Source organism: Anas acuta, chromosome 2 (genome assembly GCF_963932015.1).
Source record: "Anas acuta chromosome 2, bAnaAcu1.1, whole genome shotgun sequence".
In the NCBI taxonomy this organism is placed as follows: Eukaryota; Metazoa; Chordata; class Aves; order Anseriformes; family Anatidae; genus Anas; species Anas acuta.
In genome coordinates this window covers 74,729,663-74,801,751 of record NC_088980.1, presented here as the reverse complement: position 1 = coordinate 74,801,751, position 72,089 = coordinate 74,729,663, and the positions used below count along the sequence as shown (strand labels likewise).

The 72,089-nt window shown below is 39.0% G+C and overlaps 1 long non-coding RNA gene across 1 annotated transcript; it reads right to left on the bottom strand.

Annotated features, from left to right (window-relative positions):
* Nucleotides 1–18,179: 18,179 nt before the first annotated feature.
* LOC137851744 (uncharacterized) lies at nt 18,180–51,222 on the bottom strand. Its single transcript, XR_011093420.1, has 3 exons — nt 50,915–51,222; nt 20,490–20,603; nt 18,180–20,337 (listed from the first exon to the last, which is right to left on the bottom strand). It is a non-coding gene; the product is annotated as an uncharacterized lncRNA (long non-coding RNA).
* Between the last annotated feature and the right edge of the window lie 20,867 nt (nt 51,223–72,089).

Genomic DNA, 72,089 nt, shown 5'->3' with positions numbered 1-72,089 from the left:
CTTTTCTCTTCACTAACAAGAGGCTATTTTTTCATCTGATATCCCAGAAAGCCCTTGGCTCTTGTAATATCTCCATACAAACCCATATTGCCTTTGAATAATGGCATCATTACGTAAGATTATTTATTCAGCAATGAATTTGGAGATCAAGAATACAGTCTTATGATCATGATGATTAATAAAATTGTAAAGGTGTAAATGTAATTTGTACTTGAACAAATATTACCTTGCCTGCACTATTTGATGAGCCCTGTTAATAAGATATAAAGCAGCCAATTTTCCCAGACTGGCTTTAAGTGAAAGGTACCCTTTCATCCACTTTTGTAAATTTGTGTCTATAATCTTTCCCTCTACTTTTCTACATTTCATGAAATAAATGTATGGCTAGAAGGGGGGGGGGGGGGAGGGGGGGGGCAGTGCCTATCCTCAAAGGCATTTCTACCATAAGACCACACTAATCAGTGGGATGAATTAACATGGATTCTTAAAATAGGCAATAGCTCAGGAAAAGAATTACAAATGTTTGATCAAATCACATTGCTCATAGCACTTCATAAAGGCATATTCATATGCGTAACCATGAAAAGTTTATACTTTTACATTATAATCTAGGAAAGAAACGACACAGTTTTTCATTATTATTTTGTAGATTTATTCTGTTGGCAATGCATTTCGAAAGAGTTAACTAGCTGACAGCTATTACATCAAAATTTGCATTTGGCCTATAAAAAATGAAAAATATCCCTTACCTCTTTGCATGCATAGCTTTTGTGAATGCACTGAATTCTATTGCATAAGGACTGATGGTTTTCAGGATTCCATTTGTGTCCTAAATTGCTAAAAATCAGTCTTAATTTCAAAAATGCTACTTCATACCATTTAAATCCTTTTGTATATCCACAAACTGGAAACCTTTATAGATTTTTTTGTTGTTCTAGGTTATGCACACACTTTTCTGAAATGCAATTTGTCCTCCACCCAAAACAGATGAGTACAGACCAACATGTGAGACCTCCTTAAACTACAAGAGATTTCATTCATGTTATTTCAACTGTCCCAGTATAGATTGAAACTAAACCTCAAATTCAGTATCATTTACTGAGAAGAAAACTTTTATCTGAACCAAAATTCCAGATTTACAAAGCAAAAGATGCCTGCTTTAACTTTTAGTTCCTGCAAATATGTCTGCAATTTGCAGTTCAGGTTTAATGTCAGATTATAATTACAGTTCAACTTCAAATCATTTGTTCACAAGCCATACAAAGAACAATTCTGAAGGTTTTATTTATGACATAGCTCTTCTTTTTGAGCTACTCTCAGGACTTCAGGAAATAAATTTAATTTATGACTCCAAAATCCCTCCAAATCACAGTATCACAGAATGGTTTAGGTTGGAAGGGACCTCTGGACATCATCTGGTCCAATCCCCCTGCGCAAGCAGGAACTCCTAGAGCAGGCTGCCAAGGACCATGTCCAGACGGCTTTTGAACGTCTCCAAAGAGGGAGGCTCCACAGCCTCTCTGGGCAACCTGTGCCAGGGCTCTGTCACTTGCACAGTAGAGAAGTGCTTCCTGATGTTTAGATGGAACCTCCTGTGTTCCAGTTTGTGCTCATTGCCTCTTTTCCTGGCACCATGGAAAAGAGTCTGGCTCCATCTTCTTTGCACCCTTCCTTCAGGTATTTATAGACATTGATAAAATCCCCCTGAGCCTCCTCCTCTCCAGGTTGAAAAATGAAGGAAATCAAAGTCAGAATTGTAATTGCAACTCTTCATTAAGTTGTCAGACAGCATTATTTGTATTGTTGAACTTAGTAGTGTTTTTGTTGTTGTTGTTGTTTGTTTGTTTGCTTTTTAGGAAAGATGTCTTCCTTTTTTCCTTCCATCCACAAGTTCCTCCATTCCCAACTCCATTCCCAGTACCTTCTATGCAATTCTCTTAGTCTGCACTTATACTGCAGCCTTGCTATTTACTGTGTCACTAACCTTCTCTGTGCCTGGAGCATCAACAGTTCATCAATCCCCACCTCCCTCTCCTCTTGAGAGAAGGCTCCAGGCTGACTCAGAAGAAAGCAGTCAGGACAAGTCAAACAGGCAGCCTGCCTCCTACCTATGGCCACCGGTGCCCCTTTCAGTGTAATATACCATACAACACCTTGGCAGAATTAAATAAACAAAACATAATCCCAACCACACTCACCAGCCTTTCATGCAGGTTTGTGTCAGGCCTTCCCAGCATTCATCAGCCAGAAAAATTAGTGTTATTTCAGAATTCTATTTTACAAGTCGGAAAGAGTATGCTGAGTAACAATCCAACAGAAAGACCCAGACTTCCCTGTTCTTCACTGCTAACTACAAGCAGGAATCTGAATTATCTCGTTGGGTTGGGCATCTCTATTAAACATCTTGCAGGGCGCATCCAAAAGTTCTTTTCAAATGACTATGAAGTTAATCACTATAGTCTGCATTTCACTGCAATCTGTTGCCTTAATCAGTTTCTTCTCCTAAAAATGCTTAAATATTATTTTAAGCACCTGGGTCTCAGTTATTCCATCTGGTTCAACACATTCATTTGTGTGTGAAAACAAAGTTACATCTAAATCACCTAAAAGATTGTATGATGCTATATTCTAGGTGAAGAACCAAAGCTTACATAAAGTGCCTGGCTTCTGCAAGAAACGTCATTCAAAGCCAAAGAATTTACTTTAAAAGCATCATGGTAGATGGAATGAACAGCTCAACATTGGTAAAAAAACATGTCCCTTCTTCTTTCAGCACGTGAGACTAATATAGATTTTGCATAAGATGTTTTTAGAGCTTTTAAATAGGATAGTTTGTACTGGAAGATGTCATATTTGAGCTTGTTTGTCATCATGGCAACAAAACCCAGAAGAAAAAAAGAAAAGAAAAAAAAAAAAAAGAAGATATACAATAAAACTTCCTATTGTAGGGGAGGAATAAGGAGAAGATTGTTGCTGTTATTCTTGGGTGTGCTTACATTCAGTGGTGTTAAGCCGTCATGTAAAGAAGCCAGTCTGCAGTCTTCATGTTTTTAGCTATTTATCTACAAATCATGAAAAAGCTTTGTTATCAGAAAAGCTGAAAAGAGAACAAATCTCCCTCAAATATGTTCCTAAATACTCCATGAGTTGTAAACCCAAGGCAGGTGGTCCTATATATAAATGGATAGAGATCAAGTAGCTCTGAAGCACAGCTGGATCAAAGCTCCCTCTTCACATCTTTCCTTCCAGGTAACATCCCAAAGGCAAAACCGTTCATGGACTTCAGCACGATGAACACCACAGAAAAGTGTTCGAACCAGCCCTTTTTCCATCAAATAAAATCTTATATAATTTCTTATATAATAAAATAAAATCTTATGTAATTTCTGAGAATTGTTAAATTATTTCAGTTTAATAATAGGGGTGCTACAGCATATATCACTGATATGCCTTTGGCTTAGACTTAACACAACTTCAGACCAGAGGACATATAGTAAAAGCAATAATTCCAGAAAATACAAGGCCCTACAGGAAAGACAACCCAGGCCATTCACAAAACCTGATACTGTGTCCATACAATACTAGCCATACAGTTTGCAGTGCTAAGTTTCCACATTACATCGGAAGTATTCTATCATTTAGTCATTATGTGTATTTTTTCTTCTGTTCCAAGGGATCCATGAGATCTTCTCATCAATTTATTCTATCTGATTATTTAGGAATGGAACCTTTACCATATATCCTGCATGTAATTACAACCCTTAGGAATGTGCTCATTTTAATTGGTATAGTTATATACCAATATATGTTTAACACTAAAAATAAAACTAGAGTAAATTTCATATATTTTTTTTATTATTTTATTTAAATTACTCTTCCAGGACTGGCATTTTATACTTCTAGATATGCATGGATTTATCTTTATGTAGGCTAGAAATATTATTTTCTGTATTTAAGTATCATAGTTCTACTTGCATGTCAAGTATCTTATGCTTAAATATTGAACCCCATTCTTGTATGGTTTTCCTTAGTTCCATGATAGATTTTGAAAACTTTGACATGCACAATAAAAAAAAATAAATCCACATATAGCAAATTTATGTTTGACTACAGTTGTATAATGATGCCACTATAGGCAACTTTACAGGTTACGTATCTGCAATAGATTTGGGTAAGTAATGAAACCTGAGAACTGACTGGTAATACTTTTGTAGGGGAACTTCTACGCCACATGGACCAGTTGACAGAGCATTTTTTCACAGATATTTAACCTCTGAGCAAGCCAAATATTCACTATAAAAACAATCACCATGTCTGACTAACAGAAAAATTCCCTCATTCTTTCCATGCAAGGCAGCTGTTGTCTTTCATAAGAGAGGCAGCAGCTGCAGCTGGAAAGATTCTTCATAGCCTGAAGAACTGAAGATGATAGCCTGATATTGTTTCTCTACTTCATTTGCACCTCTCCCAGCAGGTGTTAGCTCCTTTTCATTTCTAACTTCAGAGATTCCGTACAATTCCTGTCAGTCAGACCCAAGCATGCTCACAAACAAGTTCTTCTCTTTACTGACCTTCAGAAATTCATTTTTTTTTTCCCCAACTGTCCTTTCTGCCAATCCCCAGTCCCAAAACTTACAAAATCTGTAACTTTGCATTATGAAAAACAAAAAATAACGTGCATGTAAAAAGAACAGAAAAGCTCTATAATTCTTCTCCCTGTTTTCATAAAAAATGCAATACTGCAAACACATAATACAAAGGAATGAGCTCTGTGTTGCCAAGTCATTATATATTTTCTTGTTAAATCTACTCACAATGGCAGTCTGATGTGAAAGAAGTGAGATAAGAATAAGTTTGGTTTGTATTTTTTTTTAAATGTTATATATAATATTGAAGCTTGCTATAAATGGCAAAACAAACTATATTATTCACAGTATAATTACTATACTTTTCTGTGTACATACAAATATGACTGGAACAAACCTAAATCAATAAGCCTGTGCTGAACTTCCTGATATCCTTTCGAGCAAATAAACCATAGCTGTGTATTTTTTTGATCCCAAAATACTCTTCACAAAAGATACTAGAACATAGTGTATCACCTCAGCTTGGCCACTGCTTGTCCACAAAGAACATCTTCAATTCCCGTGTTACTTATTTAGAAAAGGTTGGGTTTGTTGCATTTTTGGAAGACTTATTCCAGAGTCATTGAAGCAACTAAAATTCCCAACCACTTGACAATTCTGTCAATAGAAAGAAGATATTTTATATTTTTCTGTACATATATTTATTGCCATATACTGGATAAACTACATTTCTGAGATTAACCTTGGGTACAAATGCTAACATCTGTATCATACAATGACAAATAACACTGCAAAATACCTTGGAGTTTATTTAGATATTCTACTCTACAATTTAGATATTCTACTATTCTACAATTTCCTCATATAATTTCTTCTCATTTATCATTTAAGATTCCTGGTTAACACACAAAATACAACTGAGCTTTGTGGGTAGCATGGTTTTTAGACTGACCGATTTTAAGTACTCATTCCTCTGCTAAGTCACTTCAGTTACAGAGCAAATTTATCTCTTTTCAAAGCAACCCACTATTAAAATAAACAACAACAACAACAAACAGATGTAGCTATTTGGTCTGCTTTGCAAAGATTTTCCTTACTTAAGGTGACTGCATTTCACAAGAAAAACTTACTATGTAAAAAGTAAAAATGGCTGTCTTACTATGTAAAAGTAAAAATGGCTGTCAAACAACCAGCATCTTGAGTGCCGCACTAATATTCTTACAGGTTATAGAGATAATCAAAAGATTGTAGCAATTTGTAAAATGCATAACAAGTGACTTTCTCAATCAGTCCATTTTTCAGCTGCTATTGCTTCTTCTCTAGACATACTATTACATTTATACATTGGGACATAATGCCTGAGGATTTTTTACAGTTGGAAGTTCATTTACCCCTGAACTAATTACATAACTGGATGCAAAAGTGAATTGTAAACCTGAAATATATTGACATGTTTTTCGGAGAATAGAGCTATCTTCAGTTCCTTTCGTTCAATACAAGTCATAAAGAAAAATCTTAATTCTCTTAGGATATGGTAAAGCTAACTGAAGAGCTAGTCTTTTCTGAACACTGTTTTGTGGCTTCCCTCTCACCTCCCCCTCAAAAAGTAAGCTTTATCCCAGAGCAGTAATCTGGGATCCTTCAACCTTTTTTTAATCACAGTTCTTACTCTGTTCTTTGTGACAGTCATACCATGACTCACACAAGGTCAGCAGTATTATGTTTTTTTTACCTAAACTGTGTGTACCTTCATTTACAAGGCTTCACAGTGCTTAAACCACTCTATTATGAAACTGCAGCTTTGGTGAAAAATTATGAATATGATAAAGCTCATCACAGTGCCAGTTCTGCAATAAATTATGTTTCTTTTCTTTGGGGACTTCCTTGTAAAAACAATAGCTCTGGGTATTGCTCCTACTGAAGAGTTCATCATATGCTTGTCTTTGATTTCTTGTTTTCCATCTTTTGTTATCTACAAAAGACAAAGCAAATTTTTATTCTAACAGATTTATCTGTTTTGTCAGAAAGGTTGATTCACTTGAGGCAAAAACAGGCAAAGTTTGTCTTTTTCCACTGTAGAAGCCTGCTGAAGTCAAGGTCTGAAGCAGATTTATTTATCTATTTTGTAGAGCTTCTACAAGTCCTGTTTTCTGAGTGCATAAATTCAGGTTTCAAACTGTACTGTTGCATTTATTTGGAAAATAAATAAATAAATAAATAAATAAATAAATAAATAAATAAATAAATCCCTTCAAAAAATTCTAAGTGACTCAACAATTAAATTTCACATATGGTCTAAAGAGCAAAGTGCGGGCATATTTAATTAACAAGATGTTTAGTAAATTTTCTGAATTAAATTTTAAAAGAACTTTACTGCCCCAGTCTAGGCCAAAGCAATCAAAAGGAGTCTGATACTGAAGACATTACTGTTTCCTCTTCCCAACGAAACAGCTTCACTAAGTAGCACTGTGCTCATTTATATAGGCTTAACACTCAGTGAAACAGATTTCAAACTTTAGACTCAGAACCAGACCATTACTGGCAGGCTAAATCATTTAAAGACAGATCATAAACCCTTTACATATATTGATGAGAAGCAGTCCTAGCTTGTTAAATATTTAATATCTTAAAGAATTAAATGAATGGGAGAAAAAACGGGAAAAAAATAGGAAAGGTAAGGGGAAGGATGAGGTTAGAAGAAAAAGATTAGGTTGATAAATAGAAAATCATGAAGAAAAGACTGACAATGAGGTGATGAACACTGACACAGAAAGAATGGCCAGAACACTGAAGAACAGAGATGATGTCATTTATTCAAAGCAAGAATGTAAGTGAGACAAAAGTAATGATATTAAAATATTGTATTTCACCAGAATTCAGAATAGTATCATAAATCAAAGAATGAAGCAGAATTGTAAATTAAGCATATTGAAAAGATTCATGCAGAATGCAAAGTTTTCTCATACTCTTAAACAAATAAAATTTTCATACATTCATATGAAGCACAAATAAAAATAAAGGGATATAAGAGCTCAAAACCCAATTATTACGTCTTTACATCAGAATTGCTATTTCATCAGTTTCATAAAGGCAAATGGTATCCAAATGCAGACAGCACTTTGATTTAACTGAGTATGACATGAAGAGATTTGTCATTCTAGGCGATCTCAAGTGTCTTTTGAGTATCAGACTTTGCTTTTAATTAATCTTGGAAAATTAAAATATATAATGTCAGAACTATACATGACTATACAGTGTTTAAAACATTTATTAATTTATTGATCCACACTATACATACACCTCTGTTTTCAAACTAAAGAATCCTTAAACTTTTATGTGAAAACCAGTTCATTTCTCTGACAATGTCTATTGCCTAATCTTTCCCTTACTAATTGCACTTTTTTCCCATAATGCTGAAGAGTGAGTAGAGCTCAGCCTCTTCCCTATGTCAGATCAGAGCCAGCTCCAGATGGCTCCAAAAGGGACCCACTGCTAGCCAGAGCCGAATCAGGGAGCGAGGCTGGTTGGGCCTCTGGGAGAGCAGATTTAAAGAAAACCTGCTGGGATTTAAAGAAAAGAGCAGCTGAGAGAGCAAGGAGTGAGAACCTTCCCTGCAGACCCCAAGACCAGTGCAGGAGGTGCGCTCCAGGCAGGCAGCAGCAGTTCCCCTGCGGGCTGTGCAGGGAGAGGCCCCCGGTGGAGCAGGCTGTCCCCCTGCAGCCCATGGAGCAGATCTCCACGCTGCAGCCCCCCCGTGGGTGGAGGAGCCCCCGGTGGAGCAGGTGGATGTGGCCTGGAGGAGGCTGCGGCCCATGGAGAGCCCCCGCAGGGCAGGAGCAGGCCCCGGGCCGCAGCTGCAGCCCCCCCGTGGAGAGGAGCCCCCGCAGGAGCAGGGGGTCTGGGGGGAGCTGCCGCCCAGCCGGGGGGGACCCAGGTTGGAGCAGTTTGCTCCTGGGGGATGGATGGATGGAGCCCGTGGGACGGAGCCGTGTGGGAGCAGTGCTTGAGGAGCTGCTGCCTGTGGGCAGCCCGTGTGGGATCAGCTGGGGAAGGACGGCATCCCGTGGGAGGGACCCCACGGGGAGCAGGGGCAGGGAGGGACCCTGAGGGTCACTCTGCTGAGTCTGCTTTGCCCGTCACGATACTTGTTGAGCGATCTCCCCGTCCTTATCTCAGCCCTTGAGCCCTTTGCATCGTATTTTCTCCCCCTTTCCCTTTGAGGAGGGGGAGGGAGAGAGCGGCCGTGCTGGAACTCGGCTGCCCAGCCGATTCAGACCACCGCAGTTGCAAAGGACTGGAAAAGTTTTCCCAAGAAACAAGATGTTTAACAAGGAAGTGCATAGTTTCCTTATTAAGGCTTCCTGGATGATTGGGGTTATTTCCTATTCCCAGCTCGGAGGAAGAGAATTGTTGATTTCACCTTCTTTTTTCTGACATGGAAATAAAAGGTGAACGGCTCTACAAGGACGGGCAACGTCTCAGAATCAAGCTCTTTTGGTCTGTAATCCCTTCTCAAGGAAAAGATTGATCACACACCTTCCACAGATGTAGGGGAGCAGGGAATAATGTTTGAACTACTCTAATTCAAGTCAGTTTGGGCACAGTGGTACTTCTCTAGCTGTTTCTGAGACATACGCGTTAGCAACAGAGAGTGTTGTGCCGTCACTGGGAGGCGCCTGTGGTGATGACTTCAGAAACAGAAGGGAATTGTGTCACCACAGCACTTTGGCAACAGCTGCCTCTGCGCACGTTTAGCTGGGAGGGACAGAGAAGGGTGCTGGATGTGATGAAACCACGTGAGGATTTGTGGATCTCCCCTTGAGGTGCACAGAGAGGGACCATGCCCTGCTGTAAGTGTTTTGATGCTTGGCTGGGGAAAACAATGCGGTTTTCTTGTGAATGCTTCATTTTAGTATTCTGTAGTTTGTGTCAAGTCCTGACAGAAGCACCAAGGTTGGTACTTTGCTCAATGATGGAGCTGCACAGAGTGAGAACAGACCCAATGTACGGCTGAGGGCCTCTGCACGTTCTCTTCTTCCTACAGACGATCAACAAATAAGGGTAGACAGAGAAGAGTGTGCTGTGGTCCTCCCAGAGACCGCAAGTACTAAAGCATAAACAAGAGGCTTAAGAGTCCCCCTGTCACGTTAAAATTCAGGACAGCAATGGACTTCATCACATGGGCTGGCCTGTCGACTAGTGTCTCAGGCTGTGGGGTATGAAGATGCACTCCATCTGCTTTCAGGGTAGCAACTGCAGTGGGCAAGCTGCCTGACCTTAACATTTTTCATTTCATTTTTCACCAGAGTTTTGCTGGTTTCCCACGATTCAGTCTTGGTCTAGGAAAAAAAAAAAAAAAAAAAAAGTGAATTCGGAGCAAAATAAAAGGATTTCCTCTCCATCAGTTACGTGTTCTTAACTTGACAGGTTTGATTATCGACTTAGAAGGCAAATATCTGGCCAGACTGCAAGACTTGTGCTCGCAGCGTGGGACAGCTCTCGTAAAGGTGATTCAGGGTAGCTTCTGGAAAACAAGACATCAGATCTCCCAGACAGCTTTCTTTGTGCTAATGTAGGAAGGGCGAGTAAGAGTAAAGGTCCAGATACCGTAAGAAGCGGAAGGTGTGAAGGAAACTTCCTTCTGGCTGATACAGCTCCATATCTAGTTGCCAAGTATGAAGAGAGCAGCTCTAAGTTTCTTGGGGAGAGGAAAACAAAGAGGCTGGGAGATTGTACAAAGAAAAAAATGGGATGAGCTATTTCAGGAAAACATAGTAACTGGAAATAGAGATTGGAAGAGTGCTTTAAGCCAAGACAGAAACTTTTTAAAACTAAAACCTAGGAGTTGGATGAACCAAGAAATGAATCCATTTTGATTATGCAGTTGTGTCCAGCGTTATCTTGGGAAATATGGTTTCCACATAAATGTGTCTGGGGCTTGAAGTTTTCCTAACGCCCTTCTCTGTGTATTCCCTACTGTTTGGTAAGCGCTGAGGTCACACTGCAGACAGCAGCACGTCCTCTCCCCACTCCTTAGCTGTCTGTTTTCACAACATGTCTAGCAACAGAATGGCTTGGACACAACTGCGCCTATGACCGAGTTCATTCAAGCTGGTGGACAAGGTAAAAGCTCTGGACAAGCGAAGGGGAGGGAGGGAGGGATGGACATACAATATGATCACTTTAATCTCATTTCTCTAAGAATCCTTGCTGAGGAAACAAAACAAAACAGAATCAAAAAGAACAGAACAGAACAGAACAAATGAAGCAAGCAGCTAGCTTGCTGGAGACATTGTCTGGGAAACAGTGAAAACACTTGCAGACAAAAAACATACCAAAGGACTAACTCTTTGAGCTTAATTCTACTCAAACAGCATAACCTCAAACTCCTGTTCCTGTTCGTAACAGGCTGGTACAGTAACATGTCCCATTGGATGACTTTGCAGCATAGATGTCAGGAATGCAGCTTGGGATCACCTCCTTCTACTGAGAGTTCAGTTTGAAGGGATGAGCAAGTAATTTTTCCTGGGTTGACGGAAATCTAAAGCCTGTTTTCTAACACTCTTACAGGCACTTCTCTGTCCATCGGCCTGTCCTGCCAACTCTGGTGTGAGTGTGAAGTTGTGGCAAGAGGGATTTCCCATTCCTATTTGACCTGGTGGACACCAGCTTTCCTAGGAAATTGCTGATGGTGCTGAGGAGGCAGCAGTATCAAAGCCCTTGTCGATGAAGGTACAACAAGCTGGGGAGGCTTTGGCATTTCTGCACAATGCTGCTCCCTGATTGTCACTCAAGACTCAGATTCGGAAAGAAGCAAAGCAAGCTAGAGGAAAACTGGATGTCCTGGTAATTTTCTTTCTTTTTATTTTTTCATTCTTCACTTGTAAGAAAATCTAAGTCTTTAAACCATTTGTTTGCAAGCACAGCTTAATGGAAATGCTTTATGGGTGTGCTCCTTCACCTTGTTTGGAACCTGCTTAACCTGGCTTCAGCTCTAGGACACCTATGCTCAAATGTATGCTTCCCATGCTAAAGCGGTGTTCTTTCGGTCTTCTTTTCTGTGATGGTTGCAGGTGAGGTTGAAAAGAGTTGTCAGTACGATTCTTCGTTTCCTTTGCAGGATCCAAAACTCCGTATTACAGCGGATCTTCTCCTCTGCTCTGAAAAGCTTCCCAGGCCAAAAGAGAATTGAGATGACGAAGGAAATAGAGAATGCTGACCAGTATTTCCAAGTACCACCCGTAAGTCTTGTGAAAGAATCCGGTGCATTTCTGTAGTGGTAGAAAGTTAATAAAATCATGATCGTGCACTTGAAGGCAAGCAATGCTATAAAAATGAAGAATGCAAGGCCCTGCTTAAGGACAGTCCTCAGGCTGCTTCTAGATCAACAGCTCATTTGGTTGTTCCACAACCTCATCCCCGCTTGCTTAGAAGTTGTGAAGGTCGGAAGCACACTCCGTGTTTTTCATCCATCCCCTCTGTGTATCTTTTCCCTGACAGCAACTTCTGTCTTGGCCCTTCGCATCCTGCCAGAGCAGTTTCTTTGCCTCCGCAACCTGCAGGCTGTCCTCTCGTGTGTACCTGTGCTGGACTGAGGGTAATGCTTGTAACGCACGCAGATGCTGTATTCACTAGGACTTTTAGAAAAGAGAGCAAGAAGCTAAGCTGCACAGCAGTTTCTTAGGTTTCTGTATCTCTCTCTCTCTCTCTGCGTATATATTTCATTACTTATTTACTTGTTTAAAGATCCTTTAAGTACAGTAGATACTTTAAGAAAGCTTACTTGTTCTTCTCCTTTACTTGTTTTTAACGTTTACTTTTCTAACCAATCCTTAATGTTACAATATTGGATTTATTTAGTTCTCAGTCCTTAGAAGTTCTCAAAGCACATCAGTGATTTCTCTATTTCTCAAGCTGTCCATCTGCATTGAGACCTCTTATCTTAATTTAGGTATGAGGTGCAGAAGAACACTGAAACCAGCTGAAGCCGTATCGGACACATGCTTCTGCTAGGAAGTAATTCCGAGTGATTCCACGGTGTACTTTAGACAGGTTTGCTCTGGTCCTCTGGACGCAGCATCCCCAAGGGATATTTCAAAGCTCTCGGAAGGACCTGTCGTTATCTCTGACACTGCAGCCTCCATTAGGAACGGGTAAATATTCCTTGCCCTTGTGGAAAGGAACTACTCAGTTAGCTGTTTCTAACCCAAATCTCTTTGTTGTCTTCTCTTGACAGACACCACCCGGCTAGCCAAGCTAAACCACTGAAAATGGAAGGAGTGGGACATCTTCCAAAGCCTGCTGCTGCTTCTAAGCAGAACTGCGATGTAGGTGGGGACACAGCAAGAGGACACGTCCAGGCCAGGGTGCAACTGAAAGGCACCTGTCTGAGCCACAGAACAAAGTCAGCGATTCCCAGTTGCAGACTGTTGCTCAACTAGTGACACAGCAGCTGGAGCGCTTCTGGTTGCTGCTGATGGGTTCCCGTGAATCAGCCAGGGATATGAGCTACGAGAACGACTGAAGCGATCTGAACTTACCTGAAAGAAAGAAGACAAGAGGGGAGGGAAGGGGAGGGAATAAAAGGAAGGGAGGGGAGGGGAGGGGAAGGGAAAGAAAAGAGAAAGGGAAGGGAGGGCAGGGGAGGGCAGGGGAGGACAGGGAAGGGGAGGGGAGGGAGGGGAAGGAGGGGAGGGGAAGATAGTTTGGAGGAGGTTAGGGGAGGGTAGGATAGGGTAGTGTAGCATAGCGTAGTGTAGCATAGTAGAGGGGAGGGGAGCGTAGGAGAGTATAGGGTAGTGTAGGGGAGCGGAGTTTAGGGGAGTGTAGGGTAGGATAGGGGAGGGGAGCGTAGGGGAGCATAGGGGAGGGGAGCATAGGGTAATGTAGGGTAGTGTAGCGAAGGGGAGTGTAGGGAAGTATAGGGGAGGGGATTATAGGGGAGTGTAGGGGTGTGTGGGGGTGTGTAGGGGAGGGGAGTGTAGGGGTGTGTAGGGTAGTATAGGGGAGGGGAGTGTAGGGGAGTGTAGGGGTGTGTAGGGTAGTATAGGGGAGGGGAGGGGAGTGTAGGGTAGTATAGGGGAGGGGAGTGTAGGGGTGTGTAGGGTAGTATAGGGGAGGGGAGTGTAGGGGTGTGTAGGGTAGTATAGGGGAGGGGAGTGTAGGGGAGTGTAGGGGTGTGTAGGGTAGGATAGGGGAGGGGAGTGTAGGGTAGTATAGGGGAGGGGAGTGTAGGGGTGTGTAGGGTAGTATAGGGGAGGGGAGTGTAGGGGTGTGTAGGGTAGTATAGGGGAGGGGAGTGTAGGGGTGTGTAGGGTAGTATAGGGGAGGGGAGTGTAGGGGAGTGTAGGGGTGTGTAGGGTAGTATAGGGGAGGGGAGTGTAGGGGTGTGTAGGGGAGTGTAGGGTAGTATAGGGGAGGGGAGTGTAGGGTAGTATAGGGGAGGGGATTATAGGGGAGTGTAGGGGTGTGTAGGGTAGTATAGGGGAGGGGAGAGTAGGGGTGTGTAGGGTAGTATAGGGGAGGGGAGTGTAGGGGTGTGTAGGGTAGTATAGGGGAGGGGAGTGTAGGGGAGTGTAGGGGTGTGTAGGGTAGGATAGGGGAGGGGAGTGTAGGGGTTTGTAGTGTAGTATAGGGGAGGGGAGTGTAGGGGTGTGTAGGGACAGGGAGCATAGGGGAGGGGAGTGGAGGGAAGGGAAAAGAGGGGATGGGAGGGGTGGGGAGTGCTGCTGTAAATAAAATTGCCAAATACATGACATTTTGGATCTGGAGCCAAATCTTTGTGTTGCTGAAGGGAAAGAAGACACAGACTCCTGATGTCTGTTGAACAGGAGGCGTTTATTGCCCTTTTTCACTCCTACATGTCCTCTCCCCGTAGCCCCATGTGCTGTCCACGCACACAAATCCCAGTTGGTCAGAGACCCTCAGACATGCGCCTGGAGCCAGCCAGCAATTGCCCACTGCCCAAAGGTCCTCTTGAACACTGTAGCCAATTCTTGATCTCAGCCTCCCTCAAGGTTTTGTTTCTACCGCTTGTTTCCTCATTACCTCTAATTCAGGGACCTGCGAAACGGCGCGAAGCCACCTGAAAAGTCCCTCCCCACGCGGTGCCATTCATTCCACAACCTGATTTATCGCTGCCATCCGCGCATTGCACAGTGCCAGGAAAGCTTTGGCGTGCACAGAGGTGGCTGAGGATTTTCAGAAAGAACTTGCCTTAAGAACTGCATCAAGACTTTTGCTGGAAGGCAAAAGATCGGGTGATTGATTAACATAGGGATGGCAGCTGAGCAAGGGAAGCATCTTCCAAACTTCCAAATATTTCCTGGATACAGAACTACAACTCCTCTGCTCTCTGCTTAGGAGTTTCTGTCACCTGCTTAGGAAGCAGAAGCAGTAAAATAGGATTTAGAGGATCCAGCTGATCCAGTCAGTGCAAGTTAGAGGAAACCATCAATGTACGGGGTTTGAAGAGAGTTGGACCAAGGAACATGTACTAGTGCTGCATATATATGTATATAAATATCTCTACAGCTGGCTTGTATCAGACATAGAGTGGCCGTCAGGACTAGGGAAGCGGCTGTCCCTCTGTGCGCGGCTCTGGTGAGGCCGCACCTGGAGCACTGTGTTCAGCGAAGAGCTCGAGGTGCTGGAGCGTGTGCGGAGAAGGGCTCTGAAGCTTGTGAAGGGTTTCGAGAACAAGTCTGGTGAGGAGCGGCTGAGGGAGCTGGGGTTGTGCAGCCTGGAGAAAAGGAGGCTCAGGGGAGCCCTTCCTGTGCTCTACAGGAAGCTGAAAGGAGGCTCCAGAGAGGTGGGGATCGTTCTCTTCTCCCAAGCCCCAAGTGAGAAGAACAAAACCCCTTAGGTTGTACCAGGGGAGGTTTTGGTTGGTTCTTACGAAAAATTTCTTCACCGAAAGAGTTGCTCTGGTGGGTTTACGTGGCAAGGTTTTGGTAGCAGGGGGCCATAGGGGTGGCTTCCGTGGGAAGAATCTAGAAGCTGCCCCACGTTAGATAATGGCTCCACTGCTGGCCAGAGCCAAGCCAAGAAACGATGTCGCTTGCTCCTCTGTGAGAGCATATTGAAGAAAGGAGAAAAAAACTAACAACAAAACAAAAGCTGTTTCACAGGGAGGGAGAAAGAGAGGAGAAGCAGCCCTGCAGCCCCCCCAGGTGAGTGCAGCAGGAGGGCAGGGTCGCTGCAGGCAGGCAGCAGCAGTTCCCCTGCGGGCTGTGCAGGGAGAGGCCCCCGGTGGAGCAGGCTGTCCCCCTGCAGCCCATGGAGCAGATCTCCACGCTGCAGCCCCCCCGTGGGTGGAGGAGCCCCCGGTGGAGCAGGTGGATGTGGCCTGGAGGAGGCTGCGGCCCATGGAGAGCCCCCGCAGGGCAGGAGCAGGCCCCGGGCCGCAGCTGCAGCCCCCCCCGTGGAGAGGAGCCCCCGCAGGAGCAGGGGGTCTGGGGCGAGCTGCCGCCTGTGGGGGACCCAGGTTGGAGCAGTTTGCTCCTGGGGGATGGACCTTGTGGTACGGACCTGTGTTTGGAGTAGTTCTTGAAGAGTTGGTCCTGTGGGAAGCCCACACAGGATCAGTTCACAAAGGACGACATTCCATAGGAGGGACCCCACGTGGAGCGGGAGCAGGAGCAGAGAGTGTGAAACTGTCACAGGTGCAAACAGAAACTGGTTTTGATTTGTCATCCAACACTTCCATTAATATTCATAATACTCTATTTCCATTTTTCATCACTGCTAACAGTGAAAAAAAAAGATTTTGGACTACAGTCTATGGTGGTTTGTTTCTCTATTTCTTTTGTAAGTAATAAAAAAGCCATCAACGTGTGCAAAGTTGGACATTTTTTTTATCTGTGAACTTTAAAATGAAGTTAATAAAACTGAATTTCACCTCTTATTTCATTTACCCGTATTACCTCTTTCTGTAAGATTGTTTCAACTCTAAATTTCAGATCATTTATGAATATGTTCAACTTCAAAATTTCCTTTGCAACACACAGATCTTCATCTCTTGTGGAAAGGGGGCCACATGTTATTACTATCTTTATCACCTATCTATAGTTATATATCATGTTATTAATTTTAAAAAAGCTACAGTGAAATATGCTGTCTTGTGGAAAAGAGGTTGACATAGGATAAGAGAAAACTACAACACTTGTTGAGTGAAACTAATTGAAAAAAATCATATACCTATTATTAAACAGTATTATCCATATCTAACTGAATTCCAATGGCAATATCAGATTTGCAATTCACAATTTGCTGACTCCTCCCAAACAGATTATTACACATTTGGTCAAAGAGGGTATTCTTCACTAAAATTTCTATTTATCCTGTGCAGTAAGAGTATTTATCCTGTATCAGTCTTACCAAGTACAATCTACTGTCACTGTTCTATTAATATTCACAATTTTGTTCTAAAATCTTCTTAAATTCACATGAGATCTTTTTCAGTTAGAATTATCTCTCTGCTCTGAAAATGTTTTGAGACTCGTTGTGGTAAACAATGACCAAAGAGATATATCAACTCTACCATGGTCTTAAATGCCTTTTTGCACCATGGTCACACTTTTCTGTCTACGATGTGTTTGAGAAACCTCTATTTTTAGCTTTTATGCCTCTAACAACATACTCTTCAGTGTGCCCCATAACACCCCCAACATGATTATACATCTTTTGGAAGTTTGTGTCTTTCTTATTTCTTTTGTTTAGACATAACACCTACATTTTGAAGGGTATCTATTTTGTTACATTCCTCCTAAGAATACATTTTGCTGTCCCAGAATAGCTCTCTAATTAAGTATTTTGTGCTTTTGAAAAAAATTTACCTTTTCATCACATAGTTAGGTAACATTTACTCACGCTGTTTGGAGTTTATTAAAAAGTGCCTGTGTTTTTATTTGCATAGCTTCCATGTACTTCCATAAGCATTTGTAACAGCTGACATACCCTTGATCAATAACAATCCTTCCCTCTTCTTACATATGCACAGATTTTAAATCCATTAGAAAAGAAGCAGCATAAGTATGTAGTTTACCTTTTTCCCCTTTTACAGTATCACTCCTGTACAACCTTTTCTGTCATTCCTATGTAACTTGTACAATTCTATCATCGCATAAGGTTGAATGGCGCAGAACTATTCCCAAATCATGAAAGAGTTTGTGGTTACTACAGGAGAAAATCCAAACCCCAAACACACAACATAAACCTAGTTCCTGAATAAGTCATTTCTACTACCAGGTCTGTAAAATCAGAAGCCAGCATCTGCTTTTTCTTTTCACTTTTTTGGTTTCTTATTCAGATCCTGAATGAGTATGACAAACATAACAATTGTCTTCTTCATCTTTACCCAAATGTTTATATTTTATACTTAAATTCTTGTATATAAAAAAAACAAAACAGAATGTAAGCATTTTTCCACTGTAAAAGCAATGGTTTTGTAAATATAAAATTATTATTTTACTGTTTTATAAAGTTTCTTAAATTAAAGATTATGTGCCATAACTTCAATTTGGATTTATTTCTCAAAGTGTTGAAGAACAGGGGTGGGTTTTTTTCCTAATGATTTATTCTTATATCCTCAACTTTAAGGTATTTCACCTGCATTCCTATGACAGCTACCGTAATAATTCAGAGTTCAAATGCAAATATTTTATTTAAAGCATTTAAGGAAATATAAAGTATATTTAAATATTCATAACTCCACCAGTAATATACTTAATTCAGAGTGTAAGAGAAAGCTACTGATTACACATTATAAGGTTACCAGCATTTCTGGGGTCTTAATGTCAATATTACAGAAAAACTGAATGCATGAGTTACTACTGTGAGATACACACAATTTGGGTAAGTCTTTGCATGCTGTCTCCTAATGAAAATTCAATAGGTTGTTTACCCATTTCAAGATGGATGATATGCACAATATTACATTGAATACACTATTAAAAGAAGTCATGTTACAAAGAGCTGTTCTTGACAAACTTCCCACATACAATGGAATTTCACAAATCCTCAAAGTGACAAGATTTTGAGAGCAATGGTAAAATGCTCATCAAATTACCTGTACGCTTTTGTTCTCATTCCCAGCCCTCATGGCTACAGAAACTACCTGTTCTCTGCCCTCTGATTTGTACCAGAGCAAACGTAACCTATTAGGAATACATTATAGCATTATCATTATGATGTGTTAAAAAGACTGTCTTGTTTTCTGATGATTGCAGATAAACACCCAGGCTGCTAGGCCCAAAGAAGTGCTTAGGTTGAGAAAGGGCTCCAGCACATATGAGGAATAAAATTGAACCTAATAGCAGCTGCAAAGCTTTTTTATAGAGTACCAGTTCCGGTAAACACACAGAATTCTTTACCTTAGCCAGAGAAATGTTTTAGCCTAATGTTTTTATGAAATTCTTTTCATTTTTAAAAAAAAAGGTCTATAGAATCCATCTCCCTCCAGGAGATCCTGATTAAACCTCTGTGAAATTTAGTGGTTTCACTGGCAGAGAGCCATTTGTTTATGAGCTTTTTATCCATCTATATACAGATGGACTTACTGTAAAACATATTTGCTTTTGTCTTTTAAGAAAAAGCCAATATTCTATGAAAGACACAGACTAAAACATGCTCCCTGGTGTGGATGTGATGTAAGTATTACAGGCTTGATTGAAAACAACATTTAAACCCCCAAATAAAAACACACCGGTACAAACTAGAGCTCAGTTATCTCAGAAATTCCAGGAAATCATTTTAAAAAACAAAGAAGTGCAAAATTTTATGCGTATGCAACACTGAAGACAGCAAATGATACAGATTTGAGAGTACAACCACTCTAAAACGTGAGTCCATAGGTGACAGCTGAATACCACTGCAGGTTACATTGAACTCAGACATCCAACTGTCTTTGTCTGAATTTTGAGCTAAATCCCACTCCGATTTCTTTTAGCTTCAGGTATCGCTGAACCTTACCTTTAACAAACATAACTATTAAATTACAGAGAGAACATTGGTGCCATTTACTGCAACTTATTGTCAATCATATTTTGACTAGTGTTTAAAAACAGGACAGAAAATACACAAGGACTTAGTGATTTAGAGACACCTTGAAAATTACTAATAGAAGCCTTATTCCCTTGTTTCAGTAAGATTTCCAGTGCTTTCTGTTATTGAAGAAAGAGTTAAAAATACCAATATTTTATGTTAATTGAGAACTGACCAATATTGTTTAAAGTATCAACACTGAGACCACACTACCTTGGACAAGAGACACAAAATTCCTCTTCAAATGAAAATATTTGTTTGGGTTTTGAATAAAATAACATGGCAGTAACTCCACAGTAGGAACAGATTGGTCAATCTTACCTACTGTACTTATTGATTAATGCTGCCAGTTTGCTGTGGAGTGCCTGTCACTCAAAAGCCTGAAACCTTATGTGAGCAATGACACAACATCTGGTTTATAACAGTTTTACTGAACCTTTGCTATTGATTGTTTCCTTGTTGTTTTCTGCCTTACTGCTATGACTGTGTTTATGACATTTTTCCTGTGTTTCTGGCCTAAATGCATAGCAATCATTCTTTTTTTTCAGTCAAAAAATACATAGGATGAGTAGTGCAAAATAAAACTGGATGTGGATGAGATTGACAAGTTGATGTCAGATTGACATTGATGTCAAATGTCAAAACTTTCTTCTTTTATTCCACAGAGTAAATAAATATAGGTCCTTTATTAACAGAAATTTCTCAATCTCTAAAAAAATAAAAAAAATAAAAAAAATAAAAAAAAAAACAAACAGAAAAAAAGACAGAAAACAAAGAAAAAAGGGATTTATAGAACATATTGTATCTCTACTGATGCAATTTAACCAACAGAAACAGAAATATAATGCAAGAAACCACTACCTCAGTCTTGCTGCTTGTTTACCACATTATTTATCTTGATTTCCTTTTGTAGTTGCTGGGACATGATCCTTATATATCAGCTTGCTGTTAAATCTGGTGTATTTCCAGGCATATCTGTGAAAAAGAACAATATGTACTGTTTGCTATTGTGTTTTTTTGTTTGTTTGTTTTCTGAAATATTAATGAATTATGGTGCAATAACAGCAATATAACTAATAATTAATAAAATCTGGATCCCACTTCAAAACCTGACAGATTTCCACCACATTTCTAACCACAGAGAATCTGTGCCCAAATCCTATGTGCCTTTGTATTGACCCAGTTCTCATCTCAGATGCATATGAGTGCCCAAGGAAGTTACCTATGTCTAAGTACAAATTACTGATATGTTGGACAAGAGGTTAAAATGAGGAGCAAGAGAACTGCGTTTTATTTTTGACATTTATATTCACTTATTTAAACTGGCTACTTTGCTCTTTTCTATCTCCACTTCAAAAATGAACTTAATGACATTTTTCACGTTAGAAAGCTATTACTGAGATGACCAAAGAAATATTTTATTTAAAAGGGAAAAACAACAATGAAAGAACAATCTGCCTCATATCAGTTCAACACAACTTTTTCTTGCACCAATAAATGTAAAAAAGAAAAATGTACGCAGAGCAGTAGTATTTCTTTGTGGCAAATACTCAATGCATGCGTTTAAAGACACGTAAGAAATACTCACTTGATAAATGAACAAGTTCTTATTGCTCATTAGGCGTAGTAACATAATACCAAAATAATATTGGACTACACTGTACTAGCTGTTACGCTTCCTTTAAGCTTAAAATCAAACACTGCAGTTTGGATGGTTTTCTTATTTCAGTTCTTCACAGCTTTTTTAAAACTAATGAATATTAGGCAGAAACAAACTTGTAATATTCCTAGTTAAATATAAGAATTACTTCATAGGATAACCACTGGAAAATACACGGCCATCCATTAAAGTTATATAACACAGGACACATCTTACTAAGCAACATCAAAGAATACAATCAGAGTTAAGAAAAATACCAGCCCTGCATTCTCCAGAAGATATCAGAATACGATAGCTATATAAAAAAAGGATATGCAGAAATGTAAATTTCTCAGTGTACATTATCTTTTCTGATTTTCTATTTGGGGGGGGCGGGGAAGACTACTTTCTAGTGCAAGAGTTGCCTTTCTAACATTCCAGCAAACTCCTGATTTCCTTTTACATGAAGCTTATTACAGCATCTTCATTTCAACTTTTCTTTTCAAGGTAACTGACTTATATCTCATCTGTACTGAAATCAAAAGCTTTAAGAATGGCAAAAATGATGCTGGGATCAGGAGATAATTTGACATTTCCAGAATCAAAATTATGTCAAATGTGAAAGAGAAATCTTCAACGTCTTAGTAGACTAGGGTGCAAAACATGTTAGATCAAAAATCTTGCACTGAAAGGATACTATATCAAAGTCAAGCACTCAAGCCTTTAAGAATGTTATCAGTATACTTGCTTAATTTGTTCCCACTGCATGCACATTTTCTTACAGTCCTTAATACCTGACTAGATGACAGTTTGTGGTGTTTTTTGTTTGTTATCCAAGATTCTTACCTTGTTCAGTGCATGGAATGTTTCTTTATACCTTCCACATTAAATGTAATGTGCATATTCAGGTCTTATTTGAAGTATTTTACTTCACAGAAAACAAACAAACAAACAAACAAAAGAGGGTAATTTCTGGGTACTTGTATTGCTTTCTTATTATATCATGAGAAATTTTCATTTAGGATACATATATTTTCACGTATATTCACATATATTTTCTTTAAGGATTCTAAAATATATATGTGTATATTAATAGTATTAACCTTGTATGTTCCTCAGAAGATTCACAGGGTGACAAGTATCTGATAATTCCTCAGTAGCAAACAAAATCCAATAAAAACACCAGTCAATAATTCAGCAGGGACCGAAAATCAGAAAACTGATGACAGACTACACAAAAATTTTGAAGCACTTTTATTTTATCTATGAATAAGATTCATTAGATGACTACAAATTAATATTATCTACACAGCTGAGAGACTTCTCCCCCCGATGATCAGCTGAGGTTTTACTTTGCCCAGATGAGGGACGGATAGTTTTTTCACAATGAATTTCTAATTGTACTCTCTCTTTTTTCCCTATGTGGAAGCTCTGGGGAAGCAAATCAGTCAACAAGCAGAAGTAAAAGAGCTTAGAAGCACAGATTTGGTCTTTAAAGATACAGGAATTTGATCAGCACTCATCTAACATCAGAAAGATACTGCCAGCTGAAAGGAGCTCCTCTGAAGACATACTTGGTCACCAGTATTTGTAGTAGTCAAAGTATCTCTCCAAATTGCTCTACACTTCATCAAACTTTTTATTAGCCTAGACAGCACGGACATGTGCCTCAGAGAATGAAAGGAAGACTGAAAATTTGAACTACAGTTCAAAACATGACAGTAAAAGCTGGAAAAATCTGGGCAAAGACTAGAATAGGACAGGCAGAAAGCTTTGCGAAAGGATGGTAGATATTTAAAAATATTGCAAAATCAAATCTTCCATTTGGGGAAGCTGTGACTATGGACTTGACTCTGGAATATGCCTCATTCACTGATGACAGGACCTATGTTTAAAAATACTCTATTGCTTCAGTCCCATTTGTGACTGAATCTTACTCACAAACATACAGAACAGAAGGCTGATGCAACAGACAGGAATAAAGAGTTAAACACATACACTAGAATAGTCAAGGAATAGTATATAGATACTGCTTAGTTTAAAGAAAATTCTCTCAAAAAAGCCAGAAGCCATAAGAAATACTAAAAAAAAAAAAAAAAAAAAAAAGCACTGCAAACCTACAGAGATTGTCTTAGAGCTGTTAACAGCTAAGTTTTAGAACAAACAAGAGGTGTGTCTAGAAAAAGACAAATATATCCAGGAAAGGACACAAGAAACTATAAACCACTCAGTGTAACAATTTAACAGCCTCCCAGTAGGAAACTACTGGAGTATTAAAACTTCATGGTTTGGGAAGAAATAGTATATTTCAAATAACATTTTATCCTATCTTGTGAGAATCTCACATAGACTTTACAGTGATACATTTTAAATGAAAACTCTTAAAAGCTCAGCACAGAATTAGTTATGAAAACCGTCAAAAACATTGATTTGTTACATTATTTGTTATCTTGGAGGGTTGTGTCCACTGGAGTTCTGCCAGTGGGGGTCTTGTCACTACTACTATTCAAAGTATTAAAGGAAAGAATAAAGGAGTAGCAAAAATTTGCATTTGCAGATGGACTTCACATATCTACTTCATGGGCTTAGAAAGAAAGGATCAAAATCCATCACGATTTGAAAGATTGGATGTTGTTTTAAAGTAAGATGCAACTATATGTAGAAGAAAGAGTAATTGTTAGTGAAGCAGATAGTATTAAAAAAAAAAAAAAAAACGGTTTGTAATGATTTACTGAAACTTAATATGAATCAAAATACGGAACAAAATCATATTTGCATACACAAAATATAGTATCATAGAACAGTCATCTTTCATGAAAGATATAGCAAGTCCAGAGAGGACAGACTATAGGATAGATCATAAAATACCCAAAGCTTTTATTCTGTAATTATCTCCATTTTAAAGATGGAAGACTGAGAAATAGGATTCCACAAAAAGGAATGGGTACATCATAGGAATGCCAGATTTAAATCTCAATCCCACAGGGAGGAGGATCATCTTCAAAGCAGACTTGTTCAAATAAGTCATCTACAGAAACCTATCATGTCATGTCAGTAACAGCTTAGTTTCAGCAAATGTTTTCATGCTACCTCATGTAAAACTTTACTAACTTTAACTAATTTTCAAAAATTAACTAGGAAAACAGAATATGAAATTGGAGAGGATTTTTTCATTGTATCATGGTATAAAAGTCTGCAGGTGCAAAAAAGAATGTAAAATGTATTTATTTATTTATTTTACTGTGGGGGTGACAGAGCACAGTTGCCCAGGGAGGTTGTGGTGTCTCCTTCTTTGGATACATTTAAAACTCACCTGGATGTGATCCTGTACAATGTGCTCTAGTTGACCCTGATTGAGCAGGGGGCTGGGACTAGGTGATCCCCAGGGGTGAATCCCCAGAGGTGATCCCCTAGCAACCTCAACCATTTCATGACTCTATGATATTTTCATGACACAAGAAAAGCACCACAGCAACATCTTCCAAATAATTTCAATTTTCTATTTTACAATTTGCAGAAGGACTCATCTCCCTAAAGTTCAGCAAAAGACTAAGTTACAAATAAAACATGGTTTTGTTGGAGAAACTGTTACATAACCTTAAGGGGAAGTTAATAGCTAAACAACTCCTTGCAAACATGCCATTTCAGGAGCTACAACCTGGTTACATTTGCATAATGTTCAGACTGATGTAAGGATGAGCAAACTTAATAAAAGTAATATTGGGTGACCATGATTGGAGAGGAGAGGAACAAGAGAAAGAAAATTAAATGTCAATACTTGTTCATCAAATCATTATGAAAAAATTCTGTGGTACACTTTCACAGTATCTGGTAGCTATTTAAAAGCATTTTCATCAGATCTTAATGCAGCATATGGAATCAGTTTGTAATCCTTCTCCAAAATATTTCTCTATGCACCACTAAAGAGTTAAATACAATAAAGTAAGATGTATGCAATAGTTCCTCTGATCAACTTCCCTTGCTATTCTATCTACAGATATGGCTAATTTGATAACAAAAATGCCTTAAAAAATGTCATTCAAGCAATATATAATTTCATCTCATTGCTATTTTAACTGCTATTTATTGAAACAAAATACATTTTCGTAGGTGAATTTGCTAACACCAAACATGGTTTCTAAGTGATCTATTTCTACGTGCAACGTCCACCTAATTTGCTTGATCATTCCTTCAGAGTAATTAAATTTCAAAAACACAGAACTCAGTAGTTTCCAAATGTACTTTTCAGAAGGTAACATTTTAAAACAGTTTGTCTCATTTTTTTCCACAATTAAGCTGTAGGAATCTGGGAAGATCTGAGGGTTTTAGGTTAATGTGGAAGGACAAATGAAATTCATGAATTATCTTTGTTATATCTAATGTAATGTGCCATTTTTTCTTTTTTTCTCAAATACAGAGCATTAGTTTTAATTACTTAGAAAAGTGAATCATTGTTATAATCAATAACATATAAACATTACATTAATTTATTTTCACTGTCCCAAAAAAGCTTTCTACACCTATTACAGAAATTTATTCTTACAATTATAGGGTTTATTCATTTCTTACTGAATTGTTGTTTTTCCTCTCATTAAATAAAAAGATAGAGAAGATAGATTATGCCAGTAAATGGATTACGTGAGTTCGTAGGTTTATTGCTAACCAAGGTTAGGAAATGTTTAGTGCTCTAATAACTATTTATATTTATGACTCATTCATTTCTAAAGGTTTATTTTTGAGTAGGAATAATTAATTATTTTTTTAAAAAAAAAGCTTCCAAATTAGGAAATCTTTTTCCTGTGTAAAATAAAATATAATTTTCCTGTGTAAAATAAAATATAATTTCCTAATTTCGTACTTACTGTCAACAAATAAATAAATAAAATAAGAAAAAAAAAAAACAAAAAAAAAACACAGAAGGGATGTTCTGAAATATCTTGGTTTAATTACTTTATAAAATCTGAAAAATTAATGATAAATTTAATCTCAAGTGTGTAAGTGCTTTGCAAATCTTAATAAAATATTTAATTTGGTCTAGACAGAAAAGGTGCTCATTTTTCAAATCAGATCAACTATGTAGAAAAAAAATATATATATTATTTATATAAAGAGGAAGATGAAAATCAGAAAATATTTAATAGGTATCAATGGAATTACCGTTGCTTTACATTCATGCAAGAGAAAAAGTACAACAATTAGTTCAACCTGGAAGATAATTCAACATTTAATTCAATAATGTTTACTCATTCTTAGTTAGCACAAACCTCTGAGTTACTTTGGGTTGCTGAAACATTCATGGTGGAGTGCAGAGTTCTTTTAGAAATCACTTACCACTAATAAAGCACCTTAGTAAAGTAATGATGAAAGCACGGTCACAACATGATCAGAATTAGCAGCTGTGGAAGGTTCAAAACCAAATGCAAAAGTCTTGCTTAACTCATTCAAACTATTGTAAATCATCTTCTAGCTTTCTACAGGAAAACAATGCTTTTCCAGCACTGTTTTTCTCCAACCTCTCATATGTCACGCGTGATTCTCTCCACCCACTCACTCACAATTTCTAATTCCTCAAATTTGTATTATTATTCCTCAAATTTGTATTATTAACACTGAAATTCTTTTCTGGAAAGAGTCCTACCTGGCCATTGATTATATACATTATGGCACATCAAACAATTCAAATTGTACATGATGAGATGCTAACCCTGACCATGAGTATGATGTCCTGCATCTAAACTTTGGGAAGCTTGTATAAACAATAAAATGGCAGGCTAGAAACAGATCTTTAAATTGAATGGAATCTTGGAAAGTTTTTTAAAGTAAACATACTGATAGCTGATAAGCCAGGAACTGAGAATCTCCATTAGAGCTTTAGACTGAATTTACGTGATGCTTTACCTTGTTTTTAAAGGGAACTATTCTGAAGATAGCTTATGAAGCCACAGCATCGTCACTACCAGGTGAATTAGAGAACAAAGCTTTGAAGTTCACTGATGTTTCCCAACCCAAACAGGTATTCTGAATACAATAGAATCCAACATCAAAGCTAAACCTCTTCTGAACAGTGGGTTGGACCAGATGGTTTAAGCAGATTCCCTTCCAATCTCAACTGTCCTGTAATTTTAGCCTGTAACACATGCACCCCTTTGCTAATTTATATGTTCCTTACTCAAATTTCCTACTGCTCCCGCATTCTTCTGTTTTCTCACCAAAACCTCATATATGGAACAATCTCATCAGCTGTATCAAAACTACCAACCAAACAGTAAAGACATGATACCTGTTGTACCTGACAGCCTGATCAGGAAGAGTTGCACATATGTGTTTGAGGCTCAGCTTGTCACTTGTTCTGAGACCATGCTCAAAATTGAACTGCTTGCAATATTTCACAGGCTAGTATCTGCATAAAACATGTGGTTATGTTAGAAAGTTTTTCAAGCTGTATCAGTGTCTTCCTTGGAAACAGGCTAAAAAGAAAGACAAAGCCAGAAATTTATCCTGCTTTTAATTGTCCAGGAGTATCAAATCAATTAGAAATACAGAAACAACACTACAATATGAAGTTTGTGACAAATTTGAGGACATAATTCTGAACTAAAATCATAATTTCTTATACTGGTTTTAATATTAAAATTGAATAAATTATATCAGAAACAATACTTATATGCATATTCATCTTTTCAGAACTATGTATAAATAGTTATTGCAAAGACCCTGTATCTTCCATCAAGAAATAGCAGAACAGAAGAATTTACAAATATTCCAATTAAAAAGTCAACTTGCAGTTAGTGCATTGAATAAACTGTTATTTAGTCTTTTATAATTGTGTATGTATGGTCTAGTGGTAGAAAAGTAACTGAGATTGCTTTAACATATCAGGTTACATTAATGTAAGATTACTGGAGAAGCTGTGCATTTTCTAACCCCTCATGCGGAAATGTTATGCAAATTATTTATAAATGTGAAAGCCTCGGGAGCGAGGCTGCATTAACAGCTTCTATTACAAAGGTACCCTCAATAATTTACTAGTCAGCCAAGGTTGAATTGGATATAAATTGTTTCTGTCACAACAAATTCTAAAGTAAATGCAGAGAGCACCATCTTCTGGAGTAAATGAAGCATTTACAACAGTGAAAGCAGAGCACTGATGTTTTGGTAAATAGGTATTAATATATGCAAGAAGCTTAGCAAATTGTTCTGTGAGCAGAGTAACCAATGAAGCATAGTTTCAAACAGACTCACGTACTGTGTCTCCCAGCACATAGTCCTTCCAGCCTTGCCAAGCTCCTTCCATGTCACTAGTGCCTGCCTTCCTCTCTTCCTCTTCCAGCGTGATGCACAACTCTCTTCACAGAAGCTCCTTCAAAGAAGGGTTTTATTTTCACTGGACTATAGCCATTCACACTCTGGCTAGTTCACAGCCATGTGCATACTCAACCAGTACACATGCTGTTTGGCAAACTGGTAGCTGTTTATTGGAACAGCTAAACGGCTCTATTTAAAAAAACAAAAAAAAAAAAATCTGTCCAAATTAAAAAACTACTGGGAGTTTAATAAGAAATTCAGGTTATTCAGGTTAATGGAGATATATAAGGTTATCAGTTCAAAAACAATTAGCATAAAGCAGGTAGCATACACCCAGTTAAAAAGGAAAGGAAACCAAGTAAAAGCTTTGCAGAAAAGGACTGCGGTCCAGAGCCAGCAACAGGCTCAAGTAGCAAAAAAGGCCAATAGCACCCTGGACTGTATTAGGAGGACTGCTTCCAGCAGGTCAAGGGAGGTGATTCTTCCCTTCTCTTCAGCTTTGCTGAGACATATCTGTAGTCCTGGATCCGTAACTGGGCTCCCTGTACAGGACACATGTGGGCTTACTGGAGCAAGTCCAGCGTAGGGCCACAAAGATGATTAAGGGACTGGAATATCTGTTCTATGAGGCAAGGCTGCAAAAGCTGGGATGGTTCAGTCTGGAGAAGAAAAAGCTCAAGAGAGTAAATACCTAACCATGAAGAGTAAAAAAAAAAAATAATAATAATAATAATTTTAAAAAATCCAGGCTCAGCTCAGCAGTACTCTGTGATGATTTTTTTATTTTTTACTGTGTGGGTGGTCAAACACTAGAACAGATTGTGGCATCCTTGGAGTTACTCAAAACCTACCTGTGCATGGTCCTGGCAACCTGGGATGTTTTAGCTGTTACTGAACAGTGCTTGCACAGCATCAAAGCCTCTGTATCTTGCTGACTCATCACAGAGTAGGTTAGGGATGAGCAAAATGCTGGAGGAGACAGCCAGGAGAGCTGATCGAATCTGACCAAAGGGCTACCCCACACCATATGATGTTGTGCTCAACAGCAAACTTGATGGAGCAAGTATTTTTTTCCAAAGTAGCCATTACTCAGAGACTGGCTGGGCATTGGTGTGCTGGTAGGAGGTGGTGAGTGATTGATTTGGCATCATTTGTTATTTTCCTTTATTTCTTCACCTGTTTGAATATCTTTATCTTGGCTTACAGGTTTTCCCTCTTTCACCTTTCCAATTCTCTCCCCTATCCCACAGAAGTGAATGAGCAAGTGATTGAGTCTGGGAGTTAGCTGGCCGGATGGCACCTACCCACCAAAACTCGACAGTCTCCAGAGCTGCCTTCTAGCCTCAGCTTTCCCATGATTCTAAAATACCATACGCACACAGCTGACCCTCCTTACTCTCCCGGTAATACAATGTTGATTTCTCATCTCTGAAAAAAAAAAAAAAAAGAAAAAGGAAAACCTCCAAAAACGTGAAAATTGGTAAATTGGTGTTCTGTGCATCTTTTTACCTCTGGCACTATTTTCTAGAGCTATGCATTACAGACAAAGCAAAGGTGAACAATGTATTTCTCCTGACCAAATGCTGAAGATCCCTGATATAAAAGTATGGCAGTGTGACTCACATATTCTTTTGTCTTTGCACACAGAGTACAGGGCTTTCTAGCACAACATCGAGGTTCACAAACACATATACTCTACACTTCTCTCTCAAAAGTTTTAATAGTAGGCATGGATTTTTCAACTCTAGACAGGTTTCAGGTTTGCAAAACAAATCAATTATTGAACCATCACTTTTCAGTATCATTTTCTTCAGATCCTCTCACACAAAATAGATACATCTAACAGAATGACAGTATTATTACAGCATTATTGTTCTGCTGAGCTACAAACACTGAACTGGCTATGAGGTAGTTTCAGATTTATCTTCTCCATTAGAGGTCAGCAGAAGACCATCTATCTATATAGGATCTGAACAACTCCCATTTCTTCTTGAAATTTTAGACCACTAAGCCAGTTGCAATAACAAAATGAATTTGACACTATGGATTAGAAAAAGATAAGCCTAAAACATCACAATAACTATTGCCTATTCCACCAGGAAAACCTTCATTGCAGAATTAGTGTAGACAAATTTGATCACTTACAAAAACTGAAGAATTTGAGCAATTATTCCATGAAGACTAATGGCAACATGAACAGATGGGCTCTTGCAGAGTAGACATGCCTGCCAGATCGTTTTTTTATGCAGACAAAATGCAGTGGAACACTCACAATTTTACAGCTTCTTCCTGATTTTTTATTTTTATTTTTTTCAGGGCGAGGAGCTAGCAGCCAAGAGGCTGTAAATGACTTCTTATCTCTTCTCACGTTTTCAGTACGACTGAAAAGTTATCCCTACCTAGGAGACCTTCTAGACCAGATGATTGCAGAATTGGAGAGTTTTCAAAGCATCCCTTTCACTCTGTGTATATATACACAAAAACACTGACAAAAAATAACTTGATACAAAATTAAGTTGATTATGAAATGGATTATAAAATTACACCTTCTATGTGGTAGCCACGTACTCTTCCCAGGGTCTATTTTTACATTAAGCTGGTATTTATAAAAAGAAGAATGGGAATACAAAAAAAAAAAAAAAAAAAAAAAAAACACAAAACTTTCTAGAGAAAGCAACTTTTTTTTGTACCCTAAATGTTAATATATTCTGTAAGATATGCAAGATCCAAAGGGAAACAAGACTCAGTCCTGCACAGGTTTAAAATGTGACTTTTCATAATATTTCAGGGCAAGAAAAAATGAACTTTATATTGTGGGAAAGGAAAGAATAACTGTCATTCCTTGTTTTATATTCCAGGATACTGAGACTAGTCTCCCTCCTTCACTGGAACATTTCATGACATATTAATACATGTAGGTTTTCATGATGCCCTCATGTATTGTATTTTCTAGACAGAAGGATATAAAAATATACTACATCTAAGTTGCAAAACCTTTCTGAAATACCAGAATATTAGATGCATTTAGATTTTTTTATTTCTTCTAAATGATGCCGTATATCAATAGGACACACACAGACAAGAAAATGGGTAAGTCTCGTTAGAGCTTTTCATGATTGGTGCAGTGAGACTCAGAAGCCTGAAACAGATCCATGTCACTCATTTTTTTTATAAGGACCATACAAGAAAAAACATTTTAAAAACTCAATAGTCAGATTTCATTAGAGTACAAACCAGAGGACATAATTTTTAGTTAAACCTAAAGCAGTATACTAGATGCTGTTATACTCAATCAAAGAGGAAATATATATACTCAAGACAAAGAGGAAAAATACCAGATATATGGAAAAAAAATATATTAATAGCCTAAGATCTTAGCAACTTAACAAAAACACACCTGTGGTGTCTGGTCCAGTAATATTAATGCTGTATTACTGGAACTAACAGTTTCAATAATACCAATGCTCATAGTCCAAATGACACAGTTAAGCCACATCAATAATACCACCATTAAAACCACCATACAAGAAAAATTACCAGTACTTAACCTTTTTATGCTAATGCTAAGCTCTCTGTTCCAATGCCCTTCTGGATACTCCTCCATCTTCCTCAAAGAAGAAGAAAAAAAATAGAGAGAAAGAGAAAAAAAAATAATTTACTGGCAAGGTCTTTGCCAGGAGTTCACAGATAGGGTTTCTTCGTGGATGGTGCGTATGTTGATGTTTTCTTACTCCTCAGTTTTGGGCTCACTTTATGCTTATTTCTGCACATTGCCTCAGCACAGCTCATACCACCAGAGGTGGCACAGCCCCAGCTGTAAGGATATCTTACCCTATGTCCTTCTTAGTCTACATCTGCCAGTTACCCTAGCTGGCAACCCTATTTTCAAATACACATGAAAACTCGTAGAAATAAATTCTGAGGAGCTTTAACTTTACAGAAGGGTGAAGTCTGTGAAAAGGAAAAACAACTGAAGCAAACTCATCTCTCCCCAGGAAAAAAAAAAAAAGAGGGGTACTCACATAAACACATTAGGTTGCCAAATTCTCTACCTCTACCAAGAAAAAATATTTTAATACACATAGAGAGACACATATGTGCAGAGAAAAAATTTAAAATAAACTTTGATATTAGTGGCAAAACAGGAAGCATGTTTTCTTTTCTTGCCATCTTTTAAGGTGGAAAGTACCATACATTCCATGAGGAAAATATGAAGCTGTAATTACTCTGTTTGTGACATCTCAGACTAAAGAGAATTACTTTTTATATCCATTTCATTTGCTTTGTGAAACACATGAAATATTTGTATAGTGCTGTTCCATGGTAGATTACATTCTATCACCCTCCCATATTGCTAGTCTTATTCTGACTCAAACATATTTCATATGAATGTTGCTAAAATAATTCCTATTAGAAAGAAATAAGAAAACATACAACTCCCTGCAAATCTCTTCCACTGTAACTCATCATGTTGAGGGAAAAACTCCCCCAAACCAACAAACTATGAAAAGCACACCAAGTATAAAAGTAGTTTTCTAATGTCGTATGATACACTTACCAGCTAACCTGGTATTTTTAAAAAGCTTATAAAAATTTGTAAGAGGACTGGGCTGCCAGCTTATTAATGTGCGCTGACAGAAAAGAGGCAGTGTGCCTGCATGCACAAAGAAGCAGTGATGAGAAGGGATACACTACCAAGTTTTACGTTTTGACAGAACAAAAAACTTGTTTTGTAAATAATGCAATTATCTCTTTTCTATTTCTCATCCATGGCCATTCCACATGGTCAGAAAAACAGACTAGTATTCAGAAGTGCAAGTGTATTAACTGTATTCTAACAGTGTTCTGTTAGAAGTATCACCAACAGCAAATGCACAGTGCCTATCAGTATCCATATTACTCCACGTTCCATCAGTCTTTCTCCATGTATCTATATTGGTTATCCCACAGAAAAAAGTCCAATGCCACCTGGTTTATTAGGTTAAAGATATACTACTAAAGATGACTTCTTTTCCTCAGTAATTTACTTAATATTTCTCACTAATTGTATTACAAGTAGCACTATCATCATATTTCAGTTCCACTGGCAGTAGTATAAGTCGAAGATAAGCCTGTCTGCCTGGCAGAATTATTTTCTTAGTTTTTGAGACTGGCTGGTGCCTAAAAATATATATTTGACCTTTTCTACAATTCTGTAGTTGTATTAGGTGCTAAAATATGACATAAGCATTACGAATCTAATTCCACAGGCAAAACTTCCAAGGACCCTGAGATATATTTTCTGTGCTAATGCTGTGAGGTATGGCTTCATCCCCTGAAAAATGTATTTTAAAATCACTTTTTCAGACTTATACTATCCACATCACACAAACTGCAACATCGAAAACAAACCACAATAGTCAGATCCTAGCTGTCCCTCCCCATTCCAGTCAAGCTTTCACCTGCGGATTTTGCTTGGAATATCCACCAGGTTTTTGTTTATTTGCTTCCCATGAATTCCCACCTCCTATGTCCACATCGTGTGTGTAGACAGTTGTTTGCAACTCAAACTCTTAGCTTTAACTTCAATTGCAATGGCAAATACTGCTAAACAGTATTTCATCTGTGAGTTGACTTCTTGCTTGTATACTTTGTTCCTTCGAGAAGGGCGTGACCAGACAAGGTAGACTTCGAAAGAAGGCAGTGATAGCTGCCCTGGATGAAGTGAAGATGCTCCAAAGGAGAACTTTCCAAGTTGCCAACTACAGCAAGAGGAGGCTCAGGGGCGACCTTATCACACTCCACAAGTACCTTAAAGGAGGCTGTAGGGAGGTGGGGATTGGTCTGTTCTCCCATGTGCCTGGTGACAGGACGAGGGGGAATGGGCTAAAGTTATGCCAGGGGAGGTTTTGGTTGGATATTAGGAAGATCTTCTTTAATGAAAGGATTGTTAGGGATCGGAATGGGCTGCCCAGGGAAGCGGTGGAGTCACCATCCGTGGAGGTCTTTAAAAGACATTTAGATGTAGAGTTTAGGGATATGGTTTAGCGGAGGACTTGTTAGTGTTAGGTCAGAGGTTGGACTGGATGATCTTGGAGGTCTTTTCCAACGTAGGTGATTCTGTGATTATGTGAATAAGCGGTCAGGCTGCAGCTCATGCAGAGACAGACTGCTGAAAGCAGCAGGCAGCCAACATAAAGGCCTTTGCAAGTATAGGGAAAAAAATGAACCAAAGAAGATTCTGCAAAATGTGCAGTAGCCCACACAGCTACTGAATACATCGAAATTATGCTTGGATACAAAATCCATCCTGCAGTGAAACAACGATTGACATAGTTTTGGTTGGAAGGGGCCTCTGGAGATCATTTGGTCTAATCCCTCCACTCATGCAGGGTCACCCATAGCACGTTGCACAGGATCACATTCAGGCAGGTTTTGAGTATCTTCAGTGAAGGAGATTCCACAACCTCTATGGGCTGCCTGTCCCAGTGCTCTGTCACCCTCGTAGTAAAAAAGTTTGTCCTCATATTCAGATGGAACTTCCTGTGTTTCTTATACTGTTACAGGGCACCACCGAAAAGAATATGACCCCATCCTCTTGACAACCTCCCTTAAGATAGTTGTATACATCGATAAGGACTCCTGAGTCTTCTCTCCAGGCTGAACAGGCCCAGCTCTCTCAGCCTGTCCTCACCCTTTCTGAAGACTGGAGTGACATTGGCTTCCAGTCCTCAGGCACCTCTCCTGTTCTCTCTGACCTTTCAAAGGTGATGGAGAGTGGCCTAGCAGTAACATCAGCCATCTCCCTCAGCACTCATGAGCACACCCCATCAGGGCCCATGGATTTGTGAGTGTCAAGTTTACTTAATGTTATCTTGTTTATTTATATATATATATATATATATATATATATATATATTTTATTCTAATATATTAGGTAGTCATCCTGTAAGAAATCACAAATGTTTAGGGTTATATTCATTAAAAAAGCCCATTTTCATTATCTCAAAATCTTTTGGGTTTTATTGAAAAACTTACTACTACAGAAAGGTTTAGAATGATCAATTTGTAAGCTCTAACTTATTTCTCCTTAGGTTAATACTACATGTGAGTACATACATACAGCTATACTCAGATGAGTATATATCACCACACACTCACAGATGTTTCATGGTTTTCATTCCTGTTACCAGGACATAAGGTAGGACACCAAACCTGCAGATGACTTCAAATAAGTATGTCTTAACTGCTTCCCTCCCAACACAACTTTTTCTTTTCCATAATCATTTCTAAACAAACTTTTCAAAATTTTTAGACATTTCATCCTACCTTTTTCATTCCTATTATACATACATAATAGTTTACATGGCTGTAAATATATATATATACGTTTGTTGTTTTTTTTTTTGTAACTGTTTGGTGCAAACTTTTCTACTGCTCAGACCTTTATAGAGACATGGAATAACCAGCGGAAATTCATATGGAAAGCAGAGAAAGGGAAAATTTGAATCGTTGTGCAAGAGTTTAAAACAAACACCTCTGGGGGGACAGGAGTATCCCAGAGCTCAGGGTCATGGGAGAAACGGAAAACAGATATGGGCATGTACAATGCATTTCAGCATGTCTCTGTGTTAAGGACTGAAATTCTTCATAGCCATATCTACCAACTATTAGTGACATAAGCCCACATGGTATGAGCAAATTGCTCCAAAGCTAGCAAGTCACCAACTAAATTAACTGTTGTAGGATCTGGGAATTACTCATCAAACTATTTATCTTTATTATGAGCTCTGCATTACTCATCTAAATGACCTCTATGATATACTAATGCACATTCAGTCATTGGAGTCAGAACATCTTTTATTTCATTTTCTGCTAAGTCCATTTGAACTCCAGAATTTGTCCTTTTATTTGAGTAATAGTGGGCCACTTCTCCTCAAAACTGAATACCTCTACAGTTCTCTACCCACATCAAGCCTAAAATGAAAAAACACCTTGGTTTGCTTAACCTTCTATCAAGTAAGGTTACTCTTAATTTCCATCCACCTACCTAATATGAAGTCAGCATATAAATTGATGATTTAGAAGCACTAGAGACAACAGTTCTCAAGCCTCTTGTGCTACCTTTCTGCCCTAAAAACATTAGTGTCTCCGTACATACCGAAAATAGGGTAAAGGCTGAAATTTTAGTTTGCATACATCGGCATTTATGCTTTTAAAAATGTGTATTACATGTATAAAACTGCTTTTAGAAGTACTAATACTAGCACAGAACAGACTAAAATTTTAATGTATATATTAATTTGCAACTTCTATACAAAATATGTAAAGGAAGAATTTGAGAGTACAACACTAATTTTCAGCATACTGCTGTTTCATAGAATGGTTTGGGTTGAAGGGGACCTTTAAAGATCAACTAGTTCCAACCCACGTCCACCAGACCAGGTTGCCCAAAGCCCCATCCAACTTGGCCTTGAATACGTCCAGGCATGGGGCACCCACAGCTTCTCTGGCAACCTGTTCCAGTGCCTCACCACCCTCACAGTAAAGAATTCCTTGCTGATGTCTAATCTAAATCTACTTTATTTTAGTTTAAAGCTGTTACCCTTGTCCTATCACTACACTCCCTGACAAAGGGTCCCTTCCAAGCTTTCATGTAGCCGCCCTTCAGGTACTGGAAGTCCCTCAGCCTGTCTTCATAGGAGAGGTGCTCCCTCCAGGTGGGGTCTCACAGGAGCAGAGCAGTGGCGGAGAGTCACCTCCCTCGCCCTGCTGTCCACGCTGCTTTTGATGCAGCCCAGGATACGGTTGGCTTTCTGGGTGGTTTTTCATCCACCAAGTCCTTCTCCACAGGGCTCCTCTCAACCCATTCGTCACCCAGTCTGTACTAATGTTTTAGATATAACCATGAATTACGTTACATCTAAATAATGATATTTTAATGCGTTTTAAATTGATTTATATACGTATTTTAATATACCTTGCTCCTTTTAACAGAAGCTTATACTGATAAGGAAATAACAAAAGAAAGGACAGAAGAGGACAAAGGAATCCTTCAAGCTGTGATAGGCATCTATTTTTCCTTGAAGAAATGTAGCCCTCAGAGAGGGTAAGATTATTTTCTTTAGACAGATCTCTGTTTCAGGTTCTTAGCTCTGCAAAAATCTTTTCTCCAGATGCTGCTAATGGCCTCTGCCACCCAGAGCCGCTATCAAATGTTATAATAACCAATTATTCATTCTAGTGTCAACAGTAATAACTCCAGAAATCCATAAATAAATCATCATACTGAGTAAGTGGGACAATATAGTTCAGAATTCTGAGCTGACACAGATGTTCTTTATAGAAAGAGGTAATTTTAGGTCAACAACGTTTCTTCAGTTTTAGGCTAAAACAACGAGAGACATTACATATTTAGGAGTACAGAATACTGTCTGCCTTCTGGGCTTTAACAGCAACAGGAGCTGGTTCCTTTCCACATATTCTTGTTACAAAAGTTCTCCATTAATTTCAAGAGCTTTCTTCCTAGCATAATTTAAAAGTATCTACATTACTGTCTTTTTTTTTCCTGCTCCTGCTAGTAGGATCTACTTGGACACACTCCTTCTTATACATTACCTAAAAGCAAATAATAACATTACCTCACCTGGAGAAAAAGTAGAAATTAATACAACAAAAATTTCTTTATGCTAGGATTATTTTCATCTCTTTTTCTGAAGACAGCAAGAAAGTATGACACACTTTTTTTTTTCCTTCTGGTGCGTAAGTTTCATGGAGAAAGATGGGAGCAGAATATTCTTATATTAGTGCGATATCTTCCATGCCAAAACCAACTTCCTAAAACCAACTTCTTTTGAAAACTGCTTCTGCCAGGAGACAGGAAGGAGAATAAAATTTTTAATATGCTACCAGACAGAAGCAGGCCTTTTTAAGAGGAATTTCCTACTTTCTAAGGATAAAGGTCAGGGAACCAGTAGCAATATCAGCTGAAGACACTGGGTAAAAACAACAATACACACACACACACACACGAAAGAGCTTTTAAAATAAAAAAAAAAAAAGTTTTAAGTGCATTATGAAATAACACATGCATGAAAAGCCCTGTTAAATGGTTTCACCAAAGAACATTTTGCCTAACTTGTCTTTCTCTCAAAATCTAAGGGTTTATTTCTGTCACAGCTGAAAACCCGAGAAGTTTGGTGCCTCTGTAAAATAAGCTTTTTTAAACTCCACACCAAAAATTCTTTACAAGTTTAGTGACAGATTTGCCGCTAGCAAGCAAATGAGTATCACAAGAAGAAACAAAAAAAACAGTGTGTATTAGCTTGCTCAGGGTTCTCTCCACCTATATTATTCTACAGCATGACTTTAGTGCCCTGTGGTGATGAATACTGTAGGCTGATGGAACAAAATGTTGAAAACTTATCACAGAAAGCAGAACTAAATGACTCTGTGACCTTCCAGTGACATGCCAGCATAACATAGTGAGAAATTTGCATGAAGTCGGAAAGGCTTTTTTTTTAATTTACCCAAATTTATACTACACAGATTTAGATTAAAATCTTACTATTTTCTTCAAATAGTTTTGTATTTCCTTTCAGGAAAAGAAAAGCTGTTGCCAGAACATCCAAAAATTAATTACAAAATCCACTTGAAAACACACAGTTCAGAATTTCAATTCTATATGTTTTATTCAGGTTTAATTATATTTTGCATTATAGTAGAGCAGAAAGTGATTTTCATATTTTCAAAGAAAGGGATTTTTTGTTTGGTTTCTTTAAAAAAGCTAGTACACCACTTGTCATTTAAATGAACAAAATAATGAATTGCAAATGGAGAGAACTCAGTGAAGCATGAGACCATTTAGCTAAATATTTATACATCCTTACAGATCCTTGTTTCCCTGGAAAGGTTATTTGAGTGTAAATGTGACATTTTGAAATGTGTGACTGCAGTGAAAACTAAATCAATCATAAGTCATTTATCACTTCGTTATGAAATTTAATGTTTATCTTCATTCACACTCTCATTTAAAGAGGTCTTGTCCCTCTAATTATTGGCTTTGAGTCTCAGTACTTTTTCCAGGCAATTAATTTTTTTCTTGCTTACATCTGACCCATATAGGGGTCTGTTCTGCTATAATAAATACATATTTTAATAAAATTAATAACCCATTTTCAGTCACTGATATGCCGGTATTTCTTTCAAATGGAATTCCACAGCATTCAGCACATTTATTGTATCTTTATCACTAATTTTACATCCTTCACAATCATTTCAGGTAGCCAGACAAACTAGGGACTGTAGCTACACAGTCCCAACCTAAACTTTTCTCCTGCTTGACTTCCACTTAAGACAATCAGTTAGTAAGAAAAAGTTAGTCTATTCTGCTAGTTCAAAGAATATATTATGTGTTCACTAACGTAAAATTTTCTGTTTCCATGTTGTTCATAGTTTCCCAACTTGCATTAATTTTACTTTTGCATACTTATTACCTGTACAAATACAATGCTCTTACAATTATACTTTCACATGAGGAAGATATCTTGTACTGTCTTTGTACACAAACTGGGGAAATGTTTCCCCTATGGCCATACCACCCCCACAAAACAAATAAACCAACCAACCAACCATGATCAGGAGAAGGTTGGTTAAAGGTTGTATGTATGTACTGGATCAAACAGGCAAATTGCATCTACACTAACTACACTAGCATTAATCCTATCCATTGTTTTTGTAACCAGGACTGTTTAATTCTAGCTTGGTTAGGTGAAAGGAAGTTACATTCATGTACACATGCAGTCCTGATTCAACATAACATTAAAGGTATTATCCAGTTTGGGACATGCACATTGCAAATGCTTTTTACTCTTATTTTACAGTGCTTTACATTTTTTAGAAAATAATTTCACAGATCCTTCTGAAGGAAACATTTTGATGCTGCAAAAAACCTGCCTTTTCACCAAATGCATGGTGTCCTGATAAAAAATGGAACACAATTTAGGTCAAGTCAGAGCAGAAGAATTTTTTTTTTCTTTCTTTCTTTCTTTTTTCCTGCAGGAGACACCACAGAGAAGCAGTGTCAGGCTCTGCTGGCAGAAACTCAGAAACTCTGACTAAATCAGGCAGGATGTATACCTTTAGGTTATACAACGCTGTTCTTCACCAAACAGTGTCAGATGAGCAGGCAATGGGAAACTGCAACAGCCACTGAAATCTCTCATACAGGAAGGCTCTGTTAGGAGCATTCCACTTTGTCAACCGACTGGCCAGACCACCAGCTGCTACTGTCTCTTTAGAAGCGAGGCCTGTGAGATGGTAACTATTTTGCTTCCACACTGGAAATGTGAATGATTTTGACCACTCAGATGTGTACCAAAGCCAGATCAGAGAGGGGAAGGGTGTAAGCTTTAGTTCTGACCCTGTACTTCCCTAGCCTCAGGAGCAGTCATCTCTCCCTCAGTAAGCCAGACCTTCACTGCACATACTTGGCTCATAACAGTCCTTTGAAAAACAAACAGCTTGTGATCCTACGAAGGCCAGAACACACCTTCCACGTGCGTAATATTCATCATTAAAGAACAATTTTTTTCAGTTATCTGAAACAGTAACACTGAGTATTTGCAAAGGCAAAACGAAGTATCAGAGGAATCTGATGCATTTCCCTCCGATTATACATCTGGTTCCACAAGCCTTGTGCAGCTTGGATGTCTGAGTAACCAGAATTTCTGGTCAGAATGGAAAGTAATTATTCTACTGTTGGGTTGTCTTGAGATGAATAATTCCTTGTTAATGTTAATTCCCTTAGTGAGAAGGAAGTTTACTTCTTCAAAGTTATTATGGGACAGTAAAACCAGTTTCCTTCCATTTCAGTATTGAAGTGAAACTGCAGCCTACTCGTCTAAGAATCAGAGCAGGCAGAGCTGCTCTGAGCTGCTAGAGCTGCAAGACATACATACAGCTTAAACCTGCCTTTTGTAACAAAAGAGCATCCCTCACCTCCACTGCACATGCCTTTTGTTTTAGATCTGTGAATTATACATGGCATTACTGGAGGGTGCTTAGAGATTCCGAAGTGTGGGTGTGCATTGCTTTTGTGCTGCAGTCAATCTTTGAAAATACATTCTGTAATACTGTTGTTTGTTTGTTTGGTTTTTCTCCTTATAAACAAAGTCAGTAATTGTAGGGTTCAATTACTAACTGAATTAATTTTTCAGTATCCAATCGTTTGTAGAAGAGAGAAAAATAACATATATGTGTCTAACACAAATTCAAAGGATTGACAAATTCTATACAATGTCAAATGAGATCACCTGTAGGCACCTGTCTCATGGGACTCCTAATAATTTTTGGTATCACTGAATTTGCTATCATCTTTCTTTCAACCCATTCATCACCACCACCACCTCAACAACAACAACAAAATCCTGTGTTGCCTTTGGGAAAGCAAACAAACAAACTGACCACTCAGTCAGGAGGAGGCTCATGCCTTAAGCAGCTGGTCTCATTTCTGAGGGAGTCTGCTTTTTGGCTCCTTATCCAGCCTAGAGACGACACTTCCCTGATCTTTGTCCTGTCCAGAAACTGTGCACAAGCTGTGCATAGCTGGCAATTCTCTTTGTGCACCCTTGTGCATTTTTTTTTCTTTTTTCTTTTCTTTTTTTTTTTTTTTTTTTTTAATGACTATCAAAGATGTGGGTAAGGGAGAGGCCGTGACACTACACAGGAATACACACAAGCTCATATAATAATTTGACAATAGGTTTCCTACTATCTTTCTATTCTTCTGGAAATACTTCTAGAGACATTTACAAAATCTGAACTTTGTAATTTTTGTATCATCTGCAGCATGAAAGCATAAAGCAAATTCAAGTCTATATAACAAAATTCGAACAGGTCATTGACTATTGGTGGCATGGACACTGTAAAACATTAGGAAGAGATAAAAATATACATTTGTGTCAAAGCTGTGATAAGTACTAACTCAAATTTTCTGAGCTACGAGTAGCTTGAGGACATACAAACCTGGAAAGTGATTATATATGTTTAATCTTATTTAACAATTACACTTAAATACACAAGTAGCTAGCTTATCTACTTCAATTTTTCTACCCCAGGCAGGGATTCTCCCCCCTATGCATTTACTCTAGGGCTTATGACAACACATCCTAGGCTAAGTTGACCTTTAAATACCAACAAATAGATGAAATTAATAATAATTAGAAAACCCTCAAATTTGTTTAAGAACTCCTCATGGTTGAGTGTTTTTCTGTTTGTTTTTTTGTTTTGTTTTGTTTTTTGATTATGTTTTTAAGTATAACTTTGTGTTAATTGTTTAAAACATTATAGACATAAAAAAAACCCTCCAACAATCTATCTGGCATTTTATGCTTCCATAAAAACACTCCAGGGTGCCCATTACTGTATGATATCAGCATGCATACTAAGCTCATTGTAGGTGAGCTGTGTTAATATTATGCTTCAACAGCACACCCTGGAGTGTCTTATTGCTTAAATGATGGAAAGGTCAACCATTTACAGCACACTATCATGTTTCACAGAACAATTCTACATTATCATTCTCTGTTACCTCATCCTTTTGGGAAAAGTGCTTGCAAGGAAAAATAACAAACACAATTCAATTAAATCAGCTTTGTAAAAGTGCTAATATGCAGCATAATCTTGTAGTTCTCTTTGGATAGCAAGTAAGGTCACATCCCTTCTATACAGTGTTAGCATAAATTATGTATCAGTAGAAAATTCAGTAAAACCTCCAGTCAACAATCTATGCAGATATTAATATTTTTAAATAAAATGGAAGGACTGAATCTTGCAGAGGCTGATATGTTTGCTTCAGAATATATTAAGGTTAACAATGAACAGAGCAGTATTAGAGGGAAATAAATAATGGAATTTTAGCATTGATATGCCCTCACACATCTCAGCTGTTTCAGTGCAGGGACTTCCTGCAGACCTTCTGAGAATCTCTCTAGGTATGGCACACTAAAGGGGAGCAGAGTGGAAGAACCTGCAGCCAGGATGGATGTGGCATGATTGTTCCATAACTATATAGTTGAGGTCTCCAGAATTGCTATCCTAGTCATAATCTTTGGTAATAAGTATCCAAAAGGAAGACTTTTGTTAGTGCTTCCTCTACTTACTGTGCTTTTGATTAATTCAACCAGCCTGTCACGCAGCTGTTCTATATACTACGAAGACTGACACTGCACAAAATACACCTCCTGAATACTACTTAATCTTGACTCAGATTCCACTTTGAACGGTCCTATAAATCATACAAATCCACAAAACTAAATATGGATTTGCAAGCAGAGTATTTTTGCTCAACAAGATAAAAGCTTCTATTTTCTTGGCACCCAAACTGCCATCCCAGAACAAAAGAAATATTCTCCAGTTATGTAGAGGGGATGCCGTTTATGAGAGTACCCAGCATCACCCATTTTATGGTACTAGGGCTCTTCTAGAAAGTATAGGATTCTTTTCCTCTGCCTATTGTTCTTGAAGGTGCAGTAGTAATCACACCAAGACTCCCTGTGATGGACTCTGTATCGCTCTTGAAGAATACCAGGAAGGTTCCTAAAGAAGCTGAATGCAAGCAAAACAGCCTTTACTCTCTGCAACAGACCACCACTGCTTCAGCAACACCACCTCAGCTTGGCCTTCAAGATACATCTGAAGGCTACATCATATTGAAAGAAAGCAGACTAGCATTAAAAGAAACAAATCAAACCAAACACACAGCCAACTTTAGATTTGTCTACCTTCCTTCCGACATCGTCTTCTCTCCACAGCCCTATCAGCCCTGAATCCCAATGCTGCTTTTTGTTGTTGTTTTGTTTTGTTACATTCTGTGGTGGTCAGAATACAGTAGGATCACATTGGAAAGATGTGAGGGTTCATCACTAGGAGTGATACCAAGCATGTGTTGAAATAAACGCAATAGTGATTTATCCTCTTTTCTACAAGTTCCATTTTTAAGTTAAAATAATAATTGTTACAAATTCCTGAGTGTTAGTTAAAAGCAAAGTAGGAGAACTCTTTCAGGGTTAGACAGTGCCAAAGAGCCACTACATATACAAACGTACTTCAGTTAGAAGAATGCAATCTTTTTGGTGAGTATAATAAGCATCAATGATGATGGTATCAGTAAATTTTAAAGTGTAGTAAAAGTTATTTAGAAGGTGTAGATTTTCTAAAACTTCTTTAAAGTGATCCCAGTAAGGCAGATCTCTTTGTTCCTCAAATTTAAATTTCTATTAACTTAAAACATTTTTTCATTAACTCTAAGAGGTTTCCTTGATCAGAACAGATCTAAAAATTCACATCTACTCTGAGTAACCATATCTTTAGTGTTTCATTTATGGGCTGCTATTATTTCTTCTTTTGCTTTTCATGTCTTATTATGTATTTTTTCTGAAAAGCAATTGCACTGTATGTATTTATATGTATATGTACTTATGCATTTACATATATATGTAATATATGTATATATACATATATATATTTGCATTTATATGTATTTATGCATATGTAAAAAGAAATAAAAAGCAAAAACTGCATTTTGACATACCTTTCTGATTCTTCTTTTCACTACAAATTGGGACTTCCGGAGTATATTGGGAAAAAGCACATCTCAAATGCTACTGCATGTTTGTTAGGATAATAAATTATCAGTACAACTTTGAAAGTGATCCATCAGTAAAATGTTACTTCTTTTTCTACACCTAAAGGGAAATGCTTCCTTTGCCTGGTGCACAGAGATAAGAAACACTTTGATATTTCTCCTAGCTTTTGTGCCCTATCCAAGTGCTACTACATGTATTATCTTGAGACCAGCAGAAACCATACCAGTGTGTTCACTTCCCAACTCATAGTTTCTAATAGAAATAAAACCAAACATAGGTGTTTGGTTTCATGAAATTCAGTAGATATTTACAAATCTTACAGCGTTTTTTGTTTGTTTGTTTTGACTAAAAATGCATATGTAGACACATTTATACAATATTTATTTATTTTATTTTAATACCAATATAGGAAAGTGAATCTCGGAGGGCCTCCATGTAACAAAACTCAGACCACTCCCCCCTTTCAAGAACACACGTTTCTTTAACTCCAAAGTTAAAGCAGAGCACTTCATGCTTTAAAAAACTAGCTTTAACCCTGATTTACTGTGCTTATAAAGAAAAAAAAAAAAGTAATCACAAATATACACTTGTTCTTTAAAGTAATTCTAGAAAATTCCTGTTATCGATATCTTAAGGCCTTCCCTTTCAAATATTCCTTATGCAAAGCTATCACAATATTACACTGAAAAACAGGCATCCAATGCAGATTTAAAAACAAACAAAAAAAAAAAAAAACAACACTCCAAATGCTAGAATATATGCACTCCTAAATAAGCATTTTGATTTTGTATAACATATTCAGAGCAAGGCAATGCTTTAATCAAACAAGTGCATGTTGAAGCTTGGACCAGCTATAAACAATTTTAACTATATCAATCCCACTGTTACGTTGCTGTGTTCAAAGCACCAATATGACCAGCCTTGAATTCTGTGAAGTCATGGATGTTTCAGACTTCAGTATAACAGACAAGTTAATTTTAGAAGTGTTAACTCTGTCAGGCAAGTATTTTTGAAATTCCTTTTTTTTTTTGTTTCTTTTTTTTTTTTTTTTTAATTATATATTCATATTTTATCAGAAAAAAAAAAAAAAAAAAAAAAAAAACTCAACCAACCATTCTGTCTCCAAATTCCCCCTTAAGGCCTCTTCTACATGGCATATTCTAAGAAGTTCTCCCCTCTCCCTGTTTGGAATTAACATCTGCTTCCTGAAATAACAGGATTAGTCAGGTATTTATGGATCCTTTCCCACCAAAGGAAAAATAGTCAAATAAGTCCTCTACAAATGTTGAAAGTCAAGCAGCATCCAACATGATAGCATAAATATAAAATAGGTGAAGTACAAAGATATGATATTAGAAAGGAAAGCTTCTTCATATGTAATAGTCAATTATAAAAGATTCACTGAACTTCCTTTGGGTATTTCTGTGTAATATACTAACTAAACAGAAAAGAAGAAATATACTAACTAAACAGAAAAGAGAGAGAATAGCTCTCTCTCTCTCTCATATATATATATATTATTTATTTTATATATATATATATATATATATATATATATATATATATATATATATATTATTTGTTCCCCCCAAATCTTCAGACCGTTGATCTGGAGGAAAGTGTTACTACAAAAGCATCAGCAAACCCAGACAAGAAAAGTAAAGTGGTGAAGTTGCAGGAATGCATGCAGATATGGATGCGCAAACACAAATACCCAAACTATATGAGGGATGCAGTCTAAGATGTGCAGGTCACACAACCCTTCAGATACTTGGAAACATTACTCCACTAAGACAAACCAGGAAGTAAAATAAATAAAATGCACATAGTGCCTTGGTATTCATAATCCTTGATAAAAGGTGCTCCAGTAAATCTACTGCATCTGGTCAAATAGCAAAGGTAGCTTGCAGTAAACTATAACAACAATGAAAGAGCCCTGCTAAAGGGTCAAAGTGGCAGTTTCAAAGTTTAATTAAGCAAAAGATTTTTGAAGCAAATTAGCAAAGGATCTAAAACATCCTTCTCCATACAAAAAATGGTGACTCTCTTCCTGTCAAGAATTCTAACTCCAGACTTCTACAAACAGAAATAAATCTTGAAAAATAGGCAATAGAAAAAAATAGCATTTTTGTTGATTCAAGAATATTTTCCACAATGTTACCACCAAACATCCCTCTCCCCCACACAAAAGGTAAAAAATACTTACATTTACATCAGCCACAATTAGACAGGATCAGGAAAGGGAGAGAGGCAGAGAAGAAAGAAACCTGCTTCTTATTCATCTTTCAGAAGATTGACTGAAGATTAACATCTATTGAGAGTGACATGGACATTGACACATCAAGTCTTTTCCCCTTCACACACAAGCACTGAATATGAACATGAAATTGAACATACCCAAGCTGTTTAAAATAAATAAATGTTTTAAAATAGCTCTTGTCCTTCAGAACTCCTTAGGCTATATGCCAGGAAACTACCACCTACCATTATTAGAATCCCTAGTAACACAAAGAAAGTAGTCACATCAGGACATTGTTTAGAAATTTGCTTGACTGAAAAAAAACGTTTACTGTCACAGTTATCCTGGAAGTGGATAAGTAATATTTTATGAGGCGAATTATACAATCATGCTAATGAGAGTATATTCCCAAGATGACTTGTGCATGTGAAAACATATAACCATTCAGTTCTCCAAAGGAAGGATATAGATAGATCTTTTAGAGAGGTAAAAACCCTTAACAACAATAATAATCATAGATAACTGAATCCTTAAGCACAGTAGAGAAGAACTAAGAAAAAAAAAAAAAAAAAAAAAAAGGAAAAGGATGTTCAGGAGTAAGACTAAATCTTTGTTTGACCATTTGCAAATTGTCTGAAGACAATATTCTCACTTCATGAGTAGGACTCTTATGTGATATTGATAACTACCACTGTCAATGAAGAAGGAACCACATATGACCTACTTCAATGAAACACAACACCAGAACAGCCTATTTAATATCTTTATCAATAAGCCACATAAAAGACCGAATACACCATCAAGTTTCCAATGACACCAAATTAAAGGGAATAGTCAGTACCCTCAGTGAAGGGTCCCCAAGCAGGTCATATCTGAAGTATTCCATGTGAGGAGAGGTCAAAGGTCTGGGGCTTGCTCAGCTTGGCTTATGAGCAGCTTTCAATACCCACGAGGAATCACTGAGAAGTTGTAGCCAGGCTTTTTACAACAGTGCATAAGTTAGAGGAGGAGGGAGAAGGGACATAAACTGAAAAAGAAGTTGATATACGGAAAAACAAGCCACCATGGGGACAGTCAAACAGGGGAGCATGTATACAAAGAGATCCAGTAATCTCCATCCTTGAAGACAAGATCAGGCAAGACAAAATACTGAGCAACCTGTTCTGAATCAACTGTTGGCACTCCTTTGAGGAGGATGTTATATTAGATGATCTCCCAAGACCTCTTCCAACCTGGTTAAAGAGTGAAGAAGTCTAGAGGGTCACTGTAAAGCAAGCAGATTTGGTTCCCAAGGGGAGTAAGTAATTCATGCTCTTTATACTAGTTCAACTCCTGGTTTGAGGCAAGTATCTTCTTTGCAGTAAATTTAGGACTGATCAGCAATACCTTTGAAAGAGTAAAAGGCAACTTCCAAAACAGCAGCCATAAAACAGCACCCATAGCTTAAGGCTGGCAATTTGATGAAAAAAAGACTTACTTTGTTGTTTATTAAAAAAAATCAAACCTCAAAAACCCGATTAAGAATAGATACTTAATCATGATTATCAAAAAACAACCCCCACACCCTCACACTAAGCTACAGAATCATCTAAATTGTAGAGAAATGCACAAAAAAGGATAACACATTTTCTTAGAGGCTTTATGTTCTACTACAATATATTTCTAAAACAGTAAAACTTCAGAGAAATCTGACCAGAAATATTACATGTGCATTTTTGTATGCACACATTCAACTTTACTCTTAAGAAAGTTGGTATTTTCCTCAAATTGCTAAATATTAATCTTTTTCCAAATAAAAATAGTAGTACTACAAATCAGGAGGAAGATACAACGTGAAAAAACATTCCACAGTGATTGAAAAACTAGAAGCAGGCAGAGTTAGTTGGCCTCTTCATTTTTCAATATTGCATCAGTATAAATATGCTCTTCAGATTTTCTTACTTCCAAATCTCAGTGTTAACTTTATGCTTGCTCTTCTAGATGCTGATATTGCTTTTGTCCTCAATTTATCTGCCTCGTCCTTTACTCTCACAAAGTCTTTTATTCACCATATCAAATCAAATGATGGTTACTGATGCATCAACCAGTTTTCTCTCTCTATTTCACAGATAATATCAAGAGGGACAGAACAGAATTGCAGTGATGCAAGGACAGAAGAGGCATTCAGCTGTCTTGATTTGTTACTAAAGCCTTCTGCAGTTTTGTTCTGCAGATCAAGTAGTTCATTTCAGAAACAGAGCTTTTTATTACAAAAGTCTATTTGCCAAAGGCAGTCAGTTGGCATCTACACAGTTTCATGAGGGTTACAGCTCCAGACCACTGTGTATTCATGTATATGCTTTTCTCTCTTACCTCTTAAAAAAAAAATCATTTAAATAATTTAAATAAATTAATACCATAATATAAAACCTTTTTATAAAATCATTCTCAGCAGTTATCATATTTTTAGTGGAGATATGATAGCTTAGTTATAATGCAAACATAAGAGCACAGAGCTAACCAAACCAAAGTATTTGTTGAAAACAGATTTCCTGGTAGGAACTGAACTTAACTAAATCTAGGTGTTTTAGAATTATTTGTGGATGATGCATTAACACATACAGTTTCAAATTCTCAGCCTGAAGTAATTATATAATTATTCAAAACTTTACAGTTAGAATTTTAATCAAGTTTGAGATCGTGTTGCAATAGATGCAGTTGAACCATGAAGAAATATTTGTTCTGTTCCTAGCATGTAAAATTTATTTTCTCTGCGACCATGAACATATCACCAAAATCTTTGGGGTGTGGGGGGGAAAGGGGTATCCTACACATTTGTATATATTTTAGTATAGTTACATAATCAGTGTTTGTTGTTGCTAGACAGCATAAAACAGATTCCAAGACTGTCACCCATAGATACCTCAAAGATTTTAATACAACAACCTTTGACTGAAGTAGCATACACAATATTTACTCTGAGATGATGCAGTTTTAACCAAGAGACAAATACAGTGAGATTATAAGTACCTTAAGAGCTCCCTCTGGAATTCAAGCCTCTGAAGAACCTTCGTGAATATACTGACATTTAATTTACACCACTCATAAGACACATTATTAAGCACTACACTTTCTCTACTAGGATATCATGAAAATGTTTTGTCAGAGTTATTGCAATCAGTCAGCGTGAAGCATTAATGCTTACTTAAAATGACAAATAGCACTCAGAAAATCCTGTAAGTTCTCAGCATTGCTAATGACAGATCAAGCCCAGAAGTATTGTGCGCACATGGAATAGTGGGGCAAAGACATACCAGTGAAGAGGAATGTAAAGGGAATAGTTTTAATCTTGTAGAATTTGATGCTCAACCAATGGACAAAACAGAATGATTACCTCTTTTTAACATTTTTTTCATTCATTAAGCTCTGACAGTGAACAAAAATATTTGATTAAGAAAGCCTTAAGAAGAGAATGGATTAGGAATTAAACTTCACATACCTGGCATGGAACAAACCAGAGTGCTAGAGGTGAGATTTACGTATTCCATGTGTTCTCTTATTCCTCCCCCCTACTTTCCAGCTAAGGGCTGGGGGGATAAAAATGGGGAGAAGATGACAGAAGAAAGGACAAAATGTCAAAATCCAACCTATTTCTAAAGTTTGGTTGGCTTCCTGGGCTGCAGGTGCACATTACCAGCTCACATTTAGATTCTCAGCAACCAACACCCCCATGTCCTTTTTCCCCTCTAGTCCTGGCCCCAGCCGGCCCCAGTGGCCCCACAGCAGGGCACGGCTGGGCCCAGCAGCCAAGATGGCGGCGCCTCGCCTCAGGGACAGCCTGGGGAAGAAAGGAGGGCACAGCGCTGCCCGGCAGCCGGCAGAAAGAAGGGAAGAAAGGGGGAGAAACAGCCCTGCCGGCACCTGGGGCAGCCCCTGGGCAGGAGGCTGCACTACAGCAGGGATTTATTTCCCTGCAGCAACCAGCTAAGGTCAACCCACCACAGCAGTTTACACTGGTAATGGCAAAAACATTACCAACATAGTTATTGTCAAATAGTTATTTTGTGTAGAGCTAATTACATCCACCTACAAACAGATACATATCTGTTAAAGGGCCAAATTCATTTCTGATGATTTTTTTTAAAAAAACACTTTTTGGGAATTTTTAAGGATGATCATGATACTTCAATGAAGTACTAACATAAGACATTTTACTCAGGCTTCCATAGGAAATGATAAAAATTTGCACCTTTGCAGAGTACACACCCATACCCCAATAAAGGTTTAAATGTCTATCTGTGTACATGCAATATGCAGGAAACTGTAGAACAGAAATTTAGATTTATTTTATTCCAGCAACTAAAGACAATCCCCAAGCCTGGGTTGAAAGAAATTTAAAACACATTTCACCCTTTCAAATATGAAGCACTATCTTTAATTATTCTATTCCAAAACAGCTTTGGTTATTTTCCTGTTATCCAAAGTTCAAGTTTAACACACCTCATTGATTCTAATACCAATATTAAAGTAACGACAAATAAATTTTGCATTTGCATATGGGATAGTGAGACATCAGAGAAGAGCTTGCTCTACCCACTAGTAAATGGATCATATCAAGATGCAAATATTTATTTTGGAATATGATGCTCAAATGCACAGCTTATTCAGGAAAACTAGGTTAACTACAGAGATTCTTACAATATTCTAAATTTTTAAGCAAAGACCAAGTATCCCTGGTCTCACAGAATATCTTATACACAGTGAATGGGATTTTTTTTTTCAATTTCCATTCATGCCATAAAGTCCTCCTTGGTTTTGTTTTACTGCAGCGTCTTACTAGAAATAGGCAAAATTTGAAGAAAATACCATTCAGACTAGACACACCGCATTCACTTTCTGAATTAATTAAAAAAAAAAAAAAAAAAAAAAAAGCATCTTACATTCTTATTTGCTTTGATTTAAAGAAAACAAATAGGAAGGGTTTTCCTCCCTAAAAGTTCCATCAAAATTTTAAAAACATTAACAAGAATCAGAAGATATTATTGAAGTATGAACTACAATATGATCAAGCATATGATCAAGCTAAAAGAAGTCTGGAAGTGTCTGAAGGGGAAAAGTAAGGAAATAGTAACATATTTAAAATATAAAGTTTTTGTTTGTTTGTTTGTTTAAATTCTTCAGTTTTGTGGCATGAACTAGTAGATGCATATCTGGTGTAAATTCGAGTTTAAATAAAAGACAGCTACATCGGAATTTACAAGAGTAAGTCCCAATGGGTAGAGACTCCATCAACAGGGCAGAGTGCTGCATGACACCTGATTATGCAAACCCTTTTGTTTCTCCAGGTACTAGAACAGAAATGCAGTCATTTGATTTTGGAGTAGTTTGATTTGATTTTGGAGTAATTTGAATCAGGAACATTGATATGAAAGTCTGCTTAATAAATAGAACTACATATGTAGTTAAAATAGTGATGAAAGCATTTTGATTCAGAATCACTTTATCAGAAGGCATGCAATGCCATGCGATTGACATGCATTTTATAATACTTAAATTATGAGCAGGACAGCAGATGATAAAATATAAACCGAACTTGAGCAGTAAGTGATTGCCCCAATTGCTCATTTAATGTGGTTCTCTGTTCTTAAAGAATCAATTTTCAGTGTAACTCATTTTCAAACAATTTGAAGATTTCAAACAATATTAGACAAAATATATGGTAGAATAAAACTGAATAGCCTAGGAAAGACTACTGCAGTTTATCTTCATTTTCAGATCTATGCAGAAATACAAGAAAAACCTACAGTTTACATTACACTGGTTAAAATACTGGAAGTCCCATGTCTGTTTTTTATCACATGGTTAAAATAATTATGCATTCCCTCCCCTTGGGAGTTGAGCTTAGTGGTCCTCAGCAGAACTAAAATGAAGACTAAGTGTGGATCACGGTACTTATACCAATTCCTGTCCCTCTTCACCTTTTCAGTCTGTGTCTAGGACAATGGAAATTCATTAGGTCTGTCAGCTCCCTGTTTTCTGATGTAATGTTCTGTAATTAGTCAATCATAACTTTCTGTCCTAAGTCTAGAGTAGGTGGTTTCACAGCTAAGCATTGTGCACCCATGAAGCAGAAGCAGATTCAGCAAGATGTATTTATTTAACATTTGCTTCCCTTGAACAAAGGCATAAACCCATGCTTAAGGAGTGACTGTACCTGATCTTTTGGTAACACTGTAATGCCACTAAGCATAAATAATAGGCAATTACAAAGAGATGAACTGGGTCTTATATGAAAGCATGTACATTGTAAAATCTGCAAGATGAGAACTAAGGATAAAAGTTGGCAGGATAGACATGGTAAAGCCAAAATAATCCTAAGGAAGAGTGTCTGGTACAACTAGAATAATCCTGCCGAACAAGCAAGAAAAATGCTTGGTTTTGATTGACAAAACTAGTACAAGTCCTGGTCCAAAAAATTTGGATGAAGTATGTCAGAAACAGATTGAGTCTCTCTATTTTCCTTTGGGAATCAGACTGAGGAGCATAAAGCAATGTAACTGGAAGGTTAGGGAAGAAAGTTTCAGTCCACTGCAGTTCTCTCATGGAGAGCTCTCAAGCCTCATTACTTTGACCTCTGCAGCTAAGTCCAGCAAGTCCCACAGCTATCAGTGCTAATTTCTGGCATCAGCTCCCTGGCATCATATATTCACAGGTAATTGTAGACAAACTTTTTAATGATTAATTGTATTCTCTATGGAGTGAAAACAGTGGAGAGTGGTTAAGATCTAATCATCAGCTGTGCATATTGTTAATGAATGTCAATGCAGTAAAGAGTTACTTTGAAATTTGAAACTTGCCTGATTTGCAGTCTTTTAAAGAGTGATTCCTGATATGCGTACAGATAGACTTATATGTATGCAGTTGCAAGAACTACACAAATCCCTGTTGCCTGTCTTTAAGGATTAGACAAAAAATTAATGTCTTCAATGCTGCATTACACACCTCAAAGAATCAGACTGTACAACGCATACAATCATTCCTCAGAGATGATATCCTAAAGGAGAAAGGTTTCAATAGCAACAACTAATTACTGGCCTCCCCATTTTGGCATTGGAGGTGACTGCTGCTGCTGCTAAGTGCATAACACTGGGAAAAACTCCATGTTTCTGTCTTGTAGTACTCCAGACTAATTAACTGCTTGTGTTTTGGTGATGCATCTCCTCAGTTCCCAAGAAAGGCTGACATGTATACAATGAAGTGATTTTTTTCTAATGTGTCAGATACAGTTATGAAGGGTCTGAAAAAAAAGCAGAGTAGATGTGTAATGCTATCCTGTAATACAGCAGAGATGCTAAACGTGATGCAATATCTCTTAACGTTATGTGATGCAAATTCTCTTAACATTAAATATGCAAAGTATGCTCCAGTTCTTCTGACAAGCAAATCTCACTGCAGCTTTAGAACATGTAATAAAGGGAAAACATAAAAGTTCATCTAGCTGAGTGAACAAGAGGAGGTCTCTTCCCTAAGAAACAGGATGCGCCACCCATACCACCAAATACTTGAATCTAAGCAGTTTTTCAGTTGCAGCCTCTCTTCCTCTACTATTATACAGGGCCTAGAGCCATGCAAGCTCTGCTCTACATTAGCAGAACAGTAACTACAGATCCTGCTGCAGTGACTGAATAATCTACTTGTAGAACTTTGGTAGTGAGTAACTAGCTTTTTAACTTTCTCTTTTTGAGCATGACTCCATTCTCAGATGAGAGTTTTAAAGAAGTGTCATATGTACAAGGCATTAAAGTTGGTTAAGGGACAGGTAAGATGCCACTAACTGGAGAACAGCGTTCAGTGCTCCCTAAAGGGAATCCTAGCTGGATCCAAAAAATCACTGGAATGCTGAGATATTTAGAATGTCATTTTATGCCAGATACCTGAACTTCTGTTTGCTGTACACATTCTGCTTGCAATAGCAAAGACTAAGTACTTGTTCCTATATGCATTCCTTATGCTTCTCCCTCATCTGCCAAACAAAATTAACAAACCAACCAACCAACATGCACACCAAAATCAATACCAACAACAAATAGAACAAAAAAAAATGATAAGCTTAGCAAGAGTACCATAGTATACTGCTAGGATAAATCTAGTTTTTCTAATGTTGACTAGTTCACTACTTTTCCAAGTGCTTTTAATGATCCTGGGGTGCCTAATTTTTCTTATACCGATACACAGCTCAATCTGATGTCTCATCTGGCAGTCTTCATTATACAAGTAAAAAATAGTTACCAGATTATGAGAACAAAGACAAGTGACAGTTGCAGAAGGGAAGAGTGAAACACTAAGTAAAACTGAACAAACACTAAGTGTAAGGTAAAGGAACACACCATAAGAAAACTAGCCTAGGATACTTAGTATAAAACTGCCTAAAGTCTGATAGATTCAGAAGTTTGCTTTTCGCACAGAAACATAATGAATTAACACTTCTTATCAGGTAGACTATGAAGTGTACAAAACTAGGCCTTTCCAGTCACAACAATTAAATTGACAAAGTAAAATATTACTATAACTCTGTACAATTTTCTCATTGTTACTCAGGAAAAAAAAACGGAGGAATTACACCTTGAAATAATCTAATGTAAAAAAAAAAGTTAAAAAAAATCTACCAAAGTACTGAAAATTCTACCGATGCACTGAAACACAGATAACTTCTCCATTGAAGGGCACTATTAAATTAAAATTTCATTTAAAATATCTTTTGGGAGAGGCGAAATGTCCTGCCATAGACAACACTGGAAAACATTTATTTGGGGAACAAAGTTTTATCCTTTTTTTTTTTACCTTTAAATTTTTGCTTATCTCACTCTACTCATTGCTGTCTTCCTCAGCACTGCTATGGAGTCATTCCAGGAACAATATATAAAAAAAATAAAAATGCTTATATATATATATATATATATATATAATTTCATTGTTACATTTAACATCCCATAAATCAAATGATCAAATGCTTTGTTGAAGTGAAAGTTCCATTAGTTCCCACCAAGAATGCTGTTATGCTTAGCCGTAAGAACTTAAATTTTCACATTATTTGGCTTGCTCATTGTCTTCAGTTTACTACAAAGAGCAGGTCTGGTTAGAACTACCCCACGACTTCACAGTACCTATCACCATTTCAATATACTCCTTTGTGGACTGCATTTGCCACATGGGTTAGCTTTCAAATATTTGCACAAATAGTCTCAAATACAAAATACTTACAAATACTTGCAGAAACACTTTGTCCTTGTTATGGCAGGACAGTTCATTCAATGAAATGTCTTACTATCATTTCAGGCCCGGGTCATACATTGCAAGTTTTCCTTAATATGTGCATTTTATTATTTATACTGCTTTCCGCATTGAGCAACACTGCAAAGGCAACCTCCCCTTACTAAATACAGGTAACGGATGGAAAGACAGTTCTTTGACAGGATATGGGGAGTCTGACCATGGCTTCATGTGAAAAGAAAACGATGTAGTAATATGAATAAAGGTAACGCTCTCAATCACTGTCATTTTCTTGTGGGAAAAGACATACCCAGCTGTATAAGAGTGCATATATCCTACCCAGGGAAAGGCCTATCCTACCCCACCCAGGGCATTAGAAGAATTGAAACACAATACAAGAAAAAATGTACTCTTGTTTAACAACAGAAAACAACTTAAATAGGCCAAAATGACTTCAGAATTTGCTTTGCAGTTTTGAGAAGACAAACTGAAAAAAAAGCCTAAAGATTGAGAAAGTACTGAAGAACGCTCTTAAAAAAAAAAGACAGATACGTAATAGATAAATGTTGCATTTACAAAATTGCCTAGAAAGATCTTTATTTTGTTGTTGTTGTTGTTGTTGCTTGGTTTAGTTTTTAAATAAGACTTTTTTTTTTTTAATTGTAGTCTAAGATTTATTAAATCTTACTAAGTTATAGAGTTATAAACTAGGTAATTATGAACTAAGAAATAAAGCCGTAAACTTTTACGCTAGATTCATTCTTTCATGAAGTGATTCTCTGGTACCTAATAATATAAAAGTTATTCAAATGCATTTTTTTTCCTTGTTTGCCCATTATTTACAATTGGCTTACACTAATCCAGAGAGAGAGACATCTCTCATCTTTCTTTAAACCCATGACAGATTAAGAGGTTTGACTATTCTGGATGAGTGGGAATACATGTTCTTGTCTGCAAGACATAATAATAATTTTGAAAATACTTTTTTTAGAAAAAGGAAAAAAAAAAAATAAAAATATATATATATATATATATAAGAAGGGCTGATATTGCCGGTATCTTCAATATTTATACAGTACTTCTATACTTAAGTTTTCAAGACAAAAAAAAAGAAGACAAAAATAAATAAATAAATAAATAAATAAATAAATAAATAAATAAAAAGACAAAATAGAAAGCATAGTGCTGCACAAAAACCAAGCACAGGAGAACTGTGGAGTCTGCAGCACATTTTAAAGCACGAGTATAAAGGCCCTACAAACTAGTACCTTCTAACTGTCAGCTGGATTGAGTGATCTATTGTACTAACTTGGCTTGCCATTTAAAAAACAAGGTATGACCTAATATATAAAATGACAACAAATATTCTTTGAATTGCTTATTAAATAAACAGTAGCATTTCTAAGAGCAACAATTCCAATATTAATTAGCTCCATGGTTTTGTCACTCAACTCTCAACAACTTCACCACCTCCACAGAACAGCCCTCTAAAAACCGCAGCTTTATCTACTGTAACAAAAACAATGAAAACCTTTCACCATTTACTTACTTAAGCATGATTTCTTATTAAACTGTGCAGTATTTCTCTGGTATAAAATATTCTGTACAGTAGCACTACCACTCTCTTTTCAGTAGTATACAAGTCTTACTAAACCATTTGATTGCAACTTAAATATATGGCAATCACAAATGAGGAAAATAAAGATTAAAAAACAAAAAAACAAACAAAAAAACAACAACAACAACAACAAAAAAAAAAAACAACAAACAGCTACATTGCAGAGAGTTAACTGCAAGTTAACACAATCAAAATGGCCTGAGCTACATAAACAGAAGTTACACAGCAGTACATAGAAGGGCAACTCTTCACCATTAAGTTTTACATAAATATATAAACTGCCAAATTACTCAAACTGTTTACTCAGTTGTGAGTTAGCAAAACTCAAACATGATCACAACATAAAGTTTTACATAGATGTTAATGTTTTCCCAACTAAATCAAGAAATTAATTATAAAATGATCTCATTTTGATGGTAGCAGGAAGATGGCAAGACCTAAAACAGGCTGCTTTTTGGTCTAGACTTTCAAAGACAGATAAGTACAAACAGCTTACAATTTTCTTCTTTTCTACCATGGCTGTTAAAATCACATTGACAAGTACAGAAGCGTAACCTTTATTCTTACAAAGATAATTTAAAATGAAAGCATGAAACATTGAATGGAAAGTCCATGATACAGAAAACAGAGTTTCAGAAGGGGGTTCGTGACATGAATATCTTTTAGCCCTGCAGTAAATCTGAATATTGACGTGATTAGACAGGGGTAGTTTTGTGATCACAGCTGCATGAAACCTATTAAAGGTTGGAAAACATTAAAAGCTTTTCACTCGAAGAAAGTTTCTAGCTTTACAGTTGTATACAGAAGAAAGACAAGCGTTGCCTCAGTAGCTACAAATGAAAATGCAATTAAAACAACAACATAATAAAAAAGCATTAAATGTTCTCAACAGCTATTTTTGAGGGCAAAATAAACTTACCTGAGAATAACATGCTTAATGTTTAAAAAAATATAGGTACATTTTCAGTGTAAGAAATAGAAACTAGACCAGCTCTTCTGGCTGCCTTCCACTCTATATATAGTTTCTACTCTACTATAGTTTCTCTGAACATATTTTCAGCCACCTACTGCAGGTAAAATAATGAAAATTCTAGGTCATCATTTTTCTTAGGTTGGTAAAATGAAATAGGATAAAATTGAGAAAGAGCTTTGATGCATATCAGATGCTGTCTACTCTGCATTAGAAACTTAATCACTATAGAACATAAGAGACATGCTAAACACAGGGAAAGATGAAATAATACTGGTCATTCAGTGTGACAGGCTTCTGTGAGTAGTTTCCCCTCAGATCTCAAAGGGTGACAAGTCGCATTAGCAGTGCTGTCCAGCCTCTGCAGTGGAAGATCTCAAACAATCACCTGCAACGTTAAAACAGCTTAACTTTTTTCACATTTCCTATTTATAATTTAAAATAATAATAATAAATAAATAAAAATATTGCAAAGGAACAAAATTTGACTTGTTCTCCCTTCAAGTTTCCCTTACACAACACGGGATTAAACAGCTTGCCATTGCTTCAATAGCCACTAGATGTCGACAGAGACTAACAATCTAATGCACTGCTTCCCATATTAAATGAGACGCAGAGAAATAGATTTTGAGGTGTCCTTTATATTGATATATGCACAAGCAAATGTACACTGCTTGGCTACATACAAAATCCAATCCAATCTGGTCCAAAATCTGATCAACTTAATGTACTGGAAGAATAATAACAACCCTCCACACACAAACACTTCCAAGTTCACATATGTGCACATAGCTTATCACACTGTAAATATAATTTTTGAGGTACCGTCTAAGCTGCCAAACTGTTGTCAAAGTACGTTGATCTTCCTTCCTGAACGAGAAGTGAACCACACTGAGTGGTTACACATTAGACTGTAAAAAAAGGCTAGGATAATTCTTCCTCTTCCTGCTTTAAAATCAGCGTGATTTTAGGCAATAAAAGCCAGTGAGAAGAGCTGTAGCAGATTCACCATGACCTACATAGCATATGCAAATGGAACGCTTTCACTTTCCGTGTTTTCTTTCTTGAGCAGCTCACTTGTCTGCACAACATTTGTGTCTTGCTAGAGTACCTTTGTCTCCTCTGAGTTGAGAGGTACAAGTGCAGTTCTTTCTTAATTTTGTGCTAATCAGGGCAGCTGGAAGGAAGAGAAATAGAATTTTCCCACTGAGAAGGAAAAAAGCTGAGAACTCCTTCATTCTGACAGGCAAGGGGAGGCTCAAACTTGCACTGCCGAGAACTAGAAAATTAATGACCCTTTTTCTCTTTGAAGTTCACTGTCCTAAATATCAAGACAAGCATATACCCTAATGACAGCATCTCTCACAGTTGCACCAAAAAGAAAAACACACCTGCGGGAAAGTTAAGTGATAACAAGTCCTGCCAGATCGTGCTGATGTCAACAGATGCCTTCACTCTTTACCCAGCCAAATCAGGACGCCACAAAAGCCACACAGTACATCCTAATTTGAGTCTCCTTCTACACGTTGATTGCTTCTTTTTAAAGAATTCAGATTCTCATTATAAATATGCCCTCCTGTAATAGATCAAGTTCCAGACAGGAAAACTTGCCAGTATTTTAGTATTTTTAGAGCCACTTTTAACTGTAATTACCAAACCAGTAACACAGAAGAATCCTGTACTACTTATGAAATCAGCCTTATCACTTTGGTAGTCAACGAAATATTTGTACCACAGCTGTTTCAAAGAAGAGATGATGAAAAACTCCAGGATCCAAATGATCTAAATGCTATTAATTTTGTTCAGAAGTGTTATGGTACGTTATGCTTTAATTGTGAAAGCATTAACATACACATGCTTCCATTTACTATTTACCTCAGTCCCATAAAAACTAGTATTTTTTTTTTTTTCCATATCAAAATAAATCCAACTAGGAATGTCAGGCTGTGTAAAAATTAAATATATACCACTTTCAAATAGGGAGTCAAAATATGAGTCCTGAAGAGACAGTATCAAATCAGGTGTACACAAAGCACTTGAAAAGAAGCTCCCCTGTTGCTTCTTTCTGAGTGTAGTTGTTTTACACTGCCAAACACCACCACTCCGCCCCCTCACTCCCTCTGCTCTAAGGAAGAGGGGGAGAAAACAATGGAAAAGAGCTCCAGAGTTGAGACAAAGGCGGGGAGATCACTCACCAATTATCACCACAGGCAAAACACACTCAGCACAGAAATTAATGTAATTCATTCCTTATTACTAATTGACAAGAGCAGCAAGGAACTACAAGCAAACTAAAATAAATAAATAAATAAATCCACCTTCTTCTACATCTTTTCCCCGAGCGGTGCAAGGGAATGGGGGCTGTGGTCAGTCCATAGCATTCATCATCTGCCACTACTCCTGCATGAGGTCCCTCCCATGGGATGCCATCCTTCCTAAACTAATCCGGCATGAACCTCCCATCAGGAGCAAACTGCTCCAGCACGGGTCCCCCACGGCTGGGCGGCAGCTCCCCCCAGACCCCCTGCTCCTGCGGGGGCTCCTCTCCACGGGGGGGCTGCAGCTGCGGCCCGGGGCCTGCTCCTGCCCTGCGGGGGCTCTCCATGGGCCGCAGCCTCCTCCAGGCCACATCCACCTGCTCCACCGGGGGCTCCTCCACCCACGGGGGGGCTGCAGCGTGGAGATCTGCTCCATGGGCTGCAGGGGGACAGCCTGCTCCACCGGGGGCCTCTCCCTGCACAGCCCGCAGGGGAACTGCTGCTGCCTGCCTGCAGCGACCCTGCCCTCCTGCTGCACTCACCTGGGGGGCTGCAGGGCTGCTTCTCCTCTCTTTCTCCCTGTGAAGCAGCTTTTTTTTTTGTTATTTTTGTTCTCCTTTCTTCAATCTGCTCTCCCAGAGGAGCAAGCGACATCGTTTCTCGGCTTGGCTCTGGCCAGCAGTGGAGCCGTTATCTAACAGGGGGCAGCTTCTAGATTCTTCTCACGGAAGCCACCCCTATGGCCCCCTGCTACCAAAACCTTGCCACGTAAACCCACCAGAGCAACTCTTTCGGTGAAGAAATTTTTCGTAAGAACCAACCAAAACCTCCCCTGGTACAACTTAAGGGGTTTTGTTCTTCTCACTTGGGGCTTGGGAGAAGAGAACGATCCCCACCTCTCTGGAGCCTCCTTTCAGCTTCCTGTAGAGCACAGGAAGGTCTCCCCTGAGCCTCCTTTTCTCCAGGCTGCACAACCCCAGCTCCCTCAGCCGCTCCTCACCAGACTTGTTCTCTAAACACTTCACAAGCTTCAGAGCCCTTCTCCGCACACGCTCCAGCACCTCGAGCTCTTCGCTGAACACAGTGCTCCAGGTGCGGCCTCACCAGAGCCGAGCACAGAGGGACAGCCGCTTCCCTAGTCCTGACGGCCACTCTATGTCTGATACAAGCCAGCTGTAGAGATATTTATATACATATATATGCAGCACTAGTACATGTTCCTTGGAAAACCGGTCCAACTCTCTTCAAACCCCGTACATTGATGGTTTCCTCTAACTTGTACTGACTGGATCAGCTGGACCCTCTAAATCCCATCTTACTGCTTCTGCTTCCTAAGCAGGTGACAGAAACTCCTAAGCGGAGAGCAGAGGAGTTGTAGTTCTGTATCCAGGAAATATTTGGAAGTTTGGAAGATGCTTGCCTTGCTCAGCTGCCATCCCTATGTTAATCAATCACCCGATCTTTTGCCTTCCAGCAAAAGTCTTGATGCAGTTCTTAAGGAAAGTTCTTTCTGAAAATCCTCAGCCACCTCTGTGCACGCCAAACCTTTCCTGGCACTGTGCAATGCGCGGATGGCAGCGATAAATCAGGTTGTGGAATGAATGGCAACGCGTGGGGAGGGACTTTTCAGGTGGCTTCGTGCTGTTTCGCAGGTCCCTGAATTAGAGGTAATGAGGAAACAAGCGGTAGAAACAAAACCTTGAGGGAGGCTGAGATCAAGAATTGGCTACAGTGTTCAAGAGGACCTTTGGGCAGTGGGCAATTGCTGGCTGGCTCCAGGCGCGTGTCTGAGGGTCTCTGACACACTGGGATTTGGGCGCGTGGAAAGCACATGGGGCTACGGGGAGAGGACATGTAGCAGTGAAAAAGGGCAATAAACGCCTCCTGTTCTACAGCCATCAGGAGTCTGTGTCTTGTGTCCCTTCAGCAACCCAAAGATTTGGCTCCAGATCCAAAATGTCAAGTATTTGGCAATTTTATTTACAGCAGCACACCCCACCCCTCCCATCCCCTCTTTTCCCTTCCCTCCACTCCCCTCCCCTATGCTCCCTGTCCCTACACTCCCCTACACTCCCCTACACTCCCCTCCTCTATACTATACTACAAACCCCTACACTCCCCTCCCCTATACTACCCTACACACCCCTACACTCCCCTACACTCCCCTCCCCTATACTACCCTACACACCCCTACACTCCCCTCCCCTATACTACCCTACACACCCCTACACTCCCCTCCCCTATACTACCCTACACACCCCTACACTCCCCTACACTCCCCTCCCCTATACTACCCTACACACCCCTACACTCCCCTACACTCCCCTCCCCTATACTACCCTACACACCCCTACACTCCCCTCCCCTATACTACCCTACACACCCCTACACTCCCCTCCCCTATACTACACTACAAACCCCTACACTCCCCTACACACCCCTACACTCCCCTCCCCTATACTACCCTACACACCCCTACACTCCCCTACACTCCCCTCCCCTATACTACCCTACACACCCCTACACTCCCCTCCCCTATACTACCCTACACACCCCTACACTCCCCTACACTCCCCTCCCCTATACTACCCTACACACCCCTACACTCCCCTCCCCTATACTACCCTACACTCCCCTACACTCCCCTCCCCTACACTACCCTACACACCCCTACACTCCCCTCCCCTATACTACCCTACACACCCCTACACTCCCCTCCCCTATACTACCCTACACACCCCTACACTCCCCTCCCCTATACTACCCTACACACCCCTACACTCCCCTCCCCTATACTACCCTACACACCCCTACACTCCGCTCCCCTACACACCCCCACACACCCCTACACTCCCCTATAATCCCCTCCCCTATACTTCCCTACACTCCCCTTCGCTACACTACCCTACATTACCCTACGCTCCCCTCCCCTATCCTATCCTACACTCCCCTAAACTCCGCTCCCCTACACTACCCTATACTCTCCTACGCTCCCCTCCCCTCTACTATGCTACACTACGCTATGCTACACTACCCTATCCTACCCTCCCCTAACCTCCTCCAAACTATCTTCCCCTCCCCTCCTTTCCCTCCCTCCCCTCCCTCCAATCCCCTCCCTCCCCTCCCCTTCCCTGTCCTCCCCTGCCCTCCCTTCCCTTTCTCTTTTCTTTCCCTTCCCCTCCCCTCCCCTCCCTTCCTTTTATTCCCTCCCCTTCCCTCCCCTCTTGTCTTCTTTCTTTCAGGTAAGTTCAGATCGCTTCAGTCGTTCTCGTAGCTCATATCCCTGGCTGATTCACGCGAACCCATCAGCAGCAACCAGAAGCGCTCCAGCTGCTGAGTCGCTAGTTGAGCAACAGTCTGCAACTGGGAATCGCTGACTTTGTTCTGTGGCTCAGACAGGTGCCTTGCAGTTGCACCCTGGCCTGGACGTGTCCTCTTGCTGTGTCCCCACCTACATCGCAGTTCTGCTTAGAAGCAGCAGCAGGCTTTGGAAGATGTCCCACTCCTTCCATTTTCAGTGGTTTAGCTTGGCTAGCCGGGTGGTGTCTGTCAAGAGAAGACAACAAAGAGATTTGGGTTAGAAACAGCTAACTGAGTAGTTCCTTTCCACAAGGGCAAGGAATATTTACCCGTTCCTAATGGAGGCTGCAGTGTCAGAGATAACGACAGGTCCTTCCAAGAGCTTTGAAATATCCCTTGGGGATGCTGCGTCCAGAGGACCAGAGCAAACCTGTCTAAAGTACACCGTGGAATCACTCGGAATTACTTCCTGGCAGAAGCATGTGTCCGATACGGCTTCAGCTGGTTGCAGTGTTCTTCTGCACCTCATACCTAAATTAAGATAAGAGGTCTCAATGCAGATGGACAGCTTGAGAAATACAGAAATCACTGATGTGCTTTGAGAACTTCTAAGGACTGAGAACTAAATAAAGCCAATGTGGTAACATTAAGGATTGGTTAGAAAAGTAAACGTTAAAAACAAGTAAAGGAGAAGGACAAGTAAGCTTTCTTAAAGTATCTACTGTACTTAAAGGATCTTTAAACAAGTAAATAAGTAATGAAATATATACGCAGAGAGAAAGAGAGAGAGAGATACAGAAACCTAAGAAACTGCTGCGCAGCTTAGCTTCTTGCTCTCTTTTCTAAAAGTCCTAGTGAATACAGCATCTGCGTGCGTTACAAGCATTACCCTCAGTCCAGCACAGGTACACACGGGAGGACAGCCTGCAGGTTGCGGAGGCAAAGAAACTGCTCTGGCTGGATGTGAAGGGCCAAGACAGAAGTTGCTGTCAGGGAAAAGATACACAGAGGGGATGGATGAAAACCACGGAGTGTGCTTCCGACCTTCACAACTTCTAAGCAAGCGGAGATGAGGTTGTGGAAGAACCAAATGAGCTGTTGATCTAGAAGCAGCCTGAAGACTGTCCTTAAGCAGGGCCTTGCAGTCTTCATTTTTATAGCATTGCTTGCCTTCAAGTGCACGATCATGATTTTATTAACTTTCTACCACTACAGAAATGCACCGGATTCTTTCACAAAACTTACGGGTGGTACTTGGAAATATTGGTCAGCATTCTCTATTTCCTTCGTCATCTCAATTCTCTTTTGGCCTGGGAAGCTTTTCAGAGCAGAGGAGAAGATCCGCTGTAATACGGAGTTTTGGATCCTGCAAAGGAAACGCAGAATCGTACTGACAACTCTTTTCAACCTCACCTGCAACCATCACAGAAAAGAAGACCGAAAGAACACCGCTTTAGCATGGGAAGCATACATTTGAGCATAGGTGTCCTAGAGCTGAAGCCAGGTTAAGCAGGTTCCAAACAAGGTGAAGGAGCACACCCATAAAGCATTTCCATTAAGCTGTGCTTGCAAACAAATGGTTTAAAGACTTAGATTTTCTTACAAGTGAAGAATGAAAAAATAAAAAGAAAGAAAATTACCAGGACATCCAGTTTTCCTCTAGCTTGCTTTGCTTCTTTCCGAATCTGAGTCTTGAGTGACAATCAGGGAGCAGCATTGTGCAGAAATGCCAAAGCCTCCCCAGCTTGTTGTACCTTCATCGACAAGGGCTTTGATACTGCTGCCTCCTCAGCACCATCAGCAATTTCCTAGGAAAGCTGGTGTCCACCAGGTCAAATAGGAATGGGAAATCCCTCTTGCCACAACTTCACACTCACACCAGAGTTGGCAGGACAGGCCGATGGACAGAGAAGAGCCTGTAAGAGTGTTAGAAAACAGGCTTTAGATTTCCGTCAACCCAGGAAAAATTACTTGCTCATCCCTTCAAACTGAACTCTCAGTAGAAGGAGGTGATCCCAAGCTGCATTCCTGACATCTATGCTGCAAAGTCATCCAATGGGACATGTTACTGTACCAGCCTGTTACGAACAGGAACAGGAGTTTGAGGTTATGCTGTTTGAGTAGAATTAAGCTCAAAGAGTTAGTCCTTTGGTATGTTTTTTGTCTGCAAGTCTTTTCACTCTTTCCCAGACAATGTCTCCAGCAAGCTAGCTGCTTGCTTCATTTGTTCTGTTCTTTTTGATTCTGTTTTGTTTTGTTTCCTCAGCAAGGATTCTTAGAGAAATGAGATTAAAGTGATCATATTGTATGTCCATCCCTCCCTCCCTCCCCTTCGCTTGTCCAGAGCTTTTACCTTGTCCACCAGCTTGAATGAACTCGGTCATAGGCGCAGTTGTGTCCAAGCCATTCTGTTGCTAGACATGTTGTGAAAACAGACAGCTAAGGAGTGGGGAGAGGACGTGCTGCTGTCTGCAGTGTGACCTCAGCGCTTACCAAACAGTAGGGAATACACAGAGAAGGGCGTTAGGAAAACTTCAAGCCCCAGACACATTTATGTGGAAACCATATTTCCCAAGATAACGCTGGACACAACTGCATAATCAAAATGGATTCATTTCTTGGTTCATCCAACTCCTAGGTTTTAGTTTTAAAAAGTTTCTGTCTTGGCTTGGATTGGAAGCACTCTTCCAATCTCTATTTCCAGTTACTATGTTTTCCTGAAATAGCTCATCCCATTTTTTTCTTTGTACAATCTCCCAGCCTCTTTGTTTTCCTCTCCCCAAGAAACTTAGAGCTGCTCTCTTCATACTTGGCAACTAGATATGGAGCTGTATCAGCCAGAAGGAAGTTTCCTTCACACCTTCCGCTTCTTACGGTATCTGGACCTTTACTCTTACTCGCCCTTCCTACATTAGCACAAAGAAAGCTGTCTGGGAGATCTGATGTCTTGTTTTCCAGAAGCTACCCTGAATCACCTTTACGAGAGCTGTCCCACGCTGCGAGCACAAGTCTTGCAGTCTGGCCAGATATTTGCCTTCTAAGTCGATAATCAAACCTGTCAAGTTAAGAACACGTAACTGATGGAGAGGAAATCCTTTTATTTTGCTCCGAATTCACTTTTTTTTTTTTTTTTTTTTTTTTCCTAGACCAAGACTGAATCGTGGGAAACCAGCAAAACTCTGGTGAAAAATGAAATGAAAAATGTTAAGGTCAGGCAGCTTGCCCACTGCAATTGCTACCCTGAAAGCAGATGGAGTGCATCTTCATACCCCACAGCCTGAGACACTAGTCGACAGGCCAGCCCATGTGATGAAGTCCATTGCTGTCCTGAATTTTAACGTGACGGGGACTCTTAAGCCTCTTGTTTATGCTTTAGTACTTGCGGTCTCTGGGAGGACCACAGCACACTCTTCTCTGTCTCCCCTTATTTGTTGATCGTCTGTAGGAAGAAGAGAACGTGCAGAGGCCCTCAGCCGTACATTGGGTCTGTTCTCACTCTGTGCAGCTCCATCATTGAGCAAAGTACCAACCTTGGTGCTTCTGTCAGGACTTGACACAAACTACAGAATACTAAAATGAAGCATTCACAACAAAACCGCATTGTTTTCCCCAGCCAAGCATCAAAACACTTACAGAAGGGCATGGTCCCTCTCTGTGCACCTCAAGGGGAGATCCACAAATCCTCACGTGGTTTCATCACATCCAGCACCCTTCTCTGTCCCTCCCAGCTAAACGTGCGCAGAGACAGCTGTTGCCAAAGTGCTGTGGTGACATAATTCAGTTCTGTTTCTGAAGTCATCACCGCAGGCGCCTCCCAGTGACGGCACAACAGTCTCTGTTGCTAATGCGTATGTCTCAGAAACAGCTAGAGAAGTACCACTGTGCCCAAACTGACTTGAATTAGAGTAGTTCAAACATTATTCCCTGCTCCCCTACATCTGTGGAAGGTGTGTGATCAATCTTTTCCTTGAGAAGGGATTACAGACCAAAAGAGCTTGATTCTGAGACGTTGCCCGTACTTGTAGAGCAGTTCACCTTTTATTTCCATGTCAGAAAAAAGAAGGTGAAATCAACAATTCTCTTCCTCCGAGCTGGGAATATGAAATAACCCTAATCATCCAGGAAGCCTTAATAAGGAAACTATGCACTTCCTTGTTAAACATCTTGTTTCTTCGGAAAACTTTTCCAGTCCTTTGCAACTGCGGTGGTCTGAATCGGCTGGGCAGCCGAGTTCCACCACGGCCGCTCTCTCCCTCCCCCTCCTCAAAGGGAAAGGGGGAGAAAATACGATGCAAAGGGCTCAAGGGCTGACATAAGGACGGGGAGATCACTCAACAACTATCGTGACGGGCAAAGCAGACTCAGCATAGGGAGACAGTAAGAGTGATTGCCTCCTACCAACAAACTAGACACGTGAGAAACAAAGGAAAGAAACCCCAAACGTCTTCTCCCCACCTGCCCTCTTCCACCTCCTCCTCCTGAGCAGCGCAGGGAAACAGGGGACTGAGGGCTGCGGTCAGTCCCTGATGCTTTGTCCCCGCCGCTCCTTCTCGCTCCCTCCCTGCCCCTGCTCCCCGTGGGGTCCCTCCCACGGGATGCCGTCCTTCCCCAGATGATCCCACACGGGCTGCCCACAGGCAGCAGCTCTTCAAGCACTGCTCCCACACGGCTCCGTCCCACGGGCTCCATCCATCCATCCATCCCCCAGGAGCAAACTGCTCCAGCACGGGTCCCCCACGGCTGGGCGGCAGCTCCCCCCAGACCCCCTGCTCCTGCGGGGGCTCCTCTCCACGGGGGGGCTGCAGCTGCGGCCCGGGGCCTGCTCCTGCCCTGCGGGGGCTCTCCATGGGCCGCAGCCTCCTCCAGGCCACATCCACCTGCTCCACCGGGGGCTCCTCCACCCACGGGGGGGCTGCAGCGTGGAGATCTGCTCCATGGGCTGCAGGGGGACAGCCTGCTCCACCAGGGGCCTCTCCCTGCACAGCCCGCAGGGGAACTGCTGCTGCCTGCCTGCAGCGACCCTGCCCTCCTGCTGCACTCACCTGGGGGGGCTGCAGGGCTGGATCTCTCCCATTTTCTCACTCCTCTCTCCCAGCTGCTGTTGTGCACTTTCTTTCCCCCTCTCCTCACCCCCTTTCTTCAATCTTCTCTCACAGAGGCCCAACCAGCTCCGGCCAGCAGCAGGTCCTTTTTGGAGCCATCTGGAGCTGGTTCTGATCTAACATGTTGCAGCTGTTGGGCTCTGCTCACAGAGGCCACTCCTGCAGCCTCCCACCCTGCCCCCCAATGCCAAAGCCTTGCCATGTAAACCCGATACGCTGATTGGTTACAGCAGCTATATCATTTTTATTTTTATTTATTTATTTATTTATTTTGGAGCAGAAGAACGTGCAAACATAGAAGCAGCATCACAAGTCTATCTCAGAAACCAGGGGAAAAAATAAAAACAGTATGTGTAACCTAGAATAAACAAAACCTAAAAAGTTATTTCAAATCTACTTTGCTATCAGTTAGTTTTCTTCTTCCCTAGTACTTAATTCTAAGCAAGCTTAGAAATAGATAAGTTAACTACAAAGAAGAAGAAAAAAAAAAAGACAGAGTGATGGCAAAGGAAGACATAAGGAAAGATCAAAACGTCTGTTGTTCTCTGACCTTCTTAGCATTTTCAATTCAGATATTTTTCTCTTTCTGTCTCACTTTTATTAAGTGCTTTCTAAGTCTCAGTCATGTATTTTGGCTTTGAAAGCAACCCAATTTCTCCAAAAACTCAACAACACTTAAGTTATCTAACTACAGTTACTTCTGGAATGATCACTGTCACAGGAGACAGCCATATTGGCTCCACTGTCCTGTACCACTCCAAGCTCATGCTTATGGGTCTACTGCTCTTCAGTCCATTTCAACTGTGTTAATTTAAAAACAAAAACCCAGCACATTAGAATTAATGATTTGCACTGACGTGTTATAAAAAGTGCTTTGATATGCATTTGGAAAAAACTGTCATGCAAAATTATTTCAAATTAATGCCAAGTATCAGATTTTGAAAGCTTGGACTAAAATGTGAGAGAAAAAACATCTGCCAATTTTATAACTCTTCTGTTATGAATTCTGTTGAATAGTGTAGTAACAGGGTGTCTTTAAGCACTTCAAAACACTTGGTGGTGGTCTGGGTTTATGCACTTCAAATTTACATGCACTAGAAGTTAAACAAAAACAAAAAAGTTACACTAGCATGAACTAAAAGAGCTCCAAGGTCAAGGAATTTGGAATTCTTCACAGTACTGCATTACTTTAGGACCCTTGAATGTGAGGGCTTTGACAAACAGCATCCAAGCTGCTTTCCAGAGTGCACACTAATTCCAGAAAAGAGAATAATCGTGATTATAGCACAAGTAATGAACTTCCCTAAGAGGAAAATGCAATGTGTGACAGAGGAGGGAAAAACAATCAAACAAACAAGAAGCCTCTTAAAACAGAGCAGTACAAAAAATGAACCTATTTACACATACAGAAAAGATGACAGGAATTGGAACGAGAGAGATAAAGAAATGGTGATAGAAAGCACAGGTTACTGCAGTAACTGGTCTTTGTGAAAGACTATGAAATATTTATCCTTTAAATTAATGAGAAGTTCACAAATGCACAGCGTTACAGTTGTATTAGTACTCTTATGCTAAAAGAGTCCTGGTCTTGCCACATGGAAGGACAAAATTGTTATTAATGAAGATTCTGCTTCAGAGATAGCTGAACCTCCCAGAAAATAAAGCCACCCTGCCTGAACTGAAATTCAGTTGTTTTTCTTAACTCTTCTGCAGCAATACAGTTGGTCAGCTCCCCGGCAAGCTGAGAAAGTAAGATCGCATTGGTACAAATACATGCATTTACATATATATATATACACACACACATATACATGTACATGCATAACTTTCCAGTAACAAATCTTCAGCAGGGGCGCTACCTAGTATTGATAGCACACCCACCCCAGCATAATTTCTGTCTTCAGCAGTCACAAACAAAATGATTATTCTGTTGTGTTTACATTCAAACAAAAAAGCAGAGTGCATTATAAACTCCCTCTCATATCCATAAGAATGGATATCACAGGATGAGCTCTATAAATTCTGTCTCTTGTTTCATTGTCTTTCCCTAAATTACTAGACTGTATGGGATTTTCTCTTGCTATATATCATTTATGAATGACCAAGGCTGGCAGAGCAAATTTATTTGTATTAACTGTTTTAGACATTCATTTGTG